At 41.4% G+C, this 72,089-nt stretch overlaps 2 pseudogenes; both read left to right on the forward strand.

Moving 5' to 3' along the window:
- Nucleotides 1-24,238: 24,238 nt before the first annotated feature.
- LOC148026585 (uncharacterized) lies at nucleotides 24,239-26,973 on the forward strand (annotated as a pseudogene).
- Nucleotides 26,974-31,399: 4,426 nt separating this feature from the next.
- LOC148026586 (uncharacterized) lies at nucleotides 31,400-33,151 on the forward strand (annotated as a pseudogene).
- Nucleotides 33,152-72,089: the final 38,938 nt, after the last annotated feature.

A 72,089-nucleotide genomic window follows, 5' to 3' on the forward strand; every position in this document is an offset into this window, starting at 1 on the left:
GAGAGTGCATTCTCTCTCTCCCTCTCCCTTTTGCTTGTTTAATGTTTAAATCACTTTATTTTTTGCTTGTTTAGGAGAGGAAATGAGAGAGAAAGAGAGGGAGAGAAAGGGAGCGAGAGGGAGAGGGAGGGGAAGGAAATGAGAGAGGGAGAGAAAGAGAAAGAGAAAGAGAGGGAGAGGGAGAGGGAGGGAGAGTGCATTCTCTCTCTCCCTCTCCCTTTTGCTTGTTTAATGTTTAAATCACTTTATTTTTTGCTTGTTTAGGAGAGGAAATGAGAGAGAAAGAGAGGGAAAGAAAGAGAGGGAGAGGGAGAGGGAGGGGAAGGAAATGAGAGAGGGAGAGAAAGAGAAAGAGAGGGAGAGGGAGAGGGAGGGAGAGTGCATTCTCTCTCTACCTCTCCCTTTTTCTTGTTTAATGTTTAAATCACTTTATTTTTTGCTTGTTTAGGAAATGAGAGAGAAAGAGAAAGAGAGGGAGAGGGAGAGGGAGGGGAAGGAAATGAGAGAGGGAGAGAAAGAGAAAGAGAGGGAGAGGGAGGGAGAGTGCATTCTCTCTCTCCCTCTCCCTTTTGCTTGTTTAATGTTTGAATCACTTTCTTTTTTGCTTGTTTAGGAGAGGAAATGAGAGAGAAAGAGAGAAAGAGAGGGAGAGGGAGGGGAAGGAAATGAGAGAGGGAGAGAAAGAGAAAGAGAGGGAGAGGGAGAGGGAGAGGGAGGGAGAGTGCATTCTCTCTCTCCCTCTCCCTTTTGCTTTTGGAGAGTGTTAAGATATATTGTGAGAGGGAGAGGACATACAAGAGAAAGAGAAAGATAGCATATATTGGAATGATAGCATATCCATGATTATGGTAATGGTATCCACTTTACTTTTTTTATGGGTACCATTACATTGACTCCTTAAGGGGGCTAAAAATTAGTTATACCGTTTATAAAGTCTAATTAGGAGATTTAAGATGCACGATAATGGACTTATCGATAATGGTATGCAATGTGCTTTGCCATGGGCCACGTATATTGGTGACTCTTTAAGATGGCTTAAAATTGGTCATGTCCTTCATAATGTCCAAGTAGGGGATCTAATTGTGATATGCATAATTCATTGTTTTTGTATTAACTTTATAGGCATAACAAATTAGAAATCATGCCAACTAGTCAACGGAAGGACTAAAAGAAAATGATACCCTAGCTAATGGTCATTACGGTACTTCATCAAAATGAACCCAAAAGTATTGTTATAGAAGAAGAATCCCTTAAATTGAGTATAGGATATTTTCTCTCAGATCTTATGACTATGAGTAGAATTGATTGAAATAAATTTTATTACTATAGTTGATAAATTTCATAGATGGCATTAATTTTAATACGCGATCCTAGGACAAAAAAACCACATTTCTAAGATGCTTTTTGTTGAGACTGATTTATTATTAGACTAAGAGATCCTCAATGATGCTCATAAATGGATTACTTATACTCAAAGCCCTCTAGTGCAGTTTTTTACAATAACGAATAATTATCTACGGGGACAAACAAATCCTTGAGCATGATACAAGGCCGAGATATAACATCAATAAATCTCTCAACTACTATGTACAATGCAAGATTTATGGTCAACTTGCAACTTGACGTACATCTCCATAAAGCTATCCATTTAAGCCTCGTTTGCTATAATGTAGATAAGATGGAAAACGAAGGTCTTATTGTTCAAGATCGCGAGACATATCTTAATCAGCGTGTCCCATTTCCTTGCTCTCAATGCAAGTTGGCAATTAGACAAAAACGCCGATTGTCTATAGAACACATACGACGATTTGGCGAGTTTCAATCTAAGATCATTGATCAGCCGATTGCGGATTTTCAGCAAACGGTAATTTGAAGTTAATATTAATCATGCATTGTACTCGCAAGCTAATTGAAAACCATACAAAATAAGATTGGGTCTTGTTGGCAAATTTTCTATCTAGGGGGGTGATGTCTCGACCCAAGGGGGAGTGCACCCTTTGCGGCCAATTAGAAGAGTTCGTGGACGTGCGATGGATGGATTGCAGGAGCCAATCCACCACTCGCAAGGCCCATCTATACTGTCAATGCCAAAGGAGATAGACAACCTTCCCAACCTACCTACAATCTTGGAGCCTGAGATGGAGGCAATGATCGATGCATTGATTCCCATGGATGTTGAGACATTTGATCTGCTTAGAGAGGAAGCATCCATACCATTATATGATGGGTGCCGAGTATCTCGGTTGAAAATATTGCTTGCACTCTTAAGTGTGCAAGCAAAATACGGTTGGAGCGATACGAGTGTGACTGAGTTATTCAGGTACCTTGCACATAGGCTTCATTGATTATTATTTTTTACAGTATTATAGTAAATATTTGTGCTTTTTCAAGGTTTTTTATGATTTTTTTAAGGTTATTGAAATATCATATATTACCACCTGCAAATACCATGCCTGAGTCTCGTGATGATGCACGACATGTTTTACGAAAGCTTGGCATGGACTACAATAACATCCATGCATGTATCAACAACTGCATACTGTTTCGAGATGAATACGAGACTATGGAGACATGTCCAAAGTGTGGTGCTCACAGGTATCGACAGGACTTGCAAGGGCAAATCATCCCTCAAAAAGTTCTCAGACACTTTCCGCTCATCCCTCGCATAAACCACATGTTTCGCACGTCCGGCATGGCAAGCTTGACAACGTGGCATGTGCAGAATAGGTCCACGGATGGAGTACAATGAATATCAGCGGATTCGCGTGCATGGAGCCATATTGACTCTACCTTCCTAGGCTTTGCGCGAGAGCCAAGGAATCTTCGGCTCGGTCTCGCCATGGATGGTGTGAACCCATTCGGTCTACGCTCGACTTCTTACAGTGTGTGGCCTATAGTGCTTGTCAACTACAACATCCCTCCATGGCTTTCTACGAAGAAAGGACATCTCATCCTTAGCTTGCTCGTCCTGGGCCGCTACAAAGTAAAAAATATGGACGTGTATCTTCGTCCATTAGTCGATGAGGTATTATTATGGTGAATTACCGTAGCTTCTCCATGATACTATTCGATGTGCAGTGGTTCAAAGTGGTACTTGGAGGAGCTGGAGCAACAGTTCGACGAGGTCCATCTGGATTTCTCAAAATAGATTTCGAAAAAAAATGGATGGATTTGCGCGACACCTTTGTGTTGCCGGCCCATTGTGAACATGTGCATAGAGTCATTTGCTTGTTAATTGTAATACGACATGGTTTATGTCACAACGGTTTGAACTCGCTTTGTATGTGTTTGTGAACAGGTAATCTTCTATCCAAACCCCCGATAACCTTGATGGTGGTATGTTATACCTTCAACTCCTCGAAGTGGGAGAGTATATGATCAAAGTGATGTTCCGGGCATAGATGAAGATAATATGCAAATAGAGGGGTCGATATTACAAGGGGTGGAGGCCGCCACAAGCTTGGAGCCCACATCGGCTACAATGATGGAAATACAAGAGTCCAATAATTTTTTGAGAACGAGGCAGACTCATTCTTTTGTGGTAACATGTCTATCGACCTTCCAATGTATATAGAGTTGTGTCAGGAGATTAACATGGGACCATCGGATACTTCATTCTTGGAGAATTGTATTACTCAATTCGTTGTTTAGATCTTCCATAAAGGTACATAAGATATGCATTTTAAGAGGGATTTTTTAAAAATGATTTATATTACTGTGCTTTGTATAGTTTAAATTGATTATTCTAACACCATTTTTTATCTGTGCAGGTGATATTTTCAGGATGAGTCGAGGGATGAGTGATGAGGAGTTTCAGGATATGATGGCACGCATGTCTCCAAACCAGCTCACGAGATTCAGAGAGACGGCAGACCAGGAGCTGTCTTGTTCTTCGTCAGGGCGCTCTGCTAGATTTGCTTCAGCGCAATCAGATGCTTCAGTTTCGAGCAGACGATCTCGACGCTCACGACTTGGGCCAGAGGGAGGGACTGCATTGGGATCAGGGGGATGCTGCTGTGGAGACACGGATGTGGTGTCTCCGTCTCGTCGTTCAGCTGGAGCTATGTCACCTCTAGGATTTCTCACACCTGTAGGAACGTCTACTCCAGTTACTCCGACTTTTGTGCAGTCGTCAGCAGGTGGCACCCCTTTGAGTGGCACTCCGAGAGAGGTTACCCCCGTCGGTACACCAGATGTAGAGGGGTCTCCTGGATATGCCCAGGAGCGTGGATGGAGATGGGAGAGGACCCATCTTAGGCAGACTCCTAGGGGTTATGGATACCTGGTTGATAGTAGTCAGGAGCCATCATCATGAATGATGAGGGGAGGAGGGTGATGGCTCGCATGAGAGAGTTGTGCCAACAAGTTTTTCGGCACAACGTCCTGGATCATTGGAAGAACATACCGGAGGGGAGCAAGGACTACATAATAGCATCCTTGCACGAGGAGTTTCCGGTGCCAGCCGCAGTAGATAGATTCTCTACAGGCTGCATGATGGATTGCATGCGTGCATACATGTCACATAGACAATCCGACGCACGCAAGGCAATCAAGAGTGGGGCTGCAAAGCCCAAGTGGTTAGATGTAGACGACTGGCGCCGACTGAGGGAGGAGGCTACAGATTTGCCAGGACGTTGGAGTCAGCATAGTGGGAGGTGGCGAGGGCACGACTTGAGGCCGGAGTGGTCAATCATCTTGGGAGTGGCGGCCACAGAACATATTTGGAGGACTTTGTAAGTTTCTCTTTTGTTTTGCTTGTTTGTTTTTTTGAAATATTCTTTGTACTGACAATCATATTTCTAATAGTTAGCATTTTGTTTTCTTTGCAGCACTCCATTACAAATCGCGATCTGCAAGGCCTTGAGACTCGATATGCAAAGAGGCACGGTCTCAATGCATTGATCGACCGATTGTATAGACGCGACGGCCCTGTAAGTTACTCATCTTTCTTGTCTGTAGTTACCATGAGATATTTGAATGCATTATTGTATGGTGGATTGATATGTTGTTTCTTTTTCTGCATAATCCGTTCGATGCTCCTTTGCGACGAGATGAGCTTTCCGGGGACGAGGATTTGTAGCTCGCCCTTGGATCCTTGGAGCTCACACACCTTTAGTTTTTAGTCGCCTGATCTATGTAGATATTTTCTATGTATTAGTGATATCCTTTCATGATTGTACCAATTGCATTTTATGCGATCACGTATTTATTTCATGTATCAGTTTTATGATATCAGTATACATTATTTTTTTTTGCAAGCGCTTTGTATGCAGTAGTGCAGAAACTATTTTGTATGGCTCTCATACAACACAAATTTTTTTTCCCTGTTACCGTCGCTATTTGCGTCGCAAATTTACTGCTCGCGTCGCTATTGGCATCGCTATCTACGTCGCAAATTTACTGGTTGCGTCGCTATATGCATCGCAAATGCATTTAGCGACGCATATAGCGACGCCAATAGCGACGTTTCTATGGCGTCATCAATAATGACGCTTTCTGCGATGACGGGGGTAAATTTTGTTGTTTGTATTTTCGTCGCTTTAAACGTCGCTACTAGCTCAAATCCTTGTAGTGGCAGTTCCTGCGTGTGAAGAAGAATGAAGCCCGGTTGGTGAATGCTTATCCGGCATGGTACCGGATTGCTTTCCAATCAAAGGTGGGCTGAAGATGGCAGTGTGGAGGCAAGCTAAGCATCAAACAGGCCTTGGTTTGCAGACCCGCAACAAGTTTCAAAACCCAAAATAATAAAAGATACATGGTAATGACATTTTTACAAAGAAAATGGCTCTTTTTTAGCATTTGATGAGGTTAGTAATGGTCATATGGGCTGAAAATTGATGGACATGTTGTTTGTTGTTGGTTTTAGTCTTTCATAATAAAAAACTCAAAAAATATACACTTAAAGTGTGGAAAATAAATGGAAAAAACCCGAAAAGCATGGTTTTTAGAGTAAAAAATGGGGTTTTGGGGCTTAAAATCGGATAAGCATGAAAGAAAACACCAATAAAATCTACATGGTTGTTGTTTAAGGATTCAAGGGCCACAGATATAAAATAATGCTAATTTTCTTCTATTTTTATTGATAATAATAGGAAAAAATTAAAAAAATGAGGAAAAATGCTCTTTAAAAGAGGAAAAAATAAGAAACGGATGAGGAAAATTAGGGAAAATTATGGATGTCTGTGAGTGTATAATGAGGATAAAGCATGAGGTTTGGCCTCAGGTTATCCCCATTTGAATGTTTTTATGAGCATTTACTGCTTATTTTGTGTGAAATACACATGAAATTACCCTTTTACCTATCACTGCTGTCAGAGAGGTTTTTGTTGAAAGGTCGAATCCACCAGGGATCAGAAGTAGGAGGATACCTAAGTGGTAAACATGACAAAAACAAATCACAATGAATTGAATCAATATGTATTGAAAGAACCTGGAATCTTCACACTACTCAAAAGCAATCTCCAGGCATTAGTTCTCCTGGAGCTCCTTCGTAGACCAAAAACGTGGATCAGAAAAATCAACTCTTTCTCTGTTGCCCAGAACCCAAATCTGATGGCTCCATTAGCTTTGAAAGGGGGGTAAAACTCAGGACACCTGAACATGAATCTCGTAGATCACTCCTTCTTCTTCTTTCAGTTCAATCTGCAGTTTTTAACCTGTTTACAACGATTGTGACGCGCACGATTTCGTCAATCTGTCTATTTTATGAAAAATCTCCTAACTAGCCGAAAAAGCAACTAGCTTTTTGCATGCCATCCTAATCTAGAAGCTTTTCTAACTTTTTCAGATTTTTACAATAAATAATATCAAATATAGGCTAAAATTATCCAAAAATCTAGTATTTTTGAATAATCCATGCAACTCACACTAGTACTAATGGCTTAGATCGCATTGACTCTCTAGATCAATAAAGAAGTCGGATGATGATGCATTCCATACTTTTTCACACTGTGTCCTCATAACATCACGACATCCACCCCCTCTGAACCTGCACATCCTTTGGTATGTGTCAAAATCCTAGTTGTCACTGGATTCTGAGTCCTCCTTATCCTCTACAACCATATTCTCTACTTCTTCATCTTCCATATCTTCATGGCTAGCCCCTATATCAGGACCACTATTTTCTTCCAATTATGGCAACTCATAGGTAGTAGATTCTCGCCTTTTGAATAATTTGATTCTTTTTCCTACTACTGGAAGTTTGATGGCTGTCCCATCCAACTCATTTAATGCATAAGTAGCATTATCAAACACCTGTCTTACCACATAGGGTCCAAACCATCTTTTGGAAACTTTATGCATGGCACTATGCTGGTTATCTAAACTACAATCATAAACCAATACCCAATCTCCATCTTGTATGGTTCTTGGCCTCAATCTATGTCTTTTGTCAAACTATTTCTTGTTCTATATCCTTGCTGCCCTTAACTTTGCAATTGCTGCCTCTATGTCTTTTGAATTTCTTTCCAATTGTCTAATGCGCAAGGCCAATAACTCCTCTCGATTTAACTCCTCCTCCCAAGGTAACACACTCCATGTGACTATCATCTCTTCTATCGGCATGATAGGTTTTTGACCATACATCAATTTTGCAGGCATATATCCTATAACAGCACTATGAGTTGTTTTGTCAGCCCACAAAGCATAAGGGAGCAATCATGGCCACTCTTTTACCTTCTCTCCACATGCTTTTGCCAATGCCTTCACAATAGGTGGATGACCTCTTTCACTTTTTCCATTTCCTTCAGGGTTATAGGCTGAAGTTAAAGCAAGCTTTATCCCCAACCATGCAAAGAAATCATGATCTTCATATGCATCCAGCTCACCCCTATTTGTTGTTATTTTTCCCACATAGCCATATCGACAAAAGATCTCTTCTAAGAGAAAAGTACGTACGGTATTTGTTGTCTTAGTATGCAGAGCTCTCCCTTCCACTTGATTAGTCAAGTCTTCACGAGCAAGCACAAGATACCTCATTTTTCAAAGACCTGTAGGCATTGTGACCAAATCCACCACCCACTTAAAATGAAGAGACAATGGATATGTGGGTTGCAATCCATCCCGATGTCTCTCAGTTGAATACATTTGACATGTCGTATATGTTTCCACAAAGTGAGCAACATCCTTATACATACCCTGCCACCGATATCTTTCTTTGATCTTTGTAAAAGTACCCTAAACACCTCTATGACTAGCCCATAAGCTTTCATGAAATTCTTGCATAACAGTTACTTGTGAAGCTCTATCACCAAAAACTCGCAATGGCATACCTTATTTCTTTTTAGTATGTTTCCATAAGTATCCATCTTTTAAGAAAAATCCATAGGCTTTCCTCTTGATCTTCTTAAACTTCTCATCTAACCATTCATCTCTCTTTGTTAATGTACTGAGATATTGACCAATTCTCAGCCACTCTCCTGCATATTTATCTTCTAGAAACACTTCTACACAAGATGCAAAACATCTAAAGTGACTTCTCTTTGTTGTCCAAGCTTCTGTTAATGTTGTAGCAACACCTTGCATTGCTAAATTCACTCTTGCAACATCATTTTCAGCCATAAGAAAGTCATCTTCTTCCTCTTCATCCATCATCCCATCTTCATTCTCATAGCGTGCTCGAGATAACATGTCTGCCACTGGGTTATCTCTTCCTACAATATGCTGAAATTTAGGGTTCAAAGATTTGATGTATGCAATCCACCGGAGCATAGCAATGTCACGGGTAGCACAACTAGTAATCATACCCAATATTGGAAAACAATCAATCTCAATGACTACATGAGCACCTATAAAATACTCCTTACCACATTTAAGGGATGTCAATTCTCTTTTTACTTGTGGATATCTTCTCTGTCGTTCAGTCAATACTTTTGCACCAAAGCATATTGCATATCTTTGCCCTTCCTCATCATCTTTCCCAATTGCCCATCCAATCCCGATTGGGCTTGTATCAACAGTAATAATGATAGGCTTTCCATGTGAATAGTCAATCTCTCTCAATGTAGGAGCAGATTTTAAGAGTTGCTTCAATTTCTTCATTGCTTTCTGATGCTTCCTTTCCCAATGAAATTTGTGACCTTTCCTTAGAAGATGATAAAGATGTTGAGAAACATGGATCTAGAGCATGGCTATGGTGGTTCAAAGATGGGAAGAAAACTCATGTAGACATTGACTTAGAAACTGACTATCACACAAGTGAATTAGGTTTCAAGATTGAGACTTGAACTCATAAACACAATCTTGTGTGTGGACAATGACACTGACACTTTACTGGAAAGAAAAGAGTACTATCATTGCATTAAGAAAAGGAAGCAAGTACAATGCTTTATAGGAAAGTAGGAAACTGCAGTAGGCACCACTTTGCATATGGGATAGGTAAGCCTGCATGTCCTTGGCCCTGAAGATCCATACAAAGAGGTTGTCAGTGAGTGTGATTGCTGAATCTCAACACCCCTCCTCAATCACAACTAGAAAGGCACAAAGTGTGTAGAGTCTGTAATGAGAACCATCTGCAAAGTGTGGGCACACCACAAACATGGTAGACACCAGAGACTGTCGCAGAAAAGGCTAAGTCTGGGCACCAAAACATGATGGACATCCAGAGGCTGTAACAGGGGCCTCACAAAGTGTACAGGGATTGTAGTGCCAAGTTACATGAGGAGTTTACAAAGTTTATGGAAAGAAGTATTAGGGCTAGGAAATACAAGGCTTTTAAAACAGTCTATTAGAGTAATGAGAGTAGAAGGACTGATGAGGCTTGTCCTTCCGATCCTGGTGGTCTTCATCTTCATCTTCATCTTCATCTTCATCTTCATCTTTTGCTTCTTCTTTCACAGTTGCAAGATAGGCCTTTTGGGACCTCTTCCTAGCATGACAGAACTTCTCAGTGTGTCCGGTCCTTTTGCAAAAGTCACAGAAGAGCGGTTCCTTTTTACCTTTGTATCTATTGTTTACATATAACATTTGTTCATCCTTTGAAGTGCTAGGCTCTTCTTTGCTTTTAAGTTTCTTTTCTTCCTCTAGCAAAGAGGCTTTAATATCAACAAGTTGAGTATCAGGCATATTGGTTAGAGTGGTTGATACATTATCATAGGCAAGAGGCAGACTTTTTAACAAGACACCAATACAAACATCTTCATCCATTTTTAGCTTTATCCCTGCAAGCTGGGTTAGCAGAATTTCCATGCAATTTAGATGGGATGCCAGGGATGTATGAGGCTTCATATCAAGTCGGTAAAATTCAATCAATAGACCATACTTAGACGACTTTGACTGTGCACCAAACAAGGTATCCAATTTGTCCCAAGTGTCATGGGACCTGTCACAGGCATCCACATGGTGGATGTAGCTGTCATCCAATTCCAGCTTAATGATGGCTTGTGCCTTGTCATCATTCTTTTGCCAAGTAACTGCAAGGTCTGCATCTCGAGGTTTCTTTTCTTTGCCATTTGTGATGGCCCAGAGACCCTTCTTCATCAGGATGAGCTTGATGCCGGTTTGCCAGGTGTGAAATCCGACTCCCTTGAACCGAGCATTTGGAGAGTCTTTTCCCATGTTGGATGGCTGGAGCAGCAGCAAATCAGCTCCAAGATTCTCAGATTTTACAAGTGAAAGAGCAGATTACAATGTGTCAAGAGACACAAGTAATGGTAGTGTGAAAACACACTATGTAGAGACTTGATCTTCCTTGCTCGGGGTCGTCGATCCTTCTTCAATCTTCTCAGGTCCTTCCCCTCCTTGATTTGGTGCTGGGACAGTAGATCAAAGTGGCAGGGGGTTGCTCCAGGTGGCAGGAGAGAGAAAATGATGAGATGTTTGAGCTTTGTTGAAACTGGCTATGGCTGACAGTTTAGGGTTTCAGACAAGGGCCTGGTTTTTTGCAGATTGCAGGAGTTGTAGTTGATCATTTTGAAAAAAATTTAAATAGAAATGAAGCTTACTTAAAGCTCTTCCAAAGCCCTATCCTCCTCGTCAAGATCGCAGCATCTACAGTGCACGCAGAGCAGACGAACAGACCAGGCAAAGATTTTGTCAGCAAACATGAATTTCGACAATGCCATACTGGTTGATCAGCAATGTGGACGATTTTTGTGCCAGGAGGGAGCGCCCTAAGTAGAGAAAGATATGTCTAGAAGAGAGTTCATGAAAATATGCTCTACAGAGAGAGATATGAAGGCTGCATGGAGGGTATGTCCTGCAGGTCATAGTTGAAGACTATGGCAGTGACTGAGAGTTTTCACAATGCTGAGCTTCAGATAGCCAAATGTCATGGATTGATGTGATACAGGGAAGCTTTGTGAGCTAGGAAACACTTTTCCAGAAGGAAGCTCCAAGAGATTTGACGTGTGGAGTGAGATATAAGCGACTCAATCTGACAAGGTGTTGTTGGCTATGGCTACCATGGAAGCTTAGGTGAAGGTAGAGTTGGGAGATGAAGTCATGGGATGAAACTGAGCTGACCAGAGGTTAATATGAGCTGAGAGAGAGCAGAGGAGAGCTAAGCCAAGCTGATCCATGCCCGACTAGGCTCTGATACCATGTTGAGAAACACGGATCTAGAGCATGGCTATGGTGGTTTAAAGACGCAAAGAAGACTCATGTAGACATAGACTCAGACACTGACTATCACACAAGTGAATTAGGTTTCAAGATTGAGACTTGAACTCATAAACACAATCTTGTGTGTGGACAATGACACTGACACTTTACTGGAAAGAAAAGAGTACTATCATTGCATTAAGAAAAGGAAGCAAGTGCAATGCTTTATAGGAAAGTAGGAAACTGCAGTAGGCACCACTGTGTATATGGGATAGGTAAGCCTACATGTCCTTGGCCCTGAAGCTCCATACAAAGAGGCTGTCAACGAGTGTGATTACTAAATCTCAACAAAAGAGCATCGGCTACATGCGCAAAGTGAGGAATCCACATCAAATAGAACACACATGTACCCAAGAATCTACGCACCTCTGATACATTCGTGCATACATCTCGCATTCTATCAATCCCATCTATTTTTGTGAGTGATGGCCTTTGCCCATAAGACCCACACATATGCCCAATAATCAAAACCTCTTCAACTCCAAAGACAGACTTTTTTCCAGAAAGAGTTAAATGCACCTCGTCTAGACGTGTCAAAATCCTCTCACAATCCACAATATGGTCTGCAACAAATTGGCTGCATCCATGAGCATCCATCTCTTCATTCTTTTCATCCACTGTACACCCTTTGATTGGAACATCATCCAAGAAGGGCATAGTCAATTGTGGTATAAAATCCCTGAGTACCCTATTCATAGCATTTGTCATGTGTGCCACTGAGTTTGTTGCACCCTGCGGGAGAGTACATATCCGTACTAACCCCAAAGGAGTCTTCATGGTTGTGATAGCCCTGCTTTCAATTGCAAGTTGAAATTGATCATAACCCGAGTAAAGATCACCCAAAGAATAGATCGCTCTACCTGCAAAAGCCTCTGCAAATTCATCAACCACATGACCTGCACCCACATTTCTTATGGTCACTTTATTGACCGGTTGCATGTCTTGAATAAATCTCAAAGCCCCATTCTTTTTGGGCACAGTAAACCAACGATTTGAGTATGGGGCTGAAGAAGGATCCAAGATCTTCATGCGAATCTTTTTATTTAGCAAATCCATCAGCTTTGGCAAGTAAGCTTTAGGCACTGGAATAGACCTCAAGTCCCATGGAACATGTGGCACGGTAAATATGACCATAGGAGAGACAACATTTGGATCCATACAACCTATTTCACTTGGCTGGAATGCAAATGCCTTCCCATGTCTAGCCAACATCCACATAAAACAGTCTCTCTCAGCAGGCAAAAGAAACCCTTTTGCACCAACTTTCAATTCCTGCAATGTTTCAGATGTAAACTGATGACCTATATCTTTAGGATCCCGTAAGCTTGGCTGCCTTAACACTTTTTCATACATACTCTCACTCTCTAGTGGAAGTGGCAAAGCAATTGGTTTCACCTTTTTGTCAACTGTCTTGTACTTTGTCTCCACAAGTGCTTCAGCCCATTGTAATTCTTCCTGCTGAGCAAACAATGCTATAACATCATACATATCCAAAGAAATACTGACAACACTCTGTTTTCAGCCTCATTTTCTGCATGTATAGTTGTTGAAATTTCAGCCATAGTGCCAGTAATATTCAGCCATAGTGTCAGTAATATTCAGCCCATAAAAGATACCTGAAATGCCATCATTTTCATCTAACAGCCCCAATGCTCTCAGTTTCTTAATAGCCCATTTTATAGATATGCGTTCAGCCCTACACATAGCTACCATAGGCTTAAACCAACATAAACTGTTTGCTGTAAATTGAGAGTGACCACTAGTAAATACATGCTTCATTTCATCAAGAGGCGAGTACACCCTCTGGAACAACACTACTGTAGCCCAGCATTATAGTAGTGCTTAATGAAAATCCAGGTCTTTGAATTCCCTTGCATTTGGAACCAAAGGAGACTCTCGAAGCGTATGATGATTTCTAGGATGATTAACACAAACAGTAAGAAATTGGACTGCTTTTCTCCCATCCTTGCTTTCTGACTCTTGCATAAGCAGAACCATCATCAAGCACCTTTGTTTCTATACACACACACCTGTAATAAAGGGCTGTCCCAAAATCATTGCATATGAGGAATTATCTTGCACAAAGAAGTGTTGCTCTTCCTGTACATCACCAATCGTTACTTTTACATTAGGACATGCAGCATAGAGCTCCCCTAAAGAAAATGATATTTCTTTCTTCTATTAACCAGTTACTTTGCTTTCTAATAAAAAGTAAACTGAAATGAATAGTTTGAATGAAATCGTTGTTAAAAGCATTATTATTTTGATCTCTAAGCTTTAAATTAGTAGAATGGATTTTATTCTTTCATAATATGAATCCAAATGATAAAGTAATGGTGAAAAATAGGTCAAAAACTATATTTTTAGGCTCTAATTAGTGGATATCAAGAAATTTGAGAAATGTTTAGGGAGACTAAATTAAATCAAAGTTAAAAAATTGTGAAATCAACCAAAAAATGAAACCTCACCTTCAGATAAAGAATTCACTGAGAGATATAAGCGTTCTTATGGTTAAAATAATATATTTTTGTCATAATTAGTGATAATTAGGAAATTTAGAAGAGATTAATGATGACCTATTAAAACAGAGTTGAAACATGATTAGGGAAACTATCCCATCAATTTTTGAACACTATGAATCTCTGGATTTGAAGATATATAAAATTTAAGGGTTAACATGGCAATTTTTGAGTGTTTTTAGTGCATAATTAGTGAAAATTAGGAGATAATGATGTTATTTAACGATAAGAATTGGTATACAAGATGAATTTGTTGTGGAGGGTCAATGATTAAGAGCACTTGAGTTTTTCAATCTGAGAGTAACTATTATGAATATTTTTATTTTTTTAAAAAAAATAAAAAAGATCAAAAAGTCGAGAGAAAGAAAGAATTTCTCAAAGGTTTAAAAAGAGATTATAGTTTTTTCTTGTTAGAGAATGGTGTTAAAATTTTGTAATTAATGAAGCTTATTAGAGGATACCTTCTTTGTAAAATGATGTTAAGGATAGAAATAATAATGAGTAAATATTAAATATTTTATCAAAGTATTAATAAAGTTGATAAGTGAATGAGAAGTTTTATAATATATTTTTTCTTTGATTTGAATATGGAGAGAATTGGACTTAAATTCTTGATAGTTTTAGTTCAAAAGGGAAAAGTTAATGTGTGAAGGTATAGAATTTTGAGAGATTAAAGTTAACATGTTGAACTAAATTAAGATTTGACTACATGTGTGTGATGAAGCTATTATTTATATGATTAACTAGAGATCAATAAGACTTCTTTAGTCCACTTATAATCCTTAATTAGCACAATGGCTTTACACAGTCATTTTATCTATCTATATAAGGGTCTCTTAGTGGGTCGTCAATATAGTACTACTTTGTTAAGTTTTACAAAGAGTAATATAGTGGGGAAGCTCAATACTGTATAGAATTTGAGTGTATATATGTATATGTGATATGTGTAGCATGTATGAGTTGACATTGTATGAGTTTGGCCACCAATTCTGGACAGTTAGAGTCTTACAAATAGTGAACAACATGTCGTCAAGAACATGTTTGCTAGAGAAAATTGGTCATAACTTTCTATGGGTGGCTCCAAATGAGACGTGTGATATATCAAAATGAAGTCATGAAGTGTAATATCAATCCATATATATTATACTCGATTTTCATTAATGCATGGTAAAAATTGTTGTAAAATTTTGTGCTATTTATAAGCAGTCTATAGTCTGAACTAGGCCAAGGATAGCGGATCTTAAGTCAAATTGCATCCTTGAAGTAGGGGGATGCAATGCTAGGGAAATGCTAATCAAGTTGGGGCTTTTCCAAACCATTCCTGCTCCTTGGGATCAAATGGATAACCTACATGGTAGGCATCATGGGCATATAGATCATCCATACAAGTGTGGGTCCCCACACCACCACCGGGGTCAAAAGGATAATGGTGATCCAATAAATTCATTGTGTCATAATCGTATAATCAAAGTTGTGAAACTGGTAATAAGACATCTTCAAAATATTGCAAGACACCCACAAGAAATTTGTGTTTTAATGGTAGATAGCCTTGAAATAGGAGGAAATGGCTATACAGGGTCACAAGAAAGTAAATAGAGAGGGTTCCCTAGGGGGGAGAAATATAATTACTTGCACAAGGAAGTTGTTGTCTTCAAGAATAACACTATGTTTTCAGCAAAAAACTAATGTAGCAAGGCTACCTAGCAATTTGGGGCGGTCTCCTTTATGAGAAATCAGCTCCGTGTCTCTCTTAAGACAATGATACCATGCTCTAATACAATGTGAGAGTGCGCAACAGAAAGGAATGAAAACACAGTGCAAAGAAATAGAGAGAGATTGCAAGAAAATAAGAATGAAATCTACACTAAATAAGAAAGAATGCTTATACAAATGGGAAAGGAAAAGGAGATTGATCCATCCTGGCATGTAGCCCATGGTGTCAATGAGAGCACCAGATTAGGCTGATGATGATGACAACACTAGAGACGGAGAAAGATGATGGAGTCAAAGTGTGCACCCTATGGAAGAAGAAAGATGAATGAATGATCTAAAATTGAGTGGGAGATGCTATAAATAGCCAAATATCCCCAAATCTAGTCGATTTGAAATCTGGGGATAAAATATGGCTGGTCAGCATTTATAGCTAGTTTGCAAACATTTATTATTGGTAAAAATGTCAAAAGTTCTCAAAAAAATCCTAAAAAAGGTGATCAATATTCAGTATAGGTGAGGCAAATTGATGAATGTGGAAAATGCCTAGGAAATGCACATAAAATTCTATCTAAAGGAAAAAAATGCACTAAAAGGTAATAAATTGAGTGCTTTCAAATGAGTGACCTTCTCTATCAGAACAATTGATAAACAGGTCAAAACTTCTAAAGTCCTCATCTAACTTAGATTGAGGCTCATAGGCAAGAGATGACAAGGCATGACAAACATGACTACTAACAAAGGGTTGATTACTGTTTTGAAGCATTAACACGAGTCTTGTAATTTTCCAGAAAAGTGGCTACAAACCACATTAGCAACCCAGGTCCTACTTCACTAAATTTGAAATAACATGTGCACATGATACCAAAAGTGGATGGGACTTTCCCAAAATTGTAAGGTAGTAGATTAAAAGATTTAGAACAAGTATCAAGTGGAAATTCATTTTCTACAATAAAATGGATTCTCAAAAATGCATGAAAATTGGACAAAGTAACATGCAATAACACTATTTGGAGCTCTTTTAAAAGTTGATGGATTTTATGTGATTCCAAATCTCTTAATGGGAATGCCTACTATACATATCAAAGTATTTTGCATGAAAGTTTTAGCTTTTTTTTTTTGAGATGGTTTGATTAGAAACATTAAAAATTTTCAACTTTTTATGAAAATATTCTTAAAGATAAACATAAAAATACACACTTCCTAGCTTGTTTTGACCCTTTCTATTATTTTCAACTACTATATTGTGTTGACACATCCCCCAAAGTTGCTTCTTTTTAATCTTTCTCATTGATGACAAATTCAATTTTTTGTAGAGGGTCCAATTTACCACAAAAAAGGATTTTCTATTACAAGACTAGTGTTAAATGTGGATAAATGGGTAATTTTAGACTGCTATAAGACATGTTACTTTTCCCATAAGCGTCTCCTTGAGGGCTTTCTCTAGCTATAGCTCTTTGCTGTCCAAAATTGTGCTGAAATCCTTTATCCTTTGTGTATTGATGGACATACCACTCGACCAGCTATATTGCTTGGAAAAGTATAATGGGATTTTATGCCATCACATCAATGGATGAATTGGCCTCCAATCCATATATGTACTTCTGCAATTTGGCATCATGAGTAACACTTCCCACGTACATTGTCAAGGTGAGAAATTGGTTTGTATTGTCTCTCAAAGATAAGCTACATTGCTCTAGTGGTACCAAATCCTAGCCAACCACATTGCCTCAATCGGAGAGACAAACACTTGCTCCAGGTGTGCCTTGAAGTCCTCTCATAGTGGATATGATGATTTTCACATTTTATTATATAAAGCCACCACATGTGTGCAAAACCCTCAAGATGAAGAGTGGAAGAGTGTATCTTTCACTCATCTATCTTGGGGTAGAGATCAAAGTAGGATTTTCAACTTGGGCATCCACTCCTCTAGATCCAATGGTGGGGATAAAGATTAGCCATTCTATTTGGTGATGATTATTTACGAGTTTGCATTGGGGAGTGGGGTGGGGTGCCTTGAATCAAGCTAAGAGTTACCATTTGGGGGTGGAGTGTATTACCTCTACTCTCTTTATCTTGCAAATGATTGGAAGCTATTTGGAGACGAGTGTTGTGAGTCTATCCAAGGTTTGTTGAGGTTGAGCTTGAGCAAGCATGGCTTGCTTGTTGGAAAGGGCTATTACCTCAATCAACAAATTTATCTTAGAGGTGCTATTTGAATGGTCCATGTGATCAATGAGCTTATCCAATTTTGATGCCACTTCATTATGTTTATAGACCATGTCATTGTGCCTTAGTGTATTGTGTGCCTCATGTTGACATAGGGTTTGATTGAGGGCACTGTGGGCTCTCCATTTAGGTGACTCTTCCTCAAAGTCATCCCCATGTTGCTCTTTGACTATAGTCAGTAAAATGTGCATAAATTTTGATAGAAAACTCCAAACAATATGCTTTTTAATTAAAATTGAAGAGGATAATGCCCTCAAAGAGATGATATAAAAAGCTTTATGAAAAAAATATTTAAAATTTCATGTAGCTCACTTTTTATGGCTATATAGGGGCTATTTGCACCCTATTCCATTGGACTCTTGTGCACAGAAACTATAATGTCTTCCCAACCATAGGTGCAATCGGAGAGATTTTTTTTTTGAAGAAAATGAGACTTTATCCTGTTCAAGAGAAGCTATAGGGTTTTTGCCCAGTATTAACACTCAATTTTATGTAAATGGATTATTGTAGTAGTCCTAAAATTCATACATGTAATGTAGTGCATGTCTTGACCCAAATTTGCACTATTTGCATACCTTAAGGCTTAAAATAGAAAATAAAAAAGAGAAGAGAGAAGTGAAGAATCCAAGAGCAAACACACAAAGGCAATGGAGACTTGAAAACATAGAGAGATAGGGCTGAAATAGACTTTTTCTTCTTTTACACAAAGAACTATGTCTACAACATGATAAAATACTAATATAAAAATACCATACGTATGTACATGAAGTCACCAAGTGTGAAACCACTACGAAAAGAAGAGGTGGCATAATAAATGTTCAATAATCAAGGGTGGATTGTGTGGATATAATCTAGCTATAGAATCATTGGCATATCCTCACATCAATCACCTAACATGCTAGTGAGTAATATCTTGCCACATACCCAAGGTACATAGTGGATGCTAGCTCATGTAGAGCTTGATATCTCAACACTTCTCTTTGAGCTTAGCATGAGCTTGTGAAATCCAAGAATAGTCCTAAAGTGTCAAAGCTTATCAAATTCCAAGGCCTTGGTAAAAATGTTAGCAACTTGATCCCCTGTGTGCTGACGTAAACCAAGTCAATATCACCTGCTAGAATCCGCTCTCGAATGAAATGATAATGGACCTCTATGTGTTTGACTTGTACATAATACACTGGGTTTCTAACCAATTGAACGCTACTAAGGTTTTCACAATAAATGATGACTCTCTTTTCCATTTGCATCCCCAAATTTCCAAGTATCTTGCATAATCTAGCTACCTCACATGTTGCAATTGTAGCTTCTTTGTACTCTATCTTTGTATTAGACAAGGTAACTCTTAGTTGTTTCTTGCTACTCCAAGTAACAACAACACTACCAAAGAAAAACATAAAACCAATAGTAGATGTCTTGTTTGAAATGCTACTAGTCCAATATGCATCTATGTAACCATGCAAGTCCAATGGTATGCTTGCACCATAGAATAAGGCATAATACAATGTGGACTTGATACAGTGCAATGTGCATTGCACTACATCCAAATGTGGCTTCCATGAAAGTTTTATGAACTAACTCTCCAAACTAACTGTGTAGTTCATGTTTGGCGTAGTGATTCTCAAATAGATAAGGTTGCCCACAATATTTCAATACATAGTGACATCCTCAATCAAGTCACCCTCATGTGCACTAATATTAGCATTAACATCCAAAGGTATAGATATATGCTTGCAATTAGCATGGGTGATTCACTAGTAGTAATAAGGAGACATCACCTATGTGCAAGAAATATATGAAAATACCCCTTATCTACCCCCTATTTATGGGACTTTACCTTATAAAATGTACCTTCCTTCCCTTAAATAACCCCCCTCCCTTAAATAACCCCCTATTTATGGGACTTTACCTTATAAAATGTACCTTCCTTCCCTTAAATAACCCCCTCCCTTACACTCACGTGGTACCATACGGTAAACCCTAGTGGATCTCCTGGGGCATTCAGCCATACCATACTGCTTCAATATATCCAATGCATACTATCTCTGTGATAACCATATACCCTTTAGAGTCCTAATTATGTCTATATCAAGAAAATATCACAACTTTCCTAAATCCTTCATCCCAAATTTAGTCTTTAGGAGCTTCACATTATCAATCTCTATCTTATTTTATCACCCACAATGATCAAATCATCCATATATATAGCAATGACCTCAATAACTACATCACTCTCACATACATAAAGTGAGTGATCAACCTATGTTTTGTGAAATCCAATGCTGGTAAGGTATTTTGCAATCTTGTCATGCCATGCCCTAGCTTCAGTCCATCACTCTACTTGACTTGCATGGACCTAGATTACTACTAAGTACTTTAGCATCCTCTTATGCCTTCTATACACCAAGTGTTTTAATAAACAAAATCCCAAACTCCTTATCCAACCTTTGCTCAGAGCCATCTCAATCAGCATCAACATGACAAAAACTTGATGATACAGTGTGTCATAATAGTTGAGTCTTCAACTTTCTCTTTCTCTTTTCTTGATATTTGTGATGTACTTGGTAGAGTAACCTATGACCTCAATCTGCCACTCCAAGGTCTATCAAGAGAACCATGACTAGGAGACTCTTGTGGTCTACTCAATGTCTGTGACCACACTGACTTGATTTCTACATAGCCACACTCTTATGCTCATAAGCCCTAACTGAATTCTACACAGTACTATGCATAAAATTTAAATATTTAAAAATTCCTTTTAGGGTCATATTAAAGAACATCATTAGATGTCCCTTATCCTGAATTCAACAATTAAACATGAGTTTCTGGAACTGAATTATGTGAAGCTCTGCATCCTTCTTTGTCGCTAGCCTATTGAAGATGGGTAGGGGGAACTCTAAAGCTAGCAAATCGTTGACTTACTGGGAGAAGGGGAGCACTTGAGCTTCCTCCCCCTCCTAATGAACTATTTTGCTATACTAGGGTCACTAAGACCTTGCCCTCATAGGGGTATCGAGTTGCTCGGTTGAGGGAAATACCTCTTAATTATTTCAGCCCGTCGTCTAGCCCTTTTAGCTTGCTCTTATTTTTGGATCTCAGCTTGACAGTGTTTATTGGGAAATAATGGATCAACCTCAGTGCTCTTTGGCATAAGCTAATTGACTAGTCACTATTCAACCAAGATTCAGAAACCACCACTTATTAATGGCTCTTGAAAAATCCACCACCTATCGGGGCCAAAAATGGGTTTGAAACTAGGTTTATGGCTCTAATCAAACCTTCTAAACTCACTCAAATAACCCCACAGCCTCGCGACCAGGAGCATATAAATACTATGAACTGATTTAACCAAAGAATGTGTTTGTAGATACTATTTCTAAAATGTAGTCTGACATGTTTTCCTTTCTGACTCTAAGCAATTGGAGTACCCAAACATAATGGTGTCTAGCATTTCCTATGACATATATAGGGAGCACCCCCAAGCTTATTGTTATGGCCCCATTACGACTCTCCTACACCTCAAGGATTAGCCCTAAGATGTGCCATTCCAATATAAAACACATACACAACATAGTCCTCTCTTTTAATATTTGTTCCAAGAGATAATTCAACTCTTACCAAATTAGGCCCCAAAGGAAATGATTATCTAAACCTATGGCTTAGGGAACCCCACACTCAACATGGGTCGAATATTTGCAAACAAGTGCTATGAATCTAGGAGATGATTCTCATGAGACTAAGTATAAAAGTTGAATGCAAAGTGAATGCCATAGGGTGCATAAACAAGTAAACTTACAGATCAAGCGATATGGATTGTGCACAAACAATTCTTTTCATGACTTCACCTTAACAGAGTGCATCGTTGCTAAGGTAGCACCGAAATAATTTTGCTATGCCCTTTCTTAAACTTAAAATGAATGAATCCTATATGATAATAAATGCGTAAAATTAGTATTTCAATGATATTCAACTTTTGATAACCCTTTCACCCTACCTTTTATGGTTTTGCATTCATTGGTAGTGTAAACAGTATTTTTAATGTATAAAAATAATAAATATGCACTTTAACATAGATAATAGGGATCAAATGGGATTCAACCTCGTGCCCTAGCCCCACCATATATTCACATATATATTAATTTTTTGAAAATTTTTCATGCATAAAATCTATTTTTCTTTTTTCCATATTTTATTTATTTATCTAAAATAAATTACTATATTTTTATTTTTTTTGAGTCAAAAAAATAAGTCTCACTCTAACCTATCTTGAAATTTAATTTTATCCCACATGAACAAGATTTGACTGCCTGAAATAACAAAGAACATCATTCTTCCTCTGAAAGAATACACTTTTTCGATTTTCAAAAATTAATAACTCATGATTATGAGCACCAATTTTGAATTTTATGATACACAACCCTTAAACATATTGCAACCAAGTGGTAAAAAAAAATTCATTGCATATGAACAAGATTTGCATCATAAATTGTTAAAAAATATTTGAATTTTCATTAAAAAGAGGCTTACTGCCTTTTCTCAGGTTTCAGGTCTTAAGATCTACATTTTCAAGTAGCCAATAGACTCGTCATTGATCCTCAAACTGCACTGGTCATCATTCCTTGGTGTGGACATGATTTCGTCACAATCCGATTCAAGCTGGACAATCGGTCTTCATCCCAATCTCTTCCAATAATCATCTGCATAAACATTCCTTAAGAGGAGAGAGAGGGAGGAGAGAGAAATATTAATTTTTGTTCTATCTGATCAGTCGACCATTTCTCGATCGGAGATGGGAAAAATAGAGCAAACAAATTGTGGAACAAGTAGACATCTTCAGATCATATTAGTCTTTTTTAGCCTCCATAGCCTATCTCACCCCCAATCATCACTGCGTCGTGTAGGCACAGGGCATCAACATTTTCATTTTTTAAAAATAAAAATGCCCCCCCCCCCCCCCTTCACATGATTTTGTTTTTACTTGGGGAGGACCCAAATGCTACACCTCTTCCGTCTTAAAGTTCTTTTCACTCTCCCAACTTCATTGTCCGACAATCAATTCACAGTCCAAAAAAATCTACCTATCTGTCTAGAAGTTCCAAATTGCATGAAACTCATCCTGTTTCATTTTTGCACTCAAAAAAATTATGAAAAATCCACAACACTGTGAAGTCTGACTTTTAAAGTAATTTGAATTCCTATCTTTCACGGTGACTTAAATTTGCTAAATCAACATCCTCCACTTCCTTTGAGCTTTAATTTCCACCTTAAGTAGACAAAATTTGCTACATTTTGGGCTCTTTCTTGGTTGTGAAATCTTCACAAGAGAGAGAGAGAGAGAGAGAGAGAGAGAGAGAGAGAGAGAGAGAGAGAGAGAGAGAGAGAGAGAGAGAGAGAGAGAGAGAGAGAGAGAGAGAGAGAGAGAGAGAGAGAGAGAGAGAGAGAGAGAGAGAGAGAGAGAGAGAGAACTTAAACATGTAAATCTCCCCTTAGTTATTCATAACATCACTTATAATTCAAGCCATAAAGCTATTGAATGTGAGAGAGAAATGAAGAGGGAAATAAAGGGGATATATATATATACATATATATATATATAAACACACACACACACACACACCCACATATTCTCTCCTACCACCACCTAGATCCCATGGCTTCCTCTCTCAACATTTCAAGCTTGTATGCAAAACCTTCTTCATAAGGTGTAGTTAATAGGAAGAAGAGCTGGATTAGTATTAAGGTACATTTAGTAGGGATGTAAGGTTGTAGCACATTTAGGAGGAGGAGAAGAGAAGCTAACATAGTGATCTAGTAATATAGAGAGGGGATAGCTCTTATTGGCATTAGGGGAAGACATAAAAGTGGGGAGGAGAGAGAGGGATATGTGTGTGTGTGTGTGTGTGTGTGTGTGTGTGTGTGTGTGTGTGTGTGTGTGTGTGTGTGTGTGTGTGTGTGTGTGTGTGTGTGTGTGTGTGTGTGTGTGTGTGTGTGTGTGTGTGTGTGTGTGTGTGTGTGTGTGTGTGTGTGTGTGTGTGTGTGTGTGTGTGTGTGTGTGTGTGTGTGTGTGTGTGTGTGCGTGCGTGTATATATATATATATATATATACATGTTTTCTCCCCTTGCATTTATCATTATCAAAGGCTCTCTACTCTCTTCAATAGCACAAAGTTCTGGACTACTTGGCCATGGGGAAAGATGAGGTACATTAAAGAAACAACTAATATTAAGAGGACAATTCTACAAAAGCTTGAGGAAGCTAGTATCCACCATCTTTGTATATAGATCACCTCCAAGCCATGATTATGCTATTTACTATGTTTTTTCTCGTCATAATTTAGATCTTGGGTCAATGTAAATGGACTAGAAGCTTTTATTGTGAAAAGTAACAATGCATTATAGAAAAAAGTTATTTGGGGAATAGAAATTGAAGGAGCAGACATCCCTTTGGGAGAGGAAAAATGTATTATAGAGAAGTTAGTAGATTGATAGAACATGTTAGCATATTGTAAGTTAATAATTGTTTCTAGCTAGGGAACAATATATAAGACCTCTAAAGATATAGCAAGAATAATAGAGTGGAATTTATATATATAAATAGGGACCTTCCAAGTATGTGAACTTATGACAAAGCTTTGAATGGAATAGAACTAGGCTAATGCAATAAAAAGAGACTTGAGTGACTCACATTGACCACTACCCGGTGTCGTGTTGTTGCGCATCCGAGCCGTAAACACCTCCATTTTTGTTATGCATCTGTGTTATCTTTTCGTGTGTGTTTCATTGTGTTTGATTGTTGCATTATATTTCTGTCCTTTTCAATACCCGCATCCAATGTACATACTCCATGTGTGTTTGTGTTTGTGTGTGTTTCAGTTTGTGTGCATGTTGTGTGTGTGTCAGAAAAATATGAAAGACTGATACCAAAGAGTAATATTATGTTGTCAATTTCAATGATGAATTCCAAGAAAAGTGCAAGATACCATGGAATCAAAGGAAGCTTCTTTCTAAAGAGAGGGTTTCAGAACTTTGTCAATGAGTGGTCAAAGCATCCAAGAATGCAATTGGTGGCTGTGTAATTTGCAAGAATGGTGACTTTCTAAAATCAGGGTTCGGTGCCAAAACCATACTGTTATGTGATCAATGCGAACGAGAATATCATGTGGGTTGTATGAAGGAGAAGGGTGTGGCAGACCTGTAGGAATTGCCTGATGGGGAGTGGTTTTATAGTGCGGATTGCAATCTCATTCATAATGTTTTAGAAGGAATGGTTTTAAGTGGCCCAGAGCCTGTTTTTGAGTGACACGAAGGAAGGCTCGGGAATTCGCTGTGGATGCTGCAATGAAGTGATTAGCTGTTCATCATTTGAAGCTCATGCTGGTTGGGGTTCTCGACGAAATCCGTATTTGAGTATATTTCTATCAGATGGGCAGTCACTACATGAGGTTGCAGTAGCTCTTTCAGTGAAGAGACAGGATAGAGCTGCGGGTATAAGCCCCAATGATAATGCTGACATTTGTGCAGAATGTGGTGATGGGGGAGATCTTGTTCTCTGTGATGGATGCCCAGGAGCATATTACATAGAATGTGTTGGTCTATCTTGCATACCGGAGGGAGATTGGTTTTGTTCTATCTGTCAAAACAATCTTGGGGGAGATAAGAGACAAGTGTCTAGAACAAATGTAAGAGGTGGATTAGGCTTCCTGTTTCGAAAAACTTCCCAAAGGAACATAAAATTGTTCCAACATTGAGATCCAGGAGGCAGTAAGTTGGAGGGAAAGATCAAAAGCTTTGCATCCTCAATATAGCCTTTCGGATGCTATGTTGAGATTGGGGGGCGCATTGCTATATCGAATTATGGTCCAAGCTATGAAAAGCTGGTGGCCATTGTTGATGTTGGTGACCAGAATAGGGCTCTAGGGGACTGCTGGAGAGAGGGGAAGCAGGTTACAGGGACTCGCATAGGTTGCTTTCTGAAGCTTCACGAGTTGAAAGACTTCCTGGGTTTTCTGCTTTCTCAGTGGATAGGGCTGGACATGCCTCTCTTCTTCCACTCAAGTGTCCATATCAACCTGATATCGTAGAGCGAGTGCCAATTGGAGCATTGGAGAGGTAGGAGCCCCGCCCTCACTTAGTGGAGGAAGGTGGTCAAATCCATCTTCCCCAAAGCAAAACTCTTCAAGGAACAAGCTGCAGATGCTGGCGCACATCAGCAAGTCACTCACCACCACCATCTATGACACTCTCTGGGTGCCCAGCAGGTATATGAGCTCAATGATGCTGATTTGAACAAGGTGGCTAAGTCTGAAAAGTCAGCATGCATCAAGTGTGGTACTTTCAGTGCTTCAAGTCTGATTGACAGGCAACTTGCCACTGGGGACTTCAAAGGAAATCTTCATATCTGGGATTTAGAGAAGCTAAACATGCTTGTGTTCCATGTTAAAGGTCATGAAAGTATCATAAATGCCATTGATGGATGTGGCGGATTGGGAATTGGTTATGGTGCTCCAGAAATTGTAACAGCTGGGCGTGATGGAAGGGTTTGCGTTTAGGACCAGCGCCAAAAGGATTTCCCTATTGTTGCGTTGTTGCATTTGAGCCTGAAACACAAGAAAGTGCAAGAGATTGTTGGACGATCGCTTTTGGGAACTCTTACAATGATGAAGAGAGGTGTATTTTGGCAAGTTATGATAATGGTGATATAAAACTATTTGATTTGAAGATGTGCAAAGTTAGATGAGAAACCAGCACAGATAATGGGGTATGCAGTGTCCAGTTTGATTGTAAAAACATAAAAATGAACAAATGTGTTGCAACCACGTTGGAATCAAAATTTCATGTGTTTGACCTCCGAATTCAACATCCAAAAAAAGGGATTGCTGCCCACAGAACTTCATTGTATTGGCATTGTATGGATTTCTGAGAATTGATCACAGGGATTGCTGCCCAGCAGAACTCATCAAGCCTATGTGCCAATGGCAAAACTGTTTTCGAACACCTGAATTCAAAGCTGGTTATGAGATACTACAGATTTTTCTGAACATGGACCTCATGTAATTTACTTGACAAGCAATATAGTGAACTTTGGCATAAAAAATTCGATTTCTTCTTGTTAGCCTCTTTCCTTACTGCAACTTGAACTCCGTGTCCAGCAGCTCTTACACAAACTCTATGACATTTCTAGTGAACCCGATGTGAAAGCGCTGCGTCAATTTTCAGCAAGATGGGAGACTCGCAAGAAGAGATGACAGATGAGAATGTCATGAAGCATCTGTTTTAGTCATTTACAACCTATATGCAGCAACAAGCACACGCGAAACGCGATAGTGATGCCATGGATGCCTTGAAAGCTGTCCAACAAGAGATGAAGCAGTTCAACGGCCAACAAGTTTCAACTTACCTGCATTTGTATGAAGAAAAGATGAAATTTTTTGGGGTTTCTCAAGATGTTTGGAGCTGCTACTTCTTGCGGATCGTGGTTCACGCGCTTGAAGTCCGAATTTCAGAAATTCAAGGAACACATGCTGGTTGGACAGAGTTTAAGAAGGCATTAAAAGATGAATATTTCTTGGAGGATACAGGTCTTATGAACCGCAGGAATTTCTTAGCATGGGTTTCTATGCCTAATAAAGGACTTTCAGTTTATTGCCCTTCTGCGAGAGTTTGAGAGCCGCTATGATTAGTTGGATGGAACTGAGCAGCAAGCTTTAGAGTTGCAGAAAGTGGAATTATTTTTGCAAGCTGCTGATGCTGATTTATAGGAAAAGTTGGATGATCTTTTGGAAGATCAAGCTACCGATTCAGGTTTAAAGACCGAGTGGAGACATGTCATTGATGCTGTGAATGCGCTTGTTAAGAAGCAGCCCAGGAGGGTACGATTGCATCGTAATATAGGATCTGTTTCTGAAAAATCCTTGGAGACCTTTACTTCTACCCCTGCTGCAAGTTCTATGCCTAAGCCTACTCCTCCTATTGTAAATGCACCAGTCCCTGCTGCTCCAGTGCCCTTATCCGTAGATGATGTTATTAAAGGCTTGGCAGATTTGACGATAGAGACAGTCAAAGCTGAAGTTGGGAAGTAAAAAGAGCAACTTATGTCAGTACCTGCTGTAGCACCTGCTCCAGTGACTACTTTTCCAGCTGGCCAAAGAAAAGGGAGACGATGTATTTGGTGCGATAGTACAGAGCACCAACACTGCAGAGATTGTGATGCTTTTCAGGAAGCGCGTAAGAAGAACGTAGTGTTTTGGGGACAAGATGGGAAGATATGGCTGATAGAGACTGGTGCTCCTCTTGACACGAACTTTGGTAAGGGAGGCATGAAGAAGCTCGTCGATGATATGGCTGCATGATTAGCTTATGTGAGTGTTAGAGGAGATGCTTCAGCTTATAGAGTCCAGCTTGAGCAGAAATCAGATGGAGACTCAGCCTTATGGTCCTCTGCCTTGGAGATAGCGAGAAGAGGGAAAGTTCAGGCATCCACTATGACTTGTGTGGGCTCCAGCATCTGAGGAGAAATGGGATGGGATTCTCCTATTGACAAGTATTCTATTTTTGCTTATATGGCGAAAACACAGGGTTTAGATGCCATGGTTGAGGAAAAGAGAAGAATAGATGAGGAGGATCTTAGCACCTCCAAAAAGACTAGAGGGGGTGACTTTGTTTCACCACCTGTTACAGCTCCACCTATGACGAGTTCTCCAGCTCAATCAAGTCCTGAACAACCTATGGCAGACAAGCAAATGAAAGAAAAGAGGCAACCAAGAAAGGAGCCAGGATTCAAGCTCTTGTCAGACCTTGATATGCAGACGGATATGAGTAAGATTTTTCATGAAAGAATTTTAAATAGTGAAGTCACTTTTACTTTTGGTGAAGCTCTTGGGATTGCTAGAAGAGAAATACAGGATCAGATGTAGGATCTTTTGCGGAGGAAATGACATGCGATCGAAGGACCTGCTTTACAGGGATTATAGCATGGAGCTCTTGGGGAAGAGCATGATGATGCAGTGATGGTTGAGAATGCTTCTGTCAATCCGCAGTTGGAGAAAATAGTTCAGCCTATGCAGTATGAAGATGATGATACCCCTATCCTCATTCCTCGCAGCCATTTTTCACGCAGTCATTGGGCTAGAGCAACCACTGAGACGGTGGTAAGGATTGGAGAGAAAAAGATTTCTTTGGTCGCTCTAGTTGATCATAGTTCCGAGATTAATCTTATTGCTCGAGGTGTTTATGAGAGTGACAAGTGGCCTATGGATGCAGAGCATGGCTGGCGCATGAGAGCAGCCAATAATACTTCTGGTGATATGTATGCTGCTTGTCTGAGCATCAGAATTTCTATTGGTAATGTTGAAGAGGATTATCATTGCTTTGTTCAGGATTCTTGCTCGTATCCGATTATTCTTGGACAGCCTTTCATTACAGAAGCAATAATGGAGACGAAAGTGATGGATGACGGCTCAGCCTATGCACGAATACGCAGTAAGGATGGTATGCGAGCTGTTCAGTTTATGACTGTTGGAGTAAATCATCCGAGAAACAGGGACTCCTTGCGTGAGGCACCACTACCTGCAAAGGAGTTGGATTTTCATTAGGTACCGCTGTCTTGCGAGACGCCAGTGGTACGGAGCGGAGAAAAGAGGAGATCTCGCCTCCTGGCAGCCAATCTTTCTCCACTAATTTTGTTGGTTTTTCTTCAGATAGTTCAATGAGATATCATAAAATTTTAGATTTGTCTAGAGCTGCCAGGCAGTACATTGGTCATAAGGAGAAAGAGTTGAAGACTGCAGGTATTTTGCAAGCAGAAGAGCATGTGGATGGGCTATATGAAAGAATGTCTTATGCAGATACATTGTCTGAAATGGGAAATATGCTGAAAATTGATGTATATAAGGGTTCAAGGATCATACCTATGCAAACCTTGGATATGTATCAGGAAATTTCAGATTTTATGCTGAAAACAAAGTCAGAGGTTGAGAAAACTCAGCAAACTGAATCTATGGCTGATCATGATCAGCTTTCAGAGTTGCAGAGGGCTGAAACCTTTCAGCCAGTAGAGTTAAATGCTGGAAAAATTCAGCATATAGAATATGAGGCTGCATCATGGCAGTCCACAGAGCAGAGGGCTGATACCATTCAGCCCCAACAGAGTTTAATGCTGAAAAATTTCAGCATACAGAGTTTCAGACTTGCACCCATGCAGTCCATAGAGCAAAGGGCTGAAATCTTTCAGTCAACAGAGTTGAGAGTTGCTGAAAAATTGCAAAAATTGCTGCAAAGAAAAGAGTGCATGACTGATGCCAAGGTTGACACGAAGTATAAAACAGTTGATAAGAAGGTTAAACCGGTTGCAGGGCCGCTTCCTCCTAATAGTGATGAGCAGAGATCCTGCAAATATTGGACATAAATTTATAGTTGAAACTCTTGCAGAATTGAAGATTGGGAATGATGACTTCTTGCTTCTAGTGGAAAAAGAATGTTTTAGAGAGATGCTTGGACGACATGGTAAGGCATTTGCTTTCTTTCCTCATGAAATTGGCTGCATTAGTCCCAAATTGGTTGCGCCTATGGTCATCTTCATTGTTCCTCATGTGCCATGGAATATACGTCTTATACCTATGCCTAGAGCACACTTGCCAAAGCTGATAGAGTTGCTGAATGAGAAGATTAAGATGGGGATTTTGGAGCCCTCTTCTGCGCCCTATTCTAACAGGTGGTTTACTGTACCAAAGAAGAATGGAACCAGATTTATTCAGGATATGCAGCCCGTGAATAGAGTGACAATCAGGAATGTGGGAACAGGTCCAGTTGTGGATGAGTTTGCTGAGGCTTTTGCAGGACGAGCCATCTATTCCCTAGGTGACTTGTATTCTAGTTATGAACAGTTTCAGCTGCGCATCCGAGCCGTAAACACCTCCATTTTTGTTGTGCATCTGTGTTATCTTTTCGCGTGTGTTTCATTGTGTTTGATTGCTGCATTATCTTTGTGTCCTTTTCAGTACCCGCATCCAATGTACATACTCCACTTGTGTGTTTGTGTTTGTGTGTGTTTCAGTTTGTGTGCATGTTGTGTGTGTGTCAGAAAAATATGAAAAATTGATGCCAAAGAGTAATATTATGTTGTCAATTTCAATGATGAATTCTAAGAAAAGTGCAAGATACCGTGGAATCAAAGGAAGCTTCTTTCTAAAGAGAGGGTTTTAGAACGTTGTCAACGAGTGGTCAAAGCATCCAAGAATGCAATTGGTGGCTGTGTAATTTGCAAGAATGGTGACTTTCTAAAATCAGGGTTCGGTGCCAAAACCATACTGTTATGTGATCAATGCGAACGAGAATATCATGTGGGTTGTATGAAGGAGAAGGGTGTGGTAGACCTGCAGGAATTGCCTGACGGGGAGTGGTTTTGTAGTGCGGATTGCAATCTCATTCATAATGTTTTAGAAGGAATGGTTTTAGGTGGCCCAGAGCCTGTTTTTGAGTGACACGAAGGAAGGCTCGGGAATTCGCTGTGGATGCTGCAATGAAGTGATTAGCTATTCATCATTTGAAGCTCATGCTGGTTGGGATTCTCGACGAAATCCGTATTTGAGTATATTTCTATCAGATGGGCAGTCACTACATGAGGTTGCAGTAGCTCTTTCAGTAAAGAGACAGGATAGAGCTGCTGGTATAAGCCCCAACGATAATGATGATATTTGTGCAGAATGTGGTGATGGGGGAGATCTTGTTCTCTGTGATGGATGCCCAGGAGCATATCACATAGAATGTGTTGGTCTATCCTGCATACCGGAGGGAGATTGGTTATGTTCTCTCTGTCGAAACAATCTTGGGGGAGATAAGAGACAAGTGTCTAGAACAAATGTAAGAGGTGGATTAGGCTTCCTGTTTCGAAAAACTTCCCAAAGGAACATAAAATTGTTCCAACATTGAGATCCAGGAGGCAGTAAGTTGGAGGGAAAGATCAAAAGCTTTGCATCCTCAATATAGCCTTTCGGATGCTATATTGAGATTGGGGGGCGCATTGCTATATCGAATTATGGTCCAAGCTATGAAAAGCTGGTGGCCATTGTTGATGTTGGTGACCAGAACAGGGCTCTAGGGGACTGCTGGAGAGAGGGGAAGCAGGTTACAGGGACTCGCATAGGTTGCTTTCTGAAGCTTCACGAGTTGAAAGACTTCCTGGGTTTTCTGCTTTCTCAGTGGATAGGGCTGGACATGCCTCTCTTCTTCCACTCAAGTGTCCATATCAACCTGATATCATAGAGTGAGTGCCAATTGGAGCATTGGAGAGGCAGAAGCCCCGCCCTCGCTTAGTGGAGGGAGGTGGTCAAATCCATCTTCCCCAAAGCAGAACTCTTCAAGGAACAGGCCGCAGATGCTGGCGCACATCAACAAGTCGCTCACCACCTCCATCTACGACACTCTCTGGGTGCCCAGCAAGTATATGAGCTCAATGATGCTGATTTGAACAAGGTGGCTGAGTCTGAAAAGTCAGCATGCATCAAGTGTGGTACTTTCAGTGCTTCAAGTCTGATTGACAGGCAACTTGCCACTGGGGACTTCAAAGGAAATCTTCATATCTGGGATTTAGAGAAGCTAAACATGCATGTGTTCCATGTTAAAGGTCATGAAAGTATCATAAATGCCATTGATGGATGTGGTGGATTGGGAATTGGTTATGGTGCTCCAGAAATTGTAACAGCTGGGCGTGATGGAAGGGTTTGCGTTTAGGACCAGTGCCAGAAAGATGACCCTATTGTTGCGTTGTTGCATTTGAGCCTCAAACACAAGAAAGTGCAAGAGATTGTTGGACGGTCGCTTTTGGGAACTCTTACAATGATGAAGAGCGGTGTATTTTGGCAAGTTATGATAATGGTTATATAAAACTATTTGATTTGAAGATGTGCAAAGTTAGATGAGAAACCAGCACAGATAATGGGGTGTGCAGTGTCCAGTTTGATTGTAAAAACATAAAAATGAACAAATGTGTTGCAACCACATTGGAATCAAAATTTCATGTGTTTGACCTCCGAATTCAACATCCAGAAAAAGGGATTGCTGCCCACAGAACTTCATTGTATTGGCATTGTATGGATTTCTGAGAATTGATCACAGGGATTGCTGCCCAGCAGAACTCATCAAGACTATGTGCCAATGGCAGAACTGTTTTCAAACACCTGAATGCAAAGCTGGTTATGAGATACTACAGATTTTTCTGAACATGGACCTCATGTAATTTACTTGACAAGCAATATAGTGAACTTTGGCATCAAAAATTCGATTTCTTCTTGTTAGCCTCTTTCCTTGTTGCAACTTGAACTCCATGTTCAGCAGCTCTTACATGAACTCTACGACACCGGGGAGTAAATCATTTGTAAGTGTTTAATTGAAGTTGTCTTAAGAAATGGATGAAATTCTCCCCAAGTAGATGGAGACAATTTAGGTCAAAAGAATGCCTATGATATTTGTTTACATTACTATCACTTAATACCATGATTGAAATGCATAAAGGGATAGCATAGAAAAAGAAGAGTTACTCAATGAGAATGAAATTTTAGGATGTATTGCAAGGATTTCTAACCTCGGTGTCTCTCTAAGGAGAGGATAAGATAAAATACTAGCCTAGGAAATTAAGGCCTTGCAAAGGAGTAGACTTAAGATCTTATGGAGGTGTATTTAATCTCCATGACACAACATTAGGACTTGAAATGGATTGAAAAGTGCCCTTAGATATGCCTACAAAAATATCAAAAAAGGAAGTTGTTTGTCTCTAAGCCACTCTAGGAGAGAAAGCATAAAAAATTATTGGAGTAGGAATAACAAGAGGGGAGAGACTTAAGCCTTATTATGAGAAATTTCAAGTAAGAAATTATCACCATTGTTAGAAAATGAGAATGCTATGAGAAGTTAACAAAATAGGACTCAAAGGGATGTGTTTAATTTCTATCAAGTTCGTATGATACTTTGAATAGAAGAGTGCTTATGATGGTTGTTCCCTGTATAGTATCTAATGCTTGTTTAATTGTATGTTGCACCAAGATAGAGATCATGCAATGGTATCCTCTTTTCATGTTTGTAATGTGGATTGATCGTTTCAAGTAGAGTTACTATTGATAGAATTTCTTGTGCATGGATATGGTTGGTGGTGAATGTGCCATGACAAAACATATGATGGCAATCAGATGTGATAAGGTTATTGTTGATATATACTCTCCCTTGAGACTTATCAACACAAATTCCTCCTGATCACTTAACTATTGTGTAGAGTATAGACCACCAACTAGATGAGAGGTCAGATGTATGACAAAGGTCCCCACTTATGGAAATACAAGGACTAATTGGACCTTGGCCACTTAAGTAATGCTTGTGAATGGTCCTTTTGATAAGGAAAAAAATCATCGGTGGAGGCAGGACACATGGTGATGGACACCACAGAGACTCCAATAAGATACACCTTGTTTAGACTCTTTGAATACTGTAGACGTCAACCGCCAAGACCCACAGACCACTTATTGTCCAAGCATTCCAAGCTGAGCACCAATGGCTATCTCTCACATAACCGACGTGCTATCCATCTCTACGAGTGTAGTGAGCTTACCTCCATGCCCGATGGAGTTGCTTCCTCTCCCAGCACTCCGATAGTTCCACAATCCAAGTGTAAGCTTCAAGCAAGCTTGATCCTCAAGCTCCACGCTGTAAGCTCCATTGTCGCGAGCAAGAGAAGAAAAGAGAATAAGAGAGGAGAAGATGGAGAACTTGTCCACCACGGTCCCTCACCCTCACACACTCACTCCCTCACACTCTCACACTCCCTCTCTCAAGCACAAGCTCAAGCAAGCAAGAAGAAGAAGAAGAAAAAGAAGAGAGCTACTTTTGGCCACACACAAGAATAAGTTTCTCATTCACTTTTCAACTTTATATACAAAACCCTAAATCCCTCTTGGGCGGTCATCCCCTTATCCCCTTTTTTACTAGGCCATTTTTCCCATTGTCCTCCTATCTTCCTAGCTTCCTTCCTACCGCCATCTATCTTTACAATTTGCACGGGTGAGAGCCTGTGCTCTTAAAATAAATCATGGTGCACCTTGCACTCTTTTACAAAAGTATTGACTTGTGCTTTTTCTTATGTGCCTTTCTCCTTTCCATATTTTTATTAGCATGCCTTCGTCTTTCGTTTCACTTTGGCCTTGGCCTTGTCTTCTACTTTAGATTTTCCAAATTTTCCACCTTGTTTGTCTGAGGGTTAACATTACCCCCCTCCTAGATGAGTGCCAGTCCTAGGCACTCATAGTCATAGGTAGCAGGCTTTGGCATGCACTGAGGACGTGGGTGGAAGAGATTGTTGTGGTTTACCTTGGAGGAGTTTTGGTGGTGGTGTGGATGAAGGTGGTTGGTGGCACTTTGTTGGCCTGATTGGTTGGTAATAGGGTTGTTGAAGTTGATGATAAGACTGGTTTTTGTTGGGAGTTGCACTCATGGGTTGGCATAGGTGTTGATGTCTGGGGGATTCTACAGGCGATGTGGGCTTGCAAGATGATAAAGGATAAGAATTCAGAGTTGAGTATTGAGGAGGAGCTGATGGTACTTTCGTTGGTGTCTTTAGTACCTGCAATTGAAAAACCTCTCATATGTGGTCTCTTCCTGGGGGTAGTGCTAGTCTTCTTATCATGCACAATACATAGTTTGATTAGTTTGGGAGACATGTTGAACTCTAGGCTAGGCGAGCCTAGCTAAGAGTAATGTCCTGCACTTGACGACCCAAACTGTGTATAGATTGTGGTGCAGATATTATGTGAGTGCACATGTATACTTAGATATTATGTAGCTAGAAGACTGCTAGTCTAGTTCCTCGTAGCAATGTGTGGATGAAGCAAGGGTTCAATGGGGTGGAAAACATTCTCGATGTTGGGGAGAAGTACACTTAAAGACTTCTTGAGACATCATTTGTGATTTTGTCAACACGATGTAGCATAATTGAGCTCATTGACACCTTAGCTTTTGGTAGTTGGTGGCTACTTGTATTGTTCGAAGAGTACAATATACTTTCCATGGTCTTTTGTGCCTTGTTTGCCACTATTGATTGCAATGAGAAGGAGTGCGAAAAAGAATTGTGTGAATGGTTCAGGGCAACAGGTTGACACAAGATCCCTAGGTATGTCATGCCTTGATGTTCCTTGAACAATTGTGGGGGATATGTGAAGGGCTAGGGGACTAGGGATAGAGCAAGCTGACCAAGGTCACTAGACATACCTAATTTGAGGACCCCTAGGTGGTGCTATGATTGTGAGTTTTTTTTTGTTTCTTTTTTATTCTATTCTATTCTTTTCTTTATTTTTCTTCTTTTTTCTCTTTTGTTGATTTTCTCTCTTTTTTCTCTCTCTTTTTTTTAGGATAAAATGAATACAACCAACACAATACATTGAGCCTATCAGCCGTTCATTTGGACTAAGAAATGTCGAAATCCAAAGGCTGTGAAAAATGGATATTACAAGGATGATTGTGTTACTAGACTCAATGCCAGCAGAGGAATAATTGTTGAGATGAAGAGATACATTTGAGATTTTGCAAACCTCTTCGTAACTTGTGAGACATCAGAACAATCAAGGTAGCAACTATAGTGAGCCGAATGTAGAGTCTCACTAAGAAAGGGAGAGTAGCCAATGACTGTGCTTTGGGCCATGCTCAAATGCAATGTGTGCTTTTTGCAGGGGTGATAGTGCTTTTTGCAGGGCTCTTTGTTTCTTGGTATTTCTGTCACTTGCTCCATAATGGTTCTTGTGGGGTTGGTGGTCATGTGGTGACTTGGATATTGAACGCTTTTGTACAAAGATCTATGTCGTCCTGCATTCACTTGGCAACTCGTGAGATTACATGCAAGTCATATGCTTTGACCATAATGAATAGGTGTGCAGCTCAAAAGTACATCACTTGTCTGAATCCCATAGAGTTGACTTCAATGCATATCACCTGCACTTGATTATCATTTCTTGTGTGTGTGTGCTAGCTTCGCTTCTTTTGGTATTATTTATACAAAGTCACAAAACACATTGTTTATTTATATACACGTTTATAAATCCATGTCACTTTGTGAGGATAAAAACGAATTATAGAACTCAGGATTGTATTGGAGTGTGGCACACACATCTAGTACTCGTGGCACTTACTCAATAACAACAAATATTTTGCAACATCGAGTAGCATGGTACTTTGTCTGAGTCTACTAGCAACATGTAGCTCCTCCTCAATGATAATTTTATCAATTAGAGAGTCCTCTTGGCTAGCCCAGCTAAGTCCATACCCCAAACGGTAGTTAGTACTCGAAAGGAAGTTGGTGCCACATAGGTTGGGTCCCTTTGAGACTGCCATTTAGCCAATTGCTCCTCTGCGACCTGTCATAATCTCGGCTCCAAGCTCAGCCATTGTAGCATGGTTTTCAAACCAACATTTTTCAAATTGACTTTGACCCTTTGATTGTCACTTTAGTTGCTCTATCTCTAAGAGATTCGGTTGGCAAAGCACTTTGTTGAATGTCACAATTAAGTGTAGTTTGTCGACCTCCTTGTCGGAGATGAGTTGCATGTGTTCATGTAGGATCTTGTCATAGTGCTCGTTAAGATATTCTTGCTCTTCCCAGGATAGTGGATATGGCAAGTATTCCTCAAATTGTTCCCTAGGGAATGTGCCCATGTATGCAAGGATGTAAGTACATGTAAATAATTTGAGTTTAGCCTCCAACTCAATCAAGCACTTTGTGACACTTCTATGTTCTATGAAGACTTGCTCAGTTGCTATCTCATGCAAGACTCTAGGAGTTTCCCCAGGCTTTAGCATAGCTGGGGGACTTAGGCCTAGATAAGCAAGATGCTAGGATTCCTTATATCCTTGAGGTTTTTATGTTTCTCCTGAGGCTTTGCTATTATTGTGTCATGGTTCTCCTCAGATGTGACTAGTATAGTTTTGTCAACTTGTTGTGATAGTGTTGTATCCACTCTTGATTGGTCAATGTAAGTTTTGTTGTCGATGGATTGAGTGTTGCAAGAAAACGTTGATAGTAATGGTTGCTTTGACTTATCTGAACACATGGATGTGTCTGAGGATTCACCACTATTAGGAGAGTTCATTGGTGGGACTCCATGCTTTATTCCTCAACTCTTTAGCACTCTTGGTCTCAATCTTCTTGTGGTGTCTACAACCAGTTGCAACTCTCATTGTTTTTGTTGTTTTCTCCTCTTTTTATTGGGCAATTGAGGTGTATCCTTTAAAGATTTTAGACCCTAAATTAGGTTAACCATTGATGTTCTTGGTTGGGCCTCAACCTTCTCTTTCTCTAATGTGTCCTCATGGGACGTAGTTGCGGCCTGCTGAACAACCTTGCTAGGTTGTGAGGATACAACTACCTCTCTTTTTGGAGAGTCTAGCTCTTCAGCTAATTCCCCTCCATTTAGCTCCTCATCCAGTTGCATTGGCAGTTGCTCTTGGTGGGCATTTGCTCTAGACTCTTGTCCTTACCCATTGGAACATGCCTCCATTACTTCTTATCAGAGTGGGTGTTGTGTTTAGAGCTTTTTTTCTCTTGCTCTTCTGGAGGTTTGGTGACTCTAGTGTAGAACCGAGATGGTTTAGGGTTCTTGTCATGTAGGTTTGGATCGAACCAGCTAAAGAAGTCAAGGTTGTATTGATGGGAAGCATAGAGATCTAGGATTGCAGGGTCTTGAGTGAGGCAAAAGACATATGCACTAACATCAAGAACCATGTTCCCTACTTCTAGCCTGCTAGCCATGTGTAGATCTTCTTCTAGAAGCAATTTATCATACAAGGGATGTTTTTGGATAGTAGCAGAAAGATGGACCTGATGGACCATTGCCAACACTCTTAATGAGGTTGGGGCAACGTACGTGGGATCATGTATTGATGTCCAAAGGGATTTCCTTTGCTCAGTGAGTGTCATTAGTTGTTGGCCGATTTTGGCTGCCAAACTCTAATTGGAGTACCATTTCTACACAAATTTACATTGTCCTTTCCCTTTTTGCTTGATTACTTCGAGCTTTTCCTTGTTTGTCTCACATTGAGTAGTATAGATGAGGGTATCAGAGGCACAATTCTCTAGCTATGGCCTTTGGGTTGTCCTTTATGACTTCTTCAGCGATAGCTACATAGCGGGAGCAAACATGTTGTTGCTCTTCCCAAGTCAGGGGTTTGATTATGAGCTTTGTGTGCTCTAATGTTGGCCTTCCAATGTCCACATGGACGTATGCATGTGTGATGGGTGTCAACTTGTGATCAAGTTTCATCAGGCACTTCATCTTTGGTTCATTGGTCAGATGCGCCATCTCCTTGGCCAAATCTTCGAGAGATTTCTCCTCAAGCCTAGGCTTTAGGTGCTTTAGAGGTGCTGGAGGCGTCAAGGATGTTGGTTGTGATACCTCTTCCACATGTGAATTGCTAAGGAGGCGTTCTACAATAGGGGGCTTCATCACGGCCAAAGGCTGTGACTATTGTGATTCTTGATTGGAAGTAGTAGCGGCTAGATTAGTGGACTAGCCACTATTGGTAGACTACGATGTCAAGTCCTTAAGCAAATCAGAAGTGGTTGTGTATTTTGTTGCCTTTGCGCATTTACTTGTGTAGATCGTCGAGCATCAGTTGAGCTAGTCGCAGTGAATTGCACAAGCATATCCTTAGGCTGAGAGCTAAGGGTGGTGTCATGTCCCGCATCTTGGACATTTGGAAGCTTAGATGGAGATAGAGATTGGGATTGAGCAGCTGCACTTGACGAATGCTATTGTGCTTCTTGTGTCTGTTTAGGGAAAGAGGGTGCAGGAGATTTGGTACTCCTAGATGGACTTAGCACTGGTTGGAAGATTTGCTTGTGGCTATTAGATGATTCTACCATTTGCTTCGTTGAGCAATCAGCCTTATCATACATCATTGTGCCTATGGTGCTCCTTATCCTCTTGGGAAGTCAAAGGTTCCTTGGGCACTAGTGGTCTTTGTGCACACTTGACGATTACGGTTTGATATTTTCTTGTTAAGTACGCAGGGCTAAGGATCTACCTTTTGAACAGTCATGTTTGGTTTCTTGATTTCAATCGTGAGGGGCTCAGTCACTCCAATGTTGTTGACTAGAGACTTAGATTTTTGTTTAGATTTCCTCCTGTGCTTCTTCACTTTTGATACGACGTGGTCTTCAGCTAACAAAAGTGGATTACAAGGGGGTTTTGGTATCCAAATCCATCGGTTACCTGTGTAATACCCTTGAGCACATAACAACATTTTGGATATCCATTGTGGCATTGTGCTGGCTCTCCATCGATATCTTTTTCTATAAGGCTTGGGCTTCCTTTGTGGTCTTCTATGATATTTGTAAGTCCAAATTATATCCTTGGCATTGCCTCATGACCTTCTTGTTTCAAGCATGGCCTCGCTTACTGGTTCTCTCTGTTCAACATGCACTTCTATCAACTCTTTCAACAGGTCCTTGCTCCCTCTCATTACTAGGCTTGCCTGGCATGTCAGAATGTTCCTTGTCATTCCCTCGAGGTTTGATGAGGTCATCCTTACTAAAGGTTGTGATTATCCTCACACCCAGTAGTGTCAAGTGTATCCTTTGTGCTACATAATCAGCCTCACACTTCATCAACATTTTGAAGGGTCGTCCTAGGAGGGTTTCCTTTCCACAAATTGCACTATTTGGAGGAAGATGGAATAGGATAGGCAAGCTTTCGGTTTCAATAGTTACAAAGATTTTGCTCTTTCCTATAAGTGCTTGTGGGATTTTCCCATAAGGATTAAGAGTTGAGTTAGTCATTGTGAGCCATGATTAGCCAAGTAGAGTCCATGCTTCATAGGTCAAGATATTAAAGTATGCTCCTTCATCGACGAGAGTATCAACACTATGCTCTATTTTTGCAACGAGTTTGACCCTAAGATAAGAAGGTAGTACTATGTCTTCATCTTTTGGGTCTTGGCTTATAAATTCAAGCCTTTTGATACATGCCTTTGGGTCCCTAACTATACAACCAGATGTGTATTCTCTATTGATGTCTTGGGTCATCTATGCAATGCTGTTCAAGGTGCATCTACCGTCAAGATTGTCATGTCTAGTCATCCTCATAGTTTTAGCTTGATGTTGTTGCATTTTTCCTTGACTAGATGTAGTGTGAATGCAACACGTACATGTTTTTGTGGTGTGGCCTTTTTTCCCTTGTTAGCTAGATTGGCCCATTCAGGTTCTAGGGTCTTTGTTTATCTTTGTTCGGGTATGGGCTTTTGGTTGATGTTTTGCAAGTGAGAATCCTTGCTTGTGTAGAGTCATTACTACACTAGGATCTAATTTGGAGGACTTGTCACGGCACGCATTTTCTCTCCATCCTACTTAGATGAGGTGTGAAGGGGGGAAAAGCCCCCTCTACGGGGGTTCGGGGGGGTAGTCCCCCCCGACCCGCAAGGCCATTATGCTAAACACCATGCACGATTTGAAGGAATGTTCGTAGCCAATTTTTGAACTACTTGCTCTAGATTTCAACTAGATGATAGATCTATGATGTGCTTTTGGCTCTATACAGTCTCTAGGTCGACTCCAGGGCTTAGATGTGTCAAATCTGTATTCTATTCACCTGTCTGATTTTGACAGTTTTTTGTCAGATTCTCAGAGGTCCGATTATTAGGAGTTTGATTATCAGAATCAGACGTCCAATTCTAGATTGGTTCGATTAGCCGATTGGATGGTCTGAGTCCCACTGGTCTGATTTCTAAAAACATATATCTAGGACATGGCAATGTGGAAGCTATGGAGGTTGGAAGACGAAAACCAAACTCATGAAGACATGGACACAGACAAGACTAATTGTCACACAAGTGAATTAGGTTCCAAGATTGAGACTTGGACTCATAAACACAATCTTGTGTATAGACTGACAATGACATAGAGACTTTACTGAAGGACAAAAGTACTATGACATTGCATTAGAAAAGAGAGCAAGTACAATGCTTTATAGGAATTGGATGGTAGCACTTCTCCTACTGTGCTTATGGGATTCTAGTCCTGAGCCCTCACTACTCCTTCCAAAGAGACTGAAGTAGGTGTGATTGCAAACATCTCAACACCCCTCCTCAATCATAACTAGAAGTACAAAGTGTATAGAAGCTTTAGTGAAAGCAACACCTGCAAAGTGTGGGCACACCATAGACATGGCAAAACACCAGAGGCTATCGCAGAAAAGGCTAACCACAAACATGGTGGATATCCAAAGGGTGTAACAGGGGCCTCACAAAGTGTACAGAGGCTATAGTACAAGGCTACATGAGGAGTTTACAAGTTTATATCTGAAGCATTAGGGCTAGGAAATACAAGGCTAAAAAAGTCTATCCGAATAGGATTGATGAGGTTTGTCCTTCTCTTGGTGGTCTTCTTCTTCTTCTTTTGCTCCATGTTCATATTCTTATTTAACAGCAACTAGATAGGCTTTTGGGACCTCTTTCTGGCTGGAAAAAACTTCTTGGTTTGACCGGTCCTTTTGCAAAAGTCACAGAAAAGTTGGTCCTTCTTGCCTTTGTACTTGTTGCCAACATATAATGCTTGTTCATCTCTAAAGGTGCTTAGTTCTTCCTTAGCTTTTAGCTTCTTTTCCTCCTCTAACAATGATTCTTGGATATCAACAAGCTCAAGGTTTGGCATATTGATTAGAGTTGTTGACACATTATTATATTTAGGAGGCAAACTTTTGAGTAGAACACCAATGCAAGCATCTTCTTCCATTTTAATGTTGATTCCTGCAAGCTGGGTTAGAAGTCCTTCCATGTAATTTAGATGTGTGGCAAGTGATGTGCTCGAATTCATTTCAAGCCTGAAAATTTCAATCAAGAGACCATACTTTGATGACTTATATTGTGCACCAAACAAAGTATCAAGTCTCTTCATGTATCCTGTGAAGTATCACAGTTATTCACATGGTGGATATAGCTGTCATCTAGCTCCAGTTTGATAATGGCCTAAGCCTTTTCATCATTCTTTTGCCAAGTGACTGCAAGGTCCGCATCATGAGGCTTCTTCTCTTTGGCACTGGTGATGGCCCAAAGACCCTTCTTCATTAGGATGAGTTTGATGCGGGTCTGCCAGATGTAAAACCCAACCCCTTTGAAGCGAACAGTCAGAGAGTCCTTGCCCATGCTGGAGTTGGAGGATCAGTAGCAAATTAGCTTCAAAATTCTCAGATTTCAACAGTAGAAGACTTGATCTTGAGTGTACTTGATAAGCACAAGTGCCAAAAGACACTAGATGAATAGTATCAAGAGATACTAATGCTTGTGGCTTGAAGCTCGAGATCTTCAGAATCTCCCCTCCTTGATCTGATATTGAAAAAAGCACTGGAAAACTTCAGAGTTAGTGGATTAGAGTGGCAAAGGCTTGGTTTGAGTGTCAAGAGAGAGAGAAAATAATGAAAAGATGAAGCTTTGAGTTCTTGGCTATGGAAGTCACAGTTAGGGTTTGCAGGGCAACCTAGTTTTTCACAGATTGCAAGAGTTGTAGTGCATCATTTCCATTTTTCTTTTTATAGAAATGAAGCTTATTTCATGGACTATCAATGCCCTATGATGGCCATCAACATCGCAGACTGTGGGCATAGCGTCAGCAGTTAACATGTTGCAGGTGCATTCTAGGGAGCGAATCGTTGTTCTGGCCTTATGACGAGAAAGTCTTCACTGAATGGGTTGAAAGGCCCAATAAGGGTCTAACCGCCACTGCTGTTCACCGCGAATTTGAAAGCAAATTTTCTCAACTAGATCCTGACGATCAGCAAAGTATGGAAAGCTAGAAGATTGAATTGTTTCTAAAGGCTGTGGATCCTTTTCTTCAAGAGAAGCTAACTGATCGGCTTGAAGATCTTGACTCTGAGACAGGATTGAAGAGTGCTTGGAGTGATGTCACTGAAACAGTTAATATGATTGCTCAAAGAGAGCGGATGCGCCTAAGGTGGGGATCTACCTCTGCACCAACTGAATCCATGAAGGAGCCTATTCTTGTATCTCCACCTCCTGTCTCTATGGCCGAGCAACAAAGAAATCCTACTGTTCCACCTCCAAAGAAGGATGTCATGGACAAGCTGATCAAGAGCATGCAGGATCTCCATCTTAATCTAACAGAGATTAATTCCAAGGTGGAAAGTCTTGATGTGAAAGTGGAAGAAAGAGGACAGACAACTACCCAAAGACCCGTACGAGAAGGCTTCAAAAGACGATGTATCTGGTGTGATAGCCTACAACATGATAAGAGGGAATGCAATGCATTCCATGAAGCTGAAGTGCAAAAATTAATCTTTTGGAAGGATGGTAAAATTCATGCAACTAAAACCGGGCTTCCTCTTGAGCCAAATTTTGGTAACGGTGGCATGAAGAAAAGATTGGAGGATTTGGCAACAAGAACAACCTATGCAGTTGTTGATGTAGCTACCTATGGGTTGCAAATTGAGCCAACTAATGAAATTATTAAAGCATGTAAAACTGATGCAAAATATAAAGTGTGGATGCAGGCCTTAGATCTCATGGAGCAAGGCAAGGCAACCAAAGATGATTTAACTATTGCCAGTCAATGCATCCGAGGAAGAACCAGATGGACCAAGCCAGTTGATTCATTTTCAGCTTTCGCTCGGTTGGCTGAAATTAATAATCATGAAGCTTTGATAGAAGAAAAGAGAAGAAGAGATGAAGATGTTGCCAGTCCCTCCTCTTCATGGCCAACTAAACGTATGACAAGAAGTAAACCGGATCAACAGAAGGCTACTGAAAATCCACCACCGCCAGAGCTTGATATGGGAAATGCCCCACAAGCAAAGAAGACAGAAGGAAAAAGAAAAGGCAAACATCCCAGCTACAAGCTACAGTCTGATATAGAGACTGCGATGGATCTCAAGCGGATCCTAGAAGAAAGGATTCTTGGAAGTCGAATTGAATTTACATTAGGTGAAATTCTCAGAATTGCAAAACGAGGATTTCATGATGTAATAATTGATGTAATTAAACGGAAAAGACAATATGTTGGTGAGAAAACTGAAGAATCTGTGCATGCCTTTTTGCAAGCACTTCATGTGTATTTGCAGGATAAATAGAAGCTAAAAACTCAAGGGATTCGGTTGGAGGCAATCAAAGAATTAATTGCAGCCATAAAAGCCAAAAATGAAGACATCTATGAAGCAGAAATTGAAGAAGCTATTGCAGAGAATGTTATGGTGGGATCTTCTCAATCCAAAGAGCAGCCCATGCATAAAAAAGAAGCTCGTCTTCACAACATGCAAGAAGAAAATGATGCTCATTTTATTCATAGTAGTCACTACTCCCGTACCCATTGGGCAAGGGCGACCACCGAAACCGTTGTCAAGATTGGAGAAAGAGAGACTCCATGCATTGCCCTTATAGACCATGGCTCGGAAATCAACGTCATGTCAAGAAGTCTCTACTAGAATGGTGGATGGCCCATAGATGTGGACCCAGGATGGCGCACGAAGGTAGCCAATAACTCCTCTGGCGATCTCTATGCGGCATGCCCTTATGTACAAGTTACTATTGGTAATGTAAAAGATGAATTTCATTTCTTTGTTCAAGATTCTTGCAGCTATCCTATCATTCTTGGTTAACCTTTTATTTCTAAGTCTCGTTTGGAGACAAAGGCCCTTGATGATGGTTCATCATATGCTCGGATAAGAAGTAAGGATAATGAAAAAGCTGTCCATTTTTTTATTGTATGTGTAAATCATCACCGAATAGAGATTGATTGAGAGATCATCCTGTACCTCCTAATGCTCGACAATTTAAGGGTTTTCGGGTAGCACTGCTGTAAGTGGAGGCTATGGCGGTGCTTCATGTCATAAAAATTTACCTTCATGTAACTGTTCATGTAGAAAATCAAGTTGAAAATCAGTCCATACAGGTATGTACATTGGATATTTATGACATAATTCAAGAATTTGCAGATCAAGAAGGCTTTGGACAGCCAAACAAGGATGAGGTAAGAGTAGAAACAAAGTATAAAACAGTTGACAAGAAGATCAAGCCAGTGGCTACTCCACTACCTCCCGAAAGTGAAGGATTGGCAGAAAGGGCATCCAAACAGCCAAGCCTTCATGATCCCAAAGACATTGGTCACCAATTTACAACTAAAAGTTTACAAGAGCTAAAAACTGGTGAAGACTCTTTTCTCTTGCCAGCTGAAAAGCAAATCTTCATGCAAATACTGAAGAAACATGGAAAAGCTTTTTCATTTCAGCCACATGAAATTGGTTGTGTGGATCCAAGTGTTGTGGCACCAATGATGATCTTCACGATCCCACACGTTCCTTGGAATCTTAAACCAATTCCGGTACCAAGGGCTCATTTGCCTAAGTTACTGGAGCTTTTAAATGAAAAGATAAAGATGCGAATATTGGAGCCATCTTTAGCTCCGTATTCCAACGGATGGTTTACCATGCCTAAGAAGAATGGATCTTTGCGATTCATTCAAGATTTACAGCCTGTCAATAAAGTCACTATTAGAAATGTTGGTTCGGGGCCAATTGTTTATGAATTTGCTGAGGCTTTTGTAGGTAGAGCAATTTATTCCATGGGTGATTTATATTCGGGTTTCAACTTGCTTTGGAGAGCCGAGACATTACCACAATGAAGATGCCTCTTGGTTTAGTCCGCATGTGTACTCTACCTCAAGGAGCTACAAATTCAGTAGCTCACATGATGAATGCCATGCATAAAGTATTGAGAGATTATATTCCCCAACTAACTCTTCCTTTCCTTGATGATGTACCAATCAAAGGATGTGAAATTCATGAGAAGAATGAAGAATTCAATGAGTTTGGATGCTGCAAGTTTGTTTCCGATCATATTAATGATTGTGCTCAAATATTGTCTAAATTGGAAGAAGTCCATCTTACTCTTTCAGGTGCTAAATCTATTTTTGGAGTCGAAGAAGTTCTTGTGGTAGGGCATATGTGTGGTCCATATGGCCGAAAGCCTTCTCCAACCAAGATTGATGCTATCAACAAAATACGGGAGATATGGACAAATGTTTCGAAGGTGAGAAGATTCCTTGGAGCATGTGTCTTCTCTCTTATTTGGATTCCCCATTTCGCTCATGTTGTTGAAAATCTTTATCAACCGCTAAGAAAAGGCCAAAGGTTTATATGGGAAAAAGAGCATACTCAAGCTATTTGGAAATTGAAGAAATTGTTGATTTCTGCCCCCACCTTAAAGAGGGCTAACTACTCTAATGGATAGCCTATCATGCTCACAGTGGGGACACAAGTCCTATTGGGATAGGATGGGCAGTTGGTCAAGATGATCTTGAGGGCAACAGATATGCAATTCGCTTTGGCGCGAAGGTTCTTAATGAATGTCAAAGAAGGTATGCTCAAATTAAAAGAGAACTTTGGGGAGTTGTAACTGCATTGAAATGTGACCGGGAGTACTTCATGGGCACACATGTAATAGTTGAAACAGATTGTCTTCCACTCTTGGGCATGATTGCCAACTGCTCCACTCCCGACATAGCTATGCTAAGATGGATAGCCTATATTAAATCCTTAAATCCTGATTTGAAACATATTGCAGGAAGAGATAATCCCGTTGATTGCAAACATGCTTTCGCGTGCCAGATATAAGGATGAAGAGGAGATGATGGAAGAGGAAGAAACAGAGTCTATATTTGCTAAAAATGATGTTGTAATTGCAGGATCATATCTGAAAACAGCAAGTACAGCTGTGCCTAATGATGGTTCAGCTGTAAAAAATGCAAGTACATCGTTAATTACAATAGGTTCAGCTGCTGTAACAAAATTTACAGCAGCAAAGAAAGAAGAAACAATCATGGAAGGACGGTGGGCAGCTAAAAGACATCATGCTCAATATTTTGTTATGGTTTTTTCACACTTTAAAGAAGAATATTACGCAGGTGATTGGCTAGAAAATGGCCAATTTCTAAGCACTATGACAAAGAAGGAAGATTGGACTAATGAAGAGTTCAAGAGAATCAAGAGAAAATCTTATGGCTTCTTTCTCAAAGATGGCTACCTTTGGAGGTATGCGAAAAGAGAGGAAGAGTGCCTGTTCGTGTCTTGGGAGATAAGAAGACTCAAAGACAAGTCATGCAAGAATTTCATGAAAGCCTATTGGCTGGTCATAAAGGCGTATGGGGCACTTTTGCCAAAATAAAAGAGAAATTTTGGTGGCAAAACATGTATAAAGACATTGAGCATTTTGTTGAGTCTTGTCATGTTTGTCAAATGTACTCTATGGTTAAGCATAGAGATGGGCTTTAGCTTACCTTTCCTTTATCCATTCACTATAGATGGGTTATTGATTTAGTAACCATGCCTACAGGAATTTGGAACATGAGATATCTAGTACTTGCTAGAGAAGATCTCACAAATCAAGTGGAAGGAAAAGCCTTGACAACAAAGTCTACTCAAGCTGTTTATAGATTTTTACTTGAAGAGGTATTTTGCAGGTATGGTTGTGTTGCTAAAGTAGCTGCTGATAGAGGAGAATTGGATGCCAATGAGGCTCGCCATTTCTTTTCTCAATTAGGAATCAAGTTATCTTTTACATCATGCTACAATCCAAAGGCAATGGTAAGAGTGAAAGAGGCCATCAGTCAATTCTCAAAGCATTGGCAAAATCTTGCAAAGGAAAGATGAGAGAATGGCCTAGAATGCTTCCAATCACGTTATGGGCTGATAGAACTACCCATAGTGCAGTAACATGTTATATGCCGGCTGATCTAATATATGGGCAGCCACCTATTATGCCTATTGAGGAGTCTATTGTCACATGGAGTATCTTGACTTGGGATGAAGGCATAAATAGAGAAGAGCTTCTGATTTTTCACTGATGGACCTAAAAACGGGCCGGCACTGGCTCATGCACTAGCCGGACCTCATCACTACGCACAAGACAACCCCTCGGCCTCGCGGCCAGGAGCGTCTATCAAAATCTCTGTCTTCCTAAACATTGCGTTTGTAATACGTTGTAGTCCAACTGATCCTAACCCAATATTACTCCTCAGAGGGAGTCCCTTTCACATAGCCAAAAGGCTCGAATCACATACACATGGGGTTCCTCCTACGGCTGAATGCCGTCAACCCTCTTCGACTCTCCTACACCTTGGGGATTGGCCCCTCAGTGCGTCGCTCAACAAATAGACATTTCGCACAAACGTCGCTCAAGGTACCAAATAAACGTGTCCAGGAATGTACCATTGTCCTTACTTGATTTCCCCTTTAGGATCCCACGACTAGCCTACAGCATGGGTATCTCACTACCTCTCAACGTAGGTCATGTCCTCATAAACCAATTGCAATGCATGTCCAAGAGCTGATCATTGATACTTTTAAATTCTTTTCATGCTCTATGCAGTTGGTGGATGCCTAGTGCTCAAACATTTAGCAAAACAGTATCGTGCACAAGTGCAAAAACATCTCTTTCATGGTTTCTTTCTAACGATTGTATGCTTCGTTGTATGGCATTTTACGACTTTTTCCATTATTTTTCATATCAAAAGCGGACAAAACCGAACTAAAACACGAAAGCAAGGCTCATCTGAAGCAAATCTTCATGCCTCAGCCTCACTATACATTCACGGACATTACTCATAATTTTCCTAATTTTCCGAAGCCCAAAATATAAATTTTCCCTATTTTAAGGGGTTTTTTCCACCATTTTCTTGCAATTTTCTCCATTTTCTCCCATTTTTCAATTGTTGAAAATTAAGTTCAGTTTATGGGCTGTGGCCCTTAGTTCATTTCAGCTAGAAAAAGAATTTTAGTAGGTGTGGATTAATTTATTGCATCATTTTTAGCCCAAAAAACCCTATTTTCCTTCATTTTTATGGTTTTTCGTGTCTCGGTTTTCTATTTTCTGCTATCCCGCACATGTTTTTCTGATTTTTAAATGATGAACAACCAGAAAACAACTCAAAGCACGACATACTCAAAACTCAATCCATATGAACACATTTTTATCAACCAAATTTGCACCAAAAGGCCATTTTCTTTGTAAAAACAATTATTACCGTGTCTTGCGGGTTTTTCCATTAAATTTGGCATGCCCCACGACTGATTTCCAGCCATGAATTCTACTTGGAATCAGCAATCTACAATGATTTGGCATTGCCCTTCAGTCTCGTCAAGAATCGGCATCCATCCGGCCATCCATTTCCATTCTACTCTTCCACGCACGAATAGGGGTCAAGAGGAGAGAGAAGGAGGAGAGAGAAAGACTGATTTTATCTCTCTCTCTACAGTCCATCATTGCGGGAGCGGAGACCGGCGATACGGAGTGTAGGATAGATGTAGAAGCCTGGCATAATAATCTTCATAGCTTGCTTGTCAAGCCTCATCATGATTAGGGGGGGGGGGGCGCGTTTTTTTCGGCGGCTGAAAAACAGCCGCCGCCTCCCCCCCCCTACATCACGTTTTTTGAAAGGGGGGGGTGCCAAAGGTCACCCCCTCTCTTACACCTTTTGGAGTTTCAAATTTGGGCCCCCTTTTGGGCACCCCGGCCAGTTTCGGGCCATCTTCCGCGTACGGACTCCGATCGTCAGTCTGAAAATTTCTATGAGCTCGTCTCGACATCCGCACTGACTGGCAGCTCCATTGACTGGCACAGGCACACGAAAAAATTATGAAAATTCTCGGAGTGTCGTACGAGCGCCCATCAAGCACTTGACGCTTAAAATCGTCCTAGGTCGAGCTGCCGCCTTCGTGGTTGAGCATTTTTCCCCGCATTTCCACATTTTTCTCCTATTTTTAGGCATGTTCCGGGGCCTAAAATCCATCCTTCATTGGCGACCACGGGATAGGACGACTCAGTCCGTCGAACCCACGAACATATCTGCACATAAACAACCAAAGAAGCATCAAACTGATACAAAACAATTATCATCGTGAAACTCAGTACAATGCTCCCCCTACCCCTGGGCAGAACCAAGGCATAACATCCACAAGGAGTAGGCCTAGCATCATCTAATAGAAGATCCGAAGCGAGTTACTAACCAACTGCTCCAACACAGCCAAACTAAAAAAACCTATCAAAGAGGTTGCCCTAAATGGTAGTCTGCACTACTTGCCAACTAAAGACAACACAACTAGGAGCTCTTACAAGGCGAGGTCTCCTATAGCCTGATCAAAGAGTATTTTCCTTCAGTGCATGTCTTCTTTTAGGGTTTTTATTTAATCAATATACTTGGGCATGTAAAAATGAGGGAGCTGAGCGTAGTGACCCAAGGAGAACAGGGCATCGGTCTCAGGACCCGTCTCGGCACCCAAGAACCTACCAAGTCCTCGCAAGGCGACACTTAGTCCTTTTCTAACGCTCACTTTTATTTTCGCTCCAACCATCCTTGTTTTGTCATTATTTTTCCAGCAAGAAGCCACCCCTAGGAAGACAAGGTATCGGTCTCGGGTCTGATTCGTCCCCAGGAACCTACCAGGCCTTCGCAAGGCAATGATCAACTGCTTATATCCTTTCATTTCTTTACTTTTCTTTGATAGGGGTTAGAACCCCTTTTTACACACCTTCGCATTTATATTCATCTTGTAAGATGTACAGAGTTTCTGGCATCATCATTGTTATATTCTGTCAGGCTTCCCTAACTGCCTCACTGCTAACAAGGACTCCTAGAACGGCTGCCTAGCAGGCTAGCAGAACAGGGCCATTAGGGTGTCCTTCTAAAACAGGTCTTTCAATGTCTAACAATGTCGTTGCAGGAGGTGATGACTACTCCGACCTCCCTCAAACATACTCAACCTAAACCTGGGACTTCATGCCTTGGTTGCCGGTCCCCAACAAAAATGCGTCCCCTCAACAAGTACACATACACATATAGTAGGAAAGAAAGGTACTCATGAAGAAGAGATATCACCTGGATTGGCCACAAGAAGCTTCCATTGCAGCAAAGGCTCCTCCAGGCTCCACAAAATTCCACGAACTGCGAAACCTGTCCAGCACAACACTTAAAACAAAAACCCGATTAAACGCACCCGCACTAGACAGGGAAATGGCCCTCTTGGCCTAATGAAATCAGACATGACTTTGCTACAAAACTGAATCGGCCCTCTTGGCCTAATGAAATCAAACAATACTATGCATAACATCCTCCTGGAAACAACCATGATAGACAACAAAGCATACTATTCCCAGGGGAACAAAGGCTCGTAGCCCTAAACTAGGTGCATTAAATTATGACCTATCCCTCCTGCGTATATCGCAAGAGGTGTTCACATCACATGTCGTCGAATCAGTCTGTGGGTACATGATAATAAAGGCAAATGAGTCTCGCTTACCCTTTGCATCACCCAAAGCAACCATCGTCTGCCAAAGAGGGCATGTTCAGAAAGCATACCCCACAAACGACCGGGTCCTGTCTCAGCATCAATAGATATATCGGGACAAGGGCCACAATTAAAGAAGAGGTCTTCTTCATACACAAAATTAGCCAAAGAATCGGCAAACTGATTCCAATTCCGTGGAATCAGCTGAAAAGACACTCTATCGAATTCGTCTAGCAAGGCTATGGCATTATGATGGTACATACAAAGGATGGGGTTCCGTACCATGTACGTCCCATTGAGTTGATTTAAAACCAACTGAGAGTCCCCTTTCACCAATAACTGCCGGATACCACCCTTCTTTGCAATATTCAAACCCATTATCAGGGCTTTGTATTCGGCCATATTATTGGTAAAATTCACCCCGAGATAAACAGCTAACTTCATGACAATGCGTCGTCAGGGGTCTCGGATGACAACTCCTGCACTTCCTTTTTTGCATGGACCCCTGGACGCCCCATCAAAGTACAAGGTGTACGTCCATAAAGGGTTTACATATCCCGCCATCTTGAACTCTACTCGTAATTATGGTAATCGAAATTCAGCATATTCAACGAGTGGACTGTAGGCTCCATGTTGAGTGTTGAAATGACTTGTTTTTTGGCTGATTTTTGTTGTTTTTGCGAGCTGAATGGTTGATTTTATGGGATGATTGGTTGATTAGGAAGTGGTTTGAGAGTGTTTTGGATGATAATGATTGTGTTTTGGAAGTTCATGATGTTTGTTGGTGGTTCTGTGATGTTCTGATAGGTTCTGAATGGTTCTGTATACCTTCTGTTTTGTTCTGTTTTGGTCTGTTTTGTTCTGATTATCTTCTGTAAGGAGGGATGAAGTATTGATTAATGAAGAATGAGATATTGTGAAAGTTTATTGAATGTTTTGTGAGAGTTTGGAATGGTTTGAGAATGAGTGATGTGGTTTTGATAACCTTCTGTAGGTCTTCTGTAGAGCTTCTGCTTCTGTTCTGTTTCTGTTCTGTTCTGTACTGTAGCTGTTCTGGTACTGTTCTGGTACTGTTCTGTAGACTGTTCTGTAAGTGTTCTGTGGAATGTATGTGTGACTTTTGGGAAAGTTTTCTAGCTTTGGAAAGAGGTGAATACAAGTGCAAAAGAGTTGAAAGAAGTGGAAGAAGTAGCTGCTGAAGACTCAAGAGAAGACTAGAGTGAAGTGACAGTAGTGAGCTGTGAAGAGACACTGTAGTGGCTCTGGTGACCCTTCATATCAGACATACCTCTTGGGAGGGGTATCCACGACCTAAGAGTGATTATTGAGAGTAATTTTTGAGAGATTGTAGTGAGGATATGATGTATTATGGATAGAGTGAGAGAGAGAGAGAGTTAGAGATAGCCAATCCTACTCAAACAGAGTGATTGTATATGAGAGATTGAGAGAGAAGACTATGAAGATATTGAAGATGAATACTATGTGATGTATTTCCATTCAAAGATGGTGTATTTCTTTGTTTTCTTTGTTCTATTGATGGATTTTATGAGGATGTTGAAGAATATGGTTGATTCTATTAAAAACCGTGGGAGATCTACATGATGCTGCATGAAGATTTGTTGTGCCTGGTGTTCTTTTCTTCATTGTGATCATATGAAACATGATAAACAAGCTTGTTGATGTTACAAGATAGATTTTCTTGCAAGAGAATTCCCTTTTCCTTGGTGTTCCTCTCGGGGCTCCATGTTTTTGGTGCGCAGCCGGGGAAACTTGCCATCAACAAGCACCAAAAGAGGCTGAAAATGAAGGAAATGGCATTGCCAAGAAGAGAAGAATTCAATGGATGTTTGTAAAGTTCCTTCTTCCAATGAAGAGTTGGAATTTCTCATAATCAAAGCCACTTTCCACAAGAAGTTCATCCCACAATGGCGGAAACACATCACCATCATGATGCATGCTCTATGTGGTGGACAGTTTCCTCTTCCTATTGAAGCAGCAGAAACTTGCATCTTGGTGGCAAACTGTTTGGGAACGAACTGAAGGGCAGAAACAGAGAGAATGACCATCCATGGAAGATTTGACATTCATTGAAAAGTTTCCAGACAACATCAAGTGGGAGATTGTGAAGAAGCTTTAGGAGTCTTGGTCTGTAGAGGTTCACAAAGACAAGAAGAAAAAGAGTTGGAATTTGTTCGTAGATGCTCAACAGAAAGATACATGGGATGCTTGGTGTACTGATAATCTTCTGTTTGTTCAATTAGCAACCCACTGGAAGTTGGTAGACAAAGTGTTTTTCACAACATACACTGTTGAAACCATTAGAAGCTGGCATTACTATGATGATGGCACTACCACAATGCTCAGACGTATGCGTTTTGACACCTTCAGAACCGAATACCTTCCCCTGTGTAGTGGCATGAAAGCAGAATTCAGGAACGTTGAAAAGAAAGAAGTAGAAGAAATGTTGGCAAGAGAGTCCTCCAGAGACTGAAGCCTTCTGTTAACCCTCTGTGGAGCACTAACAACATAGTGGAGCCACACCCCTGATGAATGACGCAATAAAGAGGCAAGCATTGGAACGAGTCCAGAGGTACGTGAGAAGAGAGAAAGCAAAAATCAAGGCTGAGAACGAGCTCGCAGCAGAAGCCGCCTTTGACGCCCTTGCGGAACTCTTTACAGAAGTCCCAATGGCACATCAAGCCCTTCCTCCTCCTGCTGGAGGTCCACTTCCAAGCCAGATCCGTCCTGGAAATATTGATGACAGGCCAGCGAATGTAGTCCCATTGCCGGTTTTTAAGGGAGAGTACAATGAAGACCCCGATCTTCATGTAGCAGAGTTTATGGTAGCGTGTGTGGCTAACAATGCCAGAACCCCTGAGCATTGGTTAGCAATATTCCCCACCACTTTCAAGGGCGCGGCGTTTCAGTGGTATGAGAGACAAGCAGCAGAAACTTTTGGCACATGGGACGACCTGAAGTTGGCCTTCCTCACTAAATTCAGGCGTGAAGGTTTTGAAGAGCGGATGAGAGAGGAATTCATAAACCTAAGTCAGTCCTCTGGAGAAAGAGTAGAAGCTTATGTCTCAAGAATGGAATCCATCCTGAAGAGATGGACTAACCATAATCTAGATGATGGCATTCAAAAGGGAGTGTTTCTCAGAGGATTACAACCAGAAGTCCGTAAGTTTGTGGAGCTACAAAGACCAGCCACCCTGCAAGCTGCAACAGAAGGTGCAAGACTGTACGATGAAGTGGAAGCTAGATTGGCGATGAATACAGGAAGAGGAGTCCTACCTCCTCTGATGCTAGGAATGATGTATCCACCAAATGCAATCCCAGGGACTGTTCCCTACCCCTACCAACAGATGCCCCCAGTATCACAGTACAGTGCACCAAATCCACAGTGGCCACAATCCATGCCTCAAATGGTGGTTCAACCTCAACAACAATGGTCCCAACCAATTTCCTCAATGCCAAATCAGCAGCAACAGTGGAACCCTACCAACTGGAGTCAACAGCCAATAGTTCAAACAGGAGCTCTGAATCAGAACCAGAACAGAGACCCCTCTGTACCAGCCCAACCCGTTTATGCAGTGATTACAGAGACTCCTCAAAACCCTCCTGCCAGTACGTCAGGAGGAGAAAGCTTGAAGGATTATTTATCCAACTCAGTTGCAAATATTAAAAAGGAGTTGATGGATGTGATTACAGAGCAACTACAGACGCTGAAAGTGAATACCGCTAGCATATCCAACGTTGCAGGAGCAGGAAAAGATGTGATGCGGTCAAATACTTGGTGTGGTAAGTGTCATCAAGCAGGTCATTTAGCCACTGAATGTACATGAAAACCAACAATCCCTGGAGCCTTCTGTTCCTACTGTTTGCAGAAGAACCATACAGAGGACATTTGCTCTTTGAAGGAGATGCATGATAGGAGAAGAAAGGAAGAAGACGCAAGATTTAACTTGTTGGAATCCAAAATGACAACACAAGATATTGGACCCAAGCCTAGAGAGTTTGGTCCTAATTTCGGACCCAGAAGATTTCCCTCTCAAAGTTACAGAGGAAGACAGTCTGGCGGTGGTCAGAGATCAGAAGTGGAGTGTTACAGATGCGGAGAAAAGGGACACATCTCACCAAATTGTCCAAATCCTCGAAGGTCAGTGGATTACAAGCCCTTATGCAGTCGATGCAAAGGAGAAGGCCACACTGCAAAAGACTGCCCAAGTCCAACCCCAGCGAAAAACAGTGCTACTGATAGTCCGTCCAAGGCCCAAGAGCCTACCTCCAATTTAGTGGAATTGGAAGTTGCTGCCATCACGCGTGCAAAGCAGAAGGAACCACCTATCCAGAAAGAAAATAACCCTCCTGCCAGAACAGTGAAGTTCAATCTTCCACCAGAAGAACAGAACAGAACAGAGCCTAACAGTGCCGTACAGAGCTCTACAGTGCCACAGAGAGTTACAGAGACAGGACCAGAGGTCCAGGATACAGAAGAGGAGGAAGTGCCACAAGTGGCAGAAGAAGTTCCTATAATTTCTCTGATGGAAGAAAGAGGAAAAATGAAAATAGGTGTTGCCCCATTCCCTAATCGGTTAGAGAAGCCAGTGGATCCTATTAAGGAATACGATCTGGTCAGAGATCTAGATACCTTTAGACCAAACCTCACATTCCGACAATTATTGTTGTTGTCTCCCAGTTGCCGGAAAAGATTCAAAAGTATACTGACAAAAAGACGTGGTTTAAGGATTGCTCCCTCAACAATGACAAAGTCCAACAAGGCTCCAGAGCCTGCAAAAGAAGTGGATGTGGCTAATGCTTTCCTAGATCCGGGTACTCCAGAGACTAGTGTGTGGATAGAAGGCTGCTTCATTGCAAATGCACTGATTGATGGTGGTTCATCAGTGAATATTATGACGGATGTTACAATGAAGGATCTAGGCCTACAAGGTGTGCAACCCACCCAATGGCTCATCAGACTGGCGGATCAGAGTAGAATCAAGCCTTTGGGCATTCTTCCATATGTGAAGACTACAGTGGCTGGAAAAGATTATTGGTTAACCTATTTGGTGGTGAAGCCAAACTCTTATGGTACATCCTATCCTCTGTTACTGGGTAGACCATGGCTTTTTGAAGCCAGAGCAAGGACGGATTGGTTCAAAGGAATTTTGACCTTGGGCAGAGGACCCAACAAAGTGGTGCTGAAACTGTATGGTTCTCAAAAAGGACATGGATCCACCTCCTTGGAATTATCTTCTGACTCCCCTAATGAGGTTACGGATGGCACATCAGTAGACGAAGATGCTGTCAAACAGATCCTTCCCAAGAAAACAATGGCACATTCCTTAACAGTGGATACTGTAAGCCGACTTCCAAAAGATGCAAAGCCATTATCAATGGGTGAATACTTCCTGCCTGAATCAGGAATGCCTTCGGAAATCACTTCTGACAGTGAGATAGAAGCATGGATGTATTGCTCTCCCTGTTACATGGTCACAGCAGAAGCAGAAGCAGAAGCAGAAGTAGAGACAGAAGCAGAAGCAAAGACAGAAGCAAACGTAGAGACAGAGACAGAAGAGGATGGATATGATATGGACGAAGAAGATGATGAAAGTGAGCCAGAAGAGTCTATCCCACCTGAAGAGGATACATTTGAAGAAGAAGTTCCAGAAGCATCAGAAGCAGATGAGCTCATGCTATGGGACAGAATGGCGATGGTACCATTTGGTCTGGTAAATGGATCATCTCATATGCAAAACCATTATAAGAAATGGATTAAGAAGAGCAAGCCGTCTTTTAAGTGTGGCTCCTGCCGTCCTACCCCATCCTTGCCAAAGAAAGATGATGATGATGCACCGTGCCAACAAGCACCAGTCCCACCAACCCAACAGGCATCAGAGGGTCCCTGTTATGTGACGTTCCTGGATGTGTCATCATCAGAAGATGAGTCCTCAAGCCAAGAGGTAATTAATTTTGACACCAAACCCGAAACAGCTTTAATTCCATTCCAACGTCTTAAGGAGTAACCTAAGTCTCCACCAAAAGAAGAAGTTGGTTCTAGTGGGACATCCGAAGAGGATACCACTCCCTTGAAGGAGTCGAATCTCTACCCAGAAGCAGTCCGCGGGACCTTCATTCGTGAAGTAGAAGGTGAAAGGCAGTTAACCTTTGTGGATTCAGAAGGCACTGAACGCCACTTGAAGGTGGGTAGCAGTCTCCCAGAAGAGGAGTTGTCAACTTTGTACAACTTGTTGAAAGAGAATTTGGATGTGTTTGCATGGTCTTACAAAGACGTAAAGGGGATTGATCCCACAATATGCCAACATCATATTGACTTGGAGCCTGATGCCAAGCCAGTACGGCAACGACAGAGGCGAATGAACCCGAATTATTCCACATTGGTGAAAGCGGAGCTGCTGAAGCTTCTGGAAGCCGAGTTCATCTATCTAGTGGCAAATAGTGAATGGGTTTCACCCATCGTGGTTGTACCCAAGAAAAATGGCAAATTGCGAATATGTGTGGATTTTCGAAAGCTTAATTCCAAGACAAAGAAGGATCACTTTCCTATCCCTTTCACAGACCAACTGTTGGACACAGTGGCAGGACATGAACTTTATTCTCTTTTGGATGGATTCAGCGGATACAACCAAGTCCAAATCGCAGAAGAAGACCAATCCAAAACAACCTTCACCACAGAATGGGGGACCTACGCTTACCGAGTGATGCCATTTGGGCTCTGCAATGCCCCTGCTACTTTCCAACGAGTCATGATGGCCGCATTTCAAAATCATCTGCACGACTTTATTGAGGTATATTTGGATGACTTTTGTGTCTATAGTTTGATCAGTGAACACTGGGGACATTTGGAACAATGCTTTGACCGATGCCGGGAGTATGGGATTTCCCTCAACCCCGACAAATGCATCTTTGGAGTCTCTTCTGGAGTGCTGTTGGGCCACATTGTCTCTGCACAAGGGATATCAACAGACCCTGGAAAGATTGAAAAGATTGCAGCTCTGGCAGCACCCACCAACCTCAAACAGTTGAGGGGATTCCTAGGCCATGTGGGTTACTACAGAAGGTTCATAGCCCATTTTGCGACAAAGGCAACCTCCTTGCATAAGCTCCTGAGGAAAGATGCAGAGTTTACTTGGACGGAAGAATGTGACAAAGCCTTCCATATTCTGAAGCAGTGTCTGATAGAGGCACCCATTCTACAACCTCCTGATTGGACGAAAGAGTTCCATGTACACACTAATGCATCAATTGAAGGCTTAGGTGCTGTCCTCTGCCAAAAGGGCTCCTCAAAGCTGGACCAACCGATCTATTACGCAAGCCGAAAAGTCACTGATAGGGAACAGAACTATACAGTAACCGAGCTGGAGTGCTTGGCAATTGTGTTTGCCCTAGAGAAGTTTCGCCATTACCTCCTATCTACCCACTTTAAATTTTATGTGGATCATGAGGCCCTGTCCTTCCTGATGAACAAAGCAGATGTGAAAGGACGAATGATGAGATGGCTCCTTTTATTCCAGGAGTTCGACTTTGAGGTAATTACTAAGCCTGGTCGTTCTCATGTTCTGGCTGATCATCTGTCGCGTATCCCACAAACTGCAGACGAGGAGCGTGATGATCCAGACTTCCCTGATGCTTTCCTATTCTTGGTAGAGACTGTAACTCCCTGGTATGCAGACATTGCCAATCTGCTGGCAACCCAACAGTACCCTCCTGGTATCTCTAGTCGGGAAAGGAAGAAGCTCATGCTAGAATCAGCCCCATACACCCTGCTAGGTGGTGCACTGTACAAGAAAGGCAAAGATGAAGTACTCAGAAGATGTGTTGCAGGGGATGAGATTGGGATTGTTCTGAAGGCTTGCCACGACGAGCCATGTGGAGGTCACTTTGCAGGAGAAGCTACAGCTATGAAGGCTCTGCTAGCAGGATATTGGTGGCCTACCATTCATAAGGATGCCTATGATTACTGTAAAAGATATGATGCTTGTCAAAGAATGGGAAAACCCACGAAGATAAGTGCCATGCCACTACAACCTATCCTTCCTTTGAAGCCATTTGAGAAGTGGGGCATTGACTTCATAGGTCCAATCGACCCTCCTACCAGAAGGAAACAGAACCGATACATCCTCGTATGTACGGATTATGTTACAAAGTGGTGTGAAGCTAAAGCCCTAAAGCGGGACGATGGTAATAGCGTGGCCTTGTTCATGTACGAGAATATCATCACCCGTTTTGGCAGTCCCTTAGAGCTGGTAAGTGACAGAGGCACGCATTTCCTTAACAAAGTCATGGCAGAGTTGACAGAGTTGTATAAGTTCCGCCATCGCAAGTCCACTCCTTATTACCCCAGAGCCAACGGCCAAGTCGAAGTCACGAATCACATCCTCTGCTCGATTCTGACAAGAACAATTTCTGCACATCGTCGTGATTGGGACGATCGACTTACAGAGGCCCTCTGGGCGTACAGAACCTCCCATAAAGTAGCAACGGGACAGACACCTTTCCAGCTGGTGTATGGTACAGAAGCTGTTTTTCCTGTTGAATTGGAACTACCCTCTTTGAGAGTGGCGATCAAAGAGAGTTTGGGGGATGATGATTCACTGCAACGCCGTCTCCTGCACTTGGAATGTTTGGACGAAATTCGCAGGATGGCTCTACAGTGCATGGAAGCCACGCAAGCTCGACGCAAGGCTTACCATGATAGCTTCATCAAGCACAAGGAGTTCAAAGAAGGTGATTTGGTCCTAGCCTATGATTCACGATTTGGCAAGTTTCCTGGCAAGCTCCAACAGCTGTGGATGGGCCCCTATAAGGTACTTGCAGTCAACCCTAATGGCTCTGTCCAAGTGCAGACCGTTGATGCCTCTGATGATCCCTTTCTGATCAATGGATATCGCCTCAAGAAGTACTTCCCTCCTTGGGGATCTTGACAATTACGGACACTTGATCCTTTCCCTCGTTGGCACGGCACTGTAATTCTTATGATGCTACTTCTGATAGCCGTTCTTCAATCACTCCTGATGAAGTGGACGCAACCCTCTATCCCCTCAAACCCCCCTTCTAGCCTTGATCTCTTATCCTCTATTTTCCACCAGCATCAGTGGCGAGGTGGGTTCTGATAAATGGTAGTTCTACCATTCTCTTGCTCAATTCAAAAAAAAAAAGAAAAAAAAAAGAAAAGAAAGAAAGAAAGAAAAAGAAAAAAAAAAGAAAAAAACATATCGGTCATGGGAGAAAAGGACTTAGGTCCCTGTCATGCCGACCTATTCTTCGAGAAAAGGTGGAAACACCCTCGGGAATAGGGGAAAACAAGAAAAAGAAAAAGAAAAAAAAAACAAACAAGAAAAACAAATTTGTTATGAGAGAAAAGGAAGCAATTCCCTGTCATAGCGGGCCTCGTTCCAAGAAAAGGTGGTAAACACCCTTGGGCGAGAAGCTGGCTGTGGAAAAGGTGGTAACACCCAGCAGTCCAGAAAGTGGATTCACTAATTGATATCCCTAGGATCCAATTCCGAAGCTGCCTCCCTTGGTACGCTGTGTCCTGGGTCTCTTTGCAAAGTGATTACCTGTCCTCTAGCAGACGACATGTTCCTGTCCAATACAATATTCGATTTGATGGCTACCTCCCTGGGTACGCCTCTTTAACAATTGATGACGTGATCTTCATCGACAACCAATAGAGTGCTGTGAGCTTTCATCCTAACCGGATGGGGAAGTGAGTATGGTTCCCCTCTGTATCTATCAACAGAGAGTGAGACAGAGGGTGGGGCGAAAGACCAGTCTTTTCTCTTCAAATCGAATGAGAGGTGAGAAGTGTGAATGAAGTGTTGCACGCACGGGATGGGCCTCTCAAAGCACAAAGCACGATTTGTTTCTGTGCACTGCACCATAAGGCTCCCTGGTCTTCCTTCTCGCACCGTATGCCGGCACAGGGCGGGATGCACAGTTGCACCATCAAATGCGCACAAGGCATACAACCTTTGCACAAGTGACTGTGAGGATTACATCAATGGGTTTCAGGAAAAGGCTGCCCTCCTGTATCTATCCACAGAGCGTGAGACAGAGGGTGGGTTGAGTGTGACTGGAGTTTCTTCAATCATTTACCGAGAGGTGAGATTGAGGGACGTTACGACACTTGGAGTCAGGTATGTTCCCGTTTCCCTATGCACCCACGGGATGGGTCTTTACTGTCATCACAAGACACATCACCCTGTTCTGTGCACTGCACTGTAAGGCTCCCTTGCCTTCCTCCTTGCACTTATGCCAGACGGGTTGGACGCACTAATGCACCATCAACTGCTTACCCTGGCATACTCCTTTTGCACCATTCCCCCCTTGTCGATTCCTCAACCGGGTATGAGATATGGGTCTTAATCCTTATTCTTCAAGTGATATTAGTCATGGAGCGAGTGACTGTTCTTTCATTCCAATTGAGTGACTGTGAGTTGAGTGTAGTATTCCTCATCATCGACAAATTTCCTGCAATTCCTTCAATTAGCTACCTCCCTGGGTGCTGTCGCGTGGTCCCTTCCATGACGGACATGTGCCGAGAAGATGCCTTGGTCCCTCCAGTGTCGACAACAACACTGGACGTGCCATCGACACTCAACCTTGATTCTTGACGAAACGGGCCAAGTTTTTCTAACCCTACAACTTCTGTTTCTTAGTGATGTTCATGTTTTAAGTGTGGGGAAGTTAGTGGATGGTCTATGGCGTGGTCCTAGGTCCTTGTTGTTCGGTTAACCCTATCCGTTAAGGTCTTAAGTGTGGGGACGCGTCCCTGCGCGTCTACATTGCATACCCATCTGCATATGCCTTATCTTGCTCATGCATGAATGCCTTGCCTTGCTTTTACCCTCCTGGGGTCCCTTCCCACCCACCCGGTTATGTTCCACCCACCCTTGGGGCTATTTCCTTGCAGTTTTCCTTCATTCCCTGATTTTGAGGTCCTGCCATGTGAATGCGCCCTACGTTCACCAAAGTCCCAATCCAACCTTATAGCCCTGTTCCCCCCATTGACCTGATCAATTTTCCTTTTTACCTACCCCTGTTCCGGTGCACGGTTTTTGAGTTATTAATTTTTGAAGCATTTTGTACAATTTAGCCGATTTTCCATGTGAACGCACTTTTCTTGCTTCGAAACCGTGATCTGACGTCATAGCCCTGACTAGCGCTTTTCCCCTGACATTTTTTCTCTTTATTCCACATCATTTCGATACATGGTTTGTCCGTTATTAATTTTCCGGTTTTTTAAGACTTTTTCGTGCGTATTTTTGCTATTTTTCCATGTGAACCTGTCCTATTTGTATCGGAATTCCAATTTGATTTGACAGCCGTGTCCCCTGTGCCTTCCCCTACCTTTTTCATTTTTCCTCCACCCTTTTTCGACTTCCGAATTTTTACTTATTAATTTTTAAATGAGTTTTCGGGCGTATTTTTGGAGTTTTTCGCATAGGAACCCCTCCTACATCCACCGGAACTGCGGTTTAACATGATAACTTTGTGCCACTCCTTCTTGCGGACATTTTTCCTTCTTACTGCATGTCATTCCGGTGCATGGTTTGTCAGATATTAATTTCCGATTCTATTTTCAGGTTTGTTTTTTGGGTTTTTTCCATGTGAACACGTCTTATCTCAGTCGGAATTATGTTTTGACATGATAGGATTGTCGCGCACATCTTTCTGCACCGTTTTCCTTTTTTCTGCACCTCATTCCGATGCACGGATCTTTCGGTATTAATTTTTAAATTGCGGTTTTGGTTCTTTTTTGTGTTTTTGCACGTGACCACCCTTTATCCCTCCCGGAACCCCCGTCCCGTATTTTTCTTGTTTCCCCCCTGTCGTCCTGCCCACTTTTCGTTTTTACGCTATTTCGTTTTGACATCCGGATTGGGAGTTATTAATTTTTCTTTATTTTTCCGTTTTTTCTCGCACTCGTTTTGCGCGTGAACGCGCCCTTTTTCGATTTTCCGAATCTCCACCCGATGGCGTGCTCCTCCCCGCCCTCCTACTCTTCCCCCACCCTCCTGCTCCTCGCCTCCCTCCAGCGTCTCCCTCCCACGCCGGCGCCTCCTGCTCCTCGCCTCCCGCCAACTTCCTCCTACCCCCCCCGGCCTACCCCGCCGTCGCCTCCTCCCTACCCCCCCGCCAGCAGTCCTCCTACCCTCCGTGCAGCCTCTCCTCCTCCCTTCCTCCTCTCACACGCCACTGACGACGCCTTCACCCCCCTTCCTAGCCTTGGCGGCCGCGTCCGACACCTTGCGGCCCCCCAAACCTCCCGCAGTGCCCTCTGCCCAGTCGCCCGCCCGCCTCGTCCTCGGCGTTCTCGCCGGCCTCCAGTGTCAGCAGCCGCCGCCGGTTCTGTTGCACACGCCGCCGATCCGCCGTGCCACGCCGCCGCCTCCGCCACAGCCGCCACCGTCTCCCAGCCGTGGCCGCCGCCCTCCTCCCCTTCTTCCTCCTCCTACCTAACTCCCCTAGGTTAGTGGACTAACCTCCTACTTAGCTAACTAACACACCTCTAGTTAGTTCTGATTAACTTAACTTACCCCTTAAAACTAACCCTAACCTAACCTTAGTTAGGTTAAAACTAACCCTAACCTAACCTTAGTTAGGTTAAAACTAACCCTAACCTAACCTTAGTTAGGTTGACTAACCTACCCTGACTAACCTAGCTGACTGACTTACCTGACTAGACTTAGGTAGACTACCCTGACTTATCCCACTAACCTGACTTAATTGACTTATGTTTAACTGACTTATGTGATTAATGTGCTTTAGGTGACTTAATTAATCACTACATTAATTTTTCCATAAAAAAATTTCAAAAAAATTTCTAAAAATTCCTTTTGCCTTTTGTCAATTTTTGGAAATTTGTCTGCTGGAAATTGCCTACCCTATAATTTCTGAAAATTCCACATTTCCTAAATTTACCCCTAAATTGCCAATAAATATAGGAAATTCTTTTAAAAATTTGTAAAAATTTGTAAAAAATTCTAAAAACATTCTAAAAAAATTCCCCTCACCTCCCTTGCTCATTTTCCATGTATTCAACCATAAATAATCACAACTAAGAATAAAATAAAATAAATAAAAATACCAAACCAACACAAACCAAATCAACACATCTGCTAAGGTGTTGTTATTGTTGTTTCCTCAGTGTTCTTTACTTTTCCTTTACTGGAACTCTTTCGTGCGCATTTCTGCATTACATACACACCCCTTCCAGGTATTTATTTTATGTGCTTTATTTATTTCTTTTCCCCCTTAATCACAAATTAATTGTTAAAATGAATTCTTTAATTCACCCACAGTTTCCACGCGCATTCGCGCTAAACACACATATCTTTTTTTTAATTAAAATCAACCAGCCGTTCACTTAGCATGCGCTACGTGCGCTAAAGAGGCACTTTAATTTTTAATTAAAATCAAACAGCCGTCACTTGAGCACGCGCTGGCAAAAAAAGCGCTCCACATCACCTTAAATTGTAATTAATAAATTGCATTTAGAGACCCAATCGGGAATCAAAGTCCGGGAATCGCATAACTGCACCGTTTAACCTAATAATTGGTAATTAAATTTATAATAAGGAACCGCCGTTTTCTTGTTAAGGTTTATCACCTAATAAAAATTCACCCATTCCTAATAATTTTTTAAAATGAACCCTTCATTAAATTACTTCCCCCCTCACTGCACTTAATTCCCTTTTTAATGAAGCGTTTCGTGGGATGGGTATACGCAATCATTAGTGTTCTTTTCCATGGAACAGTCTTGGTTCTATCACAGATGTCGTATTGCTTTGTGTCGGATATGGTATGGTTTTGGTTTCTTGTCTTTGTTACGGTTACGGGTACGGTATGCAGTTTTTTTTCTTTTATTGCCTGATACGAGGTTCAGGGTGTTTGTCTGATGCATCGCATGAAGCTTTCGGTCGCATTTGTCTCAAGGTCATGTCAAATTTTTTCTAGGATGTGGTTTGCTTGGGGTTAGTAGGTCGTATCACATTTGATTGGTAATTCTCTTATCCTTGGTTTTTGTATGTTGCTTTGCAGGCATTCTCCTTGATTGTCTGTGTTTGTGGTGTGTGTGTAACCATCTGAATGGCACCTTCTCATGCTCCTCCCCCTATCCAGTACGTCCCATTAGTTAGTAGGGATTACTCGTCCCTACTTACTTTTGAGCCCCTCACGAAGGCAGGACTTGCTGCTTTTGTGGCCACTCCTTTTCCATTACTTCCAGAGGATCCGTCCGTATGTGATGAGTTCCTGGCCTCTTACAGCAAGAAGACAGGCGTAGTCCAGGGCATGTCTATGACTTTGACGTCTCGAGGCTTAGGGAAGGCTCTGTCTTTACCCTTCAAAGGAGAACCTTTTGTGACCACTCGTCAGCTCTTCTCTAATGAAGAGATTCTCAAGCTGTTGCAGAAGCAGACAAGGGAAGTCCTTGATGTTAAGAAAGTGATAAACTCTTCAGGAGTTTCTTTTTCTATGATCACTGATCCCGTATGGAAGACGACGTGTCAGTTCCTTCAGGACAGGTTCATGCCTGCCAAAACGCCATCCCACTATTTGTCCAAAGAGCTTTTCACAGCTTCCAGGATGGTGCTAAAAGGAGTTGCCATTGATTGGAGCACATACCTCCTTACTAAGATGGATCAGCATTTTGTTAAAGTCACGAGGGGTAATGTTACCAATGTTACCTACGGATCATATTTGTCTGCCTTCTTGACCTATTCAGGTTTATAGAAGACTGTACCTCCACCTCCTCCATCAAATCCAGTACCTCCTCCTCCACCTTCAGAAGAGTCAGCACCTATTGACATTGCGGATGATGATTCTCCGCCTCCCCTGGTCATACAGCGCAAATGCTTGAAGAGGGTAGCGGACAAAGCCCCTACTGTACTTCCCTCAGTGCCTATCCCTGCTACTTCTGGCAGTGAACTCCCTGGGTATCTCACTTGCAATAATCTGTTCCGAGCACATAGAGAAGGATCCTTGGAGATCTCAGTTCCTTCCCTGAACAGTCTCGTCTCAGGAGATGCCATTCCTTTCCTCTGCAAGGATATTCAAAGTTCCATTGAGTTGTCAGTGACAGCCTGTGTTCAACAGCTGTACGCATCTTTCTATGAAGAGCTCATACAGTCCAAAGACCAGTTGCATAAGGCAACATCTGAGTTAGCTTCTGCTAAGGATACCCTAGCAGATTTATTTAAGCAAATGGAACAGCAAACCCAACTGGTTGCCACTCAAAGCGATGAGATTTCTTCATTAAAGATCCAGTTACTCGAGGCTCAGTCACAGGTTACTAGCCTTTCAGCAGAGAAGGAGAGGATGTCCAGTGAAGCGAAAGAATTCCAAGTTCTTTTAGATGACAAGCTTTCAGCTTTACAGACTGCTAATGACACAGTGGCCAACCAAGCCTCCCAAATCCAGCAGTTGCAAGATCAGCTTGCAAAGTCCCGCTCTGTTCCTCCAAGCCCTCCTGTTCCATTAATTCCTTCTATTTCACAGCAGGATTTGGCTGCCCTACAGAGACAGGCTACTTTGTGCCCTCTATTCCAAGACAAAGTGGAAAGATTGCAGTCCAGAATGGACTTGTTATGGTCTACCTTTGAGCAGTTTCAGGACTTTTTCCTACCAGACCATTCTTTCTTTGTCCACTACCACTTACAGAAGTTGGTCTTCTATATGAAGCTTTCCACGATGGATTTACCTTTTCCAGAGGATGGCTGGAGTGGGGCTTGGTCTGCTGAGTTGTTGACAGAGGTAGTCAGAATGCTCTTTGAAGATTCTGTCACGCCAGACACCATGTTGATGTCATACATGTATCTCCGAGGTGATTTGTTAATTCCAGATGAGGTAGATATGGCATGGTATGTGGGGGATGTGGTCTTACAGGCTGTTCTATATGTCAATCATTTGGAGTTGCGCATAGCTGATATGTTTCAGAGTTATTCCTCCAAAGTAGCTGATTGTCAGGATAATTCGTGGCATCCCATGATTGATTCGGTGGTCCTCAATCAAAGACAAAACACAGCTCCTACCTTTAACCAGAGTACTAACCAACTGAGGATGGATCTCTTAACCTATCTTTCCAAACATAATCCATTTGATGCTATCTTCTTTGATGCCTATCATAGACGATCTCTCTTAGGACCTTCTGTTCCTACCCTCCTCTATTACCAACAAATGGCTCACCGCTATGCTATATATATTTCCCTTTGTCAAACAAATTCCACAGTAATTTTACCCCTTCTTTTCCAACCTTCCAATTTCCCTCAAATTCCTATTTTCACTTACTGTTCCTTTATTGAGGATAGGGTATTTTCCCCTTCTCCACCCTGTCCTTCACCCCTCATAAATGTACCCTCTACATTTCCTATTTATCAGTTAACACCGTTCCTTAGTGATTCCTTCCAAATTTCTGCCACTCCTTCTTTAACCTTTTCTTCCTTTTATGATTTTTCCTATCCTTCCCTACATCCACTTTTCCTTATTCCATTACCCTCTCCTAACACTTCCATATCTCAACCACCTCAGTTGGTTAGTGACTGTGACGGTTTTGATACTCAGATTTCCAGAAGAAGGGGATGGAGTTCGGATGATTGCCTTACAGGACCGCAGATTAATTGGCCAATAATTCTAGGGGAATGGACAGCTTCCAGTCACGCTTATCAAAACTATGTTCATTTTGCCCAACAATATTCACAGTCTGCAGATCTCTCAGTGAGATTAACTGCTCACTTTGCTTGGTACCTAGCGTATATGCATAGGCACTCTCATACTGATTCAAAGCCTATTCCAAAGTTGTGCATGAATGTCAATGTTAGCATTGATTTCCAACAGCTGGAGATACTGTATTTTCATGCCCTCTGTTTACCTAGCAGATACTTGGTCCTATTGGAAAGGATGTGCTGTCTCCAATTTTTTCAAAATCCTCCTAAAAACTTTGTAGATGAATCCTTATCTATGGATCGATTCCGACAACATCAATCTTTTAAGAGGGATCATCTTCATTGATACCTTTCCAATGTATGGTGGAAGCTTTTAATGAACAACTCTCTTTTTGAGGAAGTCATTCAGATGGTTGTGTTGTGTATTAGTGTTTGTGTTGTGAGTTCATTTATGTCAAACGAACGTGGTGGTTTCCTATTGGATTTTGTGTACGAGCTATATTTTGGAGATTTGTCAAGATGGGGTCGTGGTTATAGAGTTGAAGCTGATGCTGATGAAGAAGAAGCAAACTCTTATATCCTTTACAAATTTGTTGTGATTTTTAGTTTGATAAGAGGTGTTAATGTATAAAGAGTTTTCCTTTCTTTGTATTTTTTATATCAGAAACAGGTTATAAGTTGGGGTCGTGGTGGATGGATTTTTTTTTGCAAAGATATTGAAGATCACAGTGAAGCTTTTCAATGAACTTGTATTCCCTTTTTCCTGGGTCGCGAGGACGCTTCCTTATTAAGTGTGGGGATATGTTGAGTGTTGAAATGACTTGTTTTTTGGCTGATTTTTGTTGTTTTTGAGAGCTGAATGGTTGATTTTATGGGATGATTGGTTGATTAGGAAGTGGTTTGAGAGTGTTTTGGATGATAATGATTGTGTTTTGGAAGTTCATGATGTTTGTTGATGGTTCTGTGATGTTCTGATAGGTTCTGAATGGTTCTGTATACCTTCTGTTTTGTTCTGTTTTGGTCTGTTTTGTTCTGATTAACTTCTGTAAGGAGGGATGAAGTATTGATTAATGAAGAATGAGATATTGTGAAAGTTTATTGAATGTTTTGTGAGAGTTTGGAATGGTTTGAGAATGAGTGATGTGGTTTTGATAACCTTCTGTAACCTTCTGTAGGTCTTCTGTAGAGCTTCTGCTTCTGTTCTGTTTCTGTTCTGTTCTGTACTGTAGCTGTTCTGGTACTGTTCTGGTACTGTTCTGTAGACTGTTCTGTAAGTGTACTGTGGAATGTATGTGTGACTTTTGGGAAAGTTTTCTAGCTTTGGAAAGAGGTGAATACAAGTGCAAAAGAGCTGAAAGAAGTGGAAGAAGTAGCTGCTGAAGACTCAAGAGAAGACTAGAGTGAAGTGACAGTAGTGAGCTGTGAAGAGACACTGTAGTGGCTCTGGTGACCCTTCATATCAGACATACCTCTTGGGAGGGGTATCCACGACCTAAGAGTGATTATTGAGAGTAATTTTTGAGAGATTGTAGTGAGGATATGATGTATTATGGATAGAGTGAGAGAGAGAGAGAGTCAGAGATAGCCAATCCTACTCAAACAGAGTGATTGTATATGAGAGATTGAGAGAGAAGACTATGAAGATATTGAAGATGAATACTATGTGATGTATTTCCATTCAAAGATGGTGTATTTCTTTGTTTTCTTTGTTCTATTGATGGATTTTATGAGGATGTTGAAGAATATGGTTGATTCTATTAAAAACCGTGGGAGATCTACATGATGCTGCATGAAGATTTGTTGTGCCTGGTGTTCTTTTCTTCATTGTGATCATATGAAACATGATAAACAAGCTTGTTGATGTTACAAGATAGATTTTCTTGCAAGAGAATTCCCTTTTCCTTGGTGTTCCTCTCGGGTCTCCACTCCATCCCTCCATCATCATTGAATTCAATAGGGATGCTCGTCAAAATTTGTAGGCAGTGATGGCAGAAGACCTTGATCTCCCAAATAAATATCCCGCCTTCTTGCTCAATCACCTTGTATCCTTTGCTCCACCAAATGAGCTTTCCCTGATGATACCTCTGTTCCAAATATGGGTGTTCTAAATAAGGGATTAGACGACCCATCAACCTTTATCACGATTTCCTTACAGATATTTGATCGATCTCGCCTAGATCTGCAAGGCAGTTATAGCATTAGTGCAATCAGAAATAATAAGGTTTAATCTTATTAAGATTAACCTTATTTTTAAATTCTGTCCCCTCAAGGTCAGCTAACAAGACTGTGGATTTATTCTTTCCTATCCTAACAATCCTATAGGGCCCATCCCATTTGGGCTCTAGCTTGCCTGGAAATAATTCAGGTCGTGCATCATAATACAGAACAAGCTGTCCTTTCTTGAAGGTGTATTTCTTGGCTTTGAGGTCGTGTAGCTGCTTCATTCGGCACTTTGCCACTTCTTGGTGCAATAAGCTCTGCAACTTAAGCTCATCTAAATGTGCCAGTGTCGTCAAGCATTCAAAAAGTGCGTCTTCATCGCTCAAAGCATGATTGATGGCAAACCGAATAGTCGGCAGCTCAATTTCTAAAGGCAAGACACACTCCTCCCCATATACTAACTTGAACGGGATATAGCCAGTGGCTCGTTTGAAGGTCGTATTATAGGCCCACACTGCCACGTATAACTTTTTATCCCAATCCCGTTTCTTTTCCGACACAATTTTGGACAGGATGCCCACAAGCTGCTTGTTGGTACTTTCAACTTGCCCATTGGCTTGCGGATTATAGGGGGTTGTCTTGTTATGCTTGATTTGCCACATCTCTGTCAAACCTTTGATCACCTTATTCAAGAAATGGGTTCCGCGGTCCGACACTAATTCTTTCGGCGGACCAAACCGGTATATTATCTGCTCTAAAAGGAAACTAGCAGTTTCTTTAGCATCATCTTTCCTTGTTGCACGTGCTTCTGACCACTTCGTAAAGTAGTAGGTTGCTACAATGATGTACCTCTTTTGTGTAGTCGACGACGGAGTAATAGG

Source organism: Lygodium microphyllum, chromosome 13 (assembly GCF_053477565.2).
Source record: "Lygodium microphyllum isolate KBCC chromosome 13, Lygodium_microphyllum_v1.1.10, whole genome shotgun sequence".
Taxonomy (NCBI): domain Eukaryota; kingdom Viridiplantae; phylum Streptophyta; class Polypodiopsida; order Schizaeales; family Lygodiaceae; genus Lygodium; species Lygodium microphyllum.